The sequence below is a fragment of the Oryctolagus cuniculus genome, chromosome 2 (assembly GCF_964237555.1).
Source record: "Oryctolagus cuniculus chromosome 2, mOryCun1.1, whole genome shotgun sequence".
NCBI classification, from domain to species: domain Eukaryota; kingdom Metazoa; phylum Chordata; class Mammalia; order Lagomorpha; family Leporidae; genus Oryctolagus; species Oryctolagus cuniculus.
In genome coordinates this window covers 80,107,088-80,177,633 of record NC_091433.1, presented here as the reverse complement: position 1 = coordinate 80,177,633, position 70,546 = coordinate 80,107,088, and the positions used below count along the sequence as shown (strand labels likewise).

Here is a 70,546-nt window from a genome sequence, read left to right as displayed (position 1 = left end):
TTTTAAATAAATCTTTAGAAAAAAAATGCATAGCAGAGGAGAAAACGGAAAAATTTGAGAAACATATAAAGCAGAGTCAATCCAAAGCCAGGAAAACACCTACTCTGGAGCTTATTAGCTTTGCCCACTTTTTTTTTTTTTTTTTTTTTTTTTTGACAGGCAGAGTTAGACAGTGAGAGAGAGAGAGACAGAGAGAAAGGTCTTCCTTTCGTTGGTTCACCCCACAAATGGCCGGCACTGCACCGATCCGAAGGCAGGAGCCAGGTGCTTCCTCCTGGTCTCCCATGCGGGTGCAGGGCCCAAGCACTTGGGCCATCCTCCACTGCCTTCCCGGGCCACAGCAGAGAGCTGGACTGGAAGAGGGGCAACCAGGACAGAATCTGGTGCCCCGACTGGGACTAGAACCTGGGGTGCCGGTGCTGGAGGCAGAGGATTAGCCTAGTGAGCTGCTGTGCCGAGGCCCACATTCTTTTAAAGCCACATGTTCCAATAGGCCAGGGCCACACTCCCGGGTGTGTGAACAATGAATGCACCAAGGCTGCAGGAGGCCACGTCCTCCCCTCCCTGCGAAGCTGCCCGGGACCTGAGCACCCGACACACGCACTTCATGGCGCAGCCGACCTCCAGGGAAAGTTTTCAAGTGGAAGATTTTCCTTCTTTCTGTGTGCCTATTTTTGATACAACTCAATGAGACCCTTTATATAAATTCAGGTTTCCAGCCAATCCTTCTCAGTTTCCTTAGGAGGAATTGAGTAATGGAAGCAAACAAAACAGGGTTCTAACTGCGAATGGCTGCACTCTAACCAGATGACCAGTTTTAAGGAACACAGGCACTTGAATGTATTGTAATGCCAAAGTTATAAGAACTGTTTCAGAAGCTGCAATGCATTTACCTAACCTTTCTAAATGTTGGTGTTATTTCTGCCTAGACAGATAAATATATTAAATCACTCCAGAAGTCCAGAGACGGGCAAAGTTCTCTCATTCTTTAAAAAAAAAAAAAAAAAAAATTTTTAAAAACAAACAAAAAGGGGCTGGTGTTATGGTGCAGTGTTAAGCGGATGCCAGCATCCCATATCAGAGTACTGGCTTGAGTCCTGGCTACTCCACTTCTGATGCACCTACCCGCTAATATGCTTGGGAAGGCAGCAGATTACAGCCCAAATGCTTGGGCCCCTGCCAGCCATGTGAGAGATCTGGATGGAGTTCCTGACTCCTGGCTGTTGTGGCCACCTGGGGAGTGAACCAGTGGATGGAAGCTTTCTCTATCTCTCTCTCTCCCGCAGTGTGTGTGTGTGTGTGTGTGTGTGTGTCATGTAACTCAGACTTTCAAATAAATAAATACATCCTTTTAAAAAAAAGTCCATCACCTCATATATATTTTTCCCTCCCATTGAGGACTTTGTAAAAGTCTACTCTTGTAGTAGTTTTCAAGTATACACATTCATTAACCAGAGTCACCATGCTGTGCATTAGACCCCGCCTTGGGCACTGTACCCTCTGACCAGCATCTGGATCAGGAGTGGAGCAGCTGGGACAGGAACCAGCACCTGCATAGGATGCAGGCATTGCAGGCAGCGGCTTTACGCCACAGTGCTGGCCCCCTATTGATGGGCTCTTTTTTTTTTCTTTTTAAGATTTATTTATTTATGTATTTATGTATTTATTTGAAAAGCAGAGTTACAGAGAGGCAGAGGCTGAGAAAAAGAGAGGTCTTTCATATTTTTCTTCTTGTGTGAGTTTTGTTAGATTGTGTATTTCAAAGAATTTGTCCATATCATCTAATTTATCACTCGAGTTTGTGAGTGAATTTTCTCACAGTATTTCATGTTCAAATCACCTGTAATGTTTTTCTCTTTCTGATATTAGTAATTTATGTTTTCTCTCTTTTTTCAAAGAACCAGGTTTTGATTTTGTTTATTTTCTCTACCAATTTCCAATTTTCAGTTTGACTGATTTCTGCTCTAATTTTTATTTCTTTTCTTCTGGTTTCTTTGATTTTAATTTCCACTTTTTTTTTCTAGTTTTGTAAGATATAAACCTAGACCTTTTAGATTTTGTTTTTTTTAGAAAATTCACTCAATGTTATAAATTTCTCTCTAAGCACTGCATTGGCTGCATACCACAAATTTTAATAAATTGTATTTTCATTTTCTTTTAGTTCAAAATATCTTTTTTTAAAGATTTATTTATTCATTTGAAATTCAGAGTTACACACACACAGAGAAAGAGAGGCAGAGAGAGAGGTCTTTCATCCAATGGTTCACTCCCCAATTGGCTGCAACAGCCAGAACTGTGCCGATCCGAAGCCAGGAGCCAGGAGCTTCTTCCAGGTCTCCCACGTGGGTGCAGGGGCCCATGGGCTTGGGCCATCTTCTACTGCTTTCCAAGGCCACAGCAGAGAGCACTGGATGGGAAGAGGACCAGCCGGGTCTCGAACCGGTGCCCATATGGGATGCCAGCTCTTCAGTCCAGGGCATTAACCCACTGTGCCACAGTGCCGGCCCCTCAAAATATCTTTAAAAAAAAAAAAGATTCATTCATTTATTTATTTGAAAGGCAGAGTTGCAGAGAGGCAGAGGTGGAGGCAGAGAGAGAGGTTTTCCATCTGCTGTTTCACTCCCCAAATGGCTGGAAATGGCCAAATCTGAGCCTATCTGAAGCCAGTTTCTTCTGGGTCTCCTACATGGGTGCAGGGGCCTAAGTTGGGTCATTCTCCACTGTTATCCCAGGCCACAGTCGAGAGCTGGATTGAAAGTGGAGTAGCTGGGACTCGAACCAGCATCCACATGGGATGCCGGCATCGCATGTGGTAGCTTAACCCATTTCACCACAACGCTGGCCCCATTTTTTGTTTGTTTTTGAGGGGGTTCTTAGGTTGATTGCATTTCTTGGCTATTGTGAATAATGCTGCAATGAACATGAAAGCACAGATATCTCTTGGACAAATGGATTCCTTTTCTTTTTTCTTTTTTTGACATGCAGAGTTAGACAGTGAGAGAGAGAGAGAGAGACAGAGAGGTCTTCCTTTCGTTGGTTCACCCCCCAAATGGCTGCTACGGCCGGCGCTGCGCCGATCCGAAGCCGGGAGCCAGGTGCTTCCTCCCGGTCTCCCACGTGGGTGCAGGGCTCAAGCATCCTCCACTGCCTTCCCGGGCCACAGCAGAGAGCTGTACTGGAAGAGGAGCCACCGGGACAGAATCCGGCGCCCCGACCGGGACTAGAACCCGGTGTGCCAGCCCCGCTAGGCGGAGGATTAGCCTACTGAGCCACGGCGCTGGCCTGCTATTTTATAACTCTTAACACCTGCCTAATGGGGATTCTGAATTTCTGATTTCTTCACATGTCATTAATTGGAACTCTTTGGTAAAGAACAGCTGTCCTTTTATTTATACCAGTACATACTCATGAATATTTAATATTTTTTTGAAGATCTATTTATTTGTTTGAAAAGCAGAGTGACAGAGAAAGAGAGGGTGAGAAAGGAATACAACTTCCATCTGCTGGTTCACTCTCCAAATGGCTACAACAGCTGAAGCCAAGAGCCAGGAATTTCATCCAGGTCTCCCATGAGGTTGGCAGAGGTCCAGGTAGTTGGGTCATCTTCCTCTGCTTTCCTAGGTACGTTAGCAGGGAGCTTCATTGAAAACTGAGCTGGGGCCAGTGCTGTGGTATAGTGGGTAAAGCAGCCGCCTGCAGTGTTGGCATACAGTATGGGCTTCAGTTTGAGTCCCAGCTGCTCCACTTCTGATCCAGCTCTCTGCTGTGGCCTGGGAAAGCAGTAGAAGATGGCCCAAGTCCTTGGACCCCTGCACCCATGTGGGAGACCTAGAAGAAGCTCCTGACTCCTGGCTTCAGATCGGTGCAGCTCCAGCCATTGGGGAGTGAAACAGCAGATGGAAGACCTCTTTCTGTCTTTGCCTCTGCCTCTCTGCAACTGTGCCTTTCTAATAAAATAAATAAATCTTAAAAAAAAAAAAAAAAAAAGCTGAGCAACTGGGACTCAAACCTCTGTTCATATGGGATGCCAGCATCACAGGCAGTGGCTTAATCCACTGTGCCACAAAGCCAGCCCATATTTATTCAACTGTGGCTTATATTTATTTCGTCACGCATATTTTTCTGGTTTAGCTGTTGGGAGCACCTTGTGACTGGCCCTTATGTCCTTTCCACAAAAGCCCCATCCTGTTTCAATCACATTCCTGCCTTCAGGCATCACAAGCTGCTCAGGTTCATCTTATTTTCCTAGCCCCAGCCTTGGAGTCAATCCCTTCTTTGGTGTTTAGAAACCAGGCTCTGGGTGCAGGGTGTGCTTACTGCTACTGAGCTGTCACTGTGCCACCCTCAGTGGATAGAGATGAGGCAATGCATATATTTGCATACAAACTCACACACCACTCAGATTTCTGTAACTACTTTGTATGTTTTTTGATTTTTTTTTTTAAATTAGGACAGACATTAACTAAAAACTGTTCCTGAAGATAAAGCTTGAAAGATAAACTTCTAGGCTTACGTACTTTAAGAAGGGATTCAAGGGGCCGGCACTGTGGCGCAGTAGGTTAATCCTCTGCCTGTACTGCCAGCATCCCATATGGGAGCCTGTTCTAGTCCCAGCTGCTCCTCTTCCAATCCAGCTCTCTGCTATGGCCTGGGAAAGCGGTGGAAGATGGCCCAAGCCCTTGGACCCCTGCACCCACGTGGGAGACTCCGAGGAAACTCCAGACTCCTGGCTTCGGATTGGCACAGCTCCAGCTGTTGCGGCCATCTGGGGAGTGGACCAACAGATGGAAGCCCTCTCTGTCTCTCCCTGTCTGTGACTCTACCTTTCAAATAAATAAATAAAATCTTAAAAAACAGAAGGGATTCATATGAGTGTAGCAAGTTCCTTAAAAGGAGAGTTCTGCTCAAGTACCTAATGTGAAAGATTAAGACAAGCAAGTGATTGCTCAGGACTTGGAGCAAAGTTTCCAGGCAGGATCCAGGCTAAGTCTCACTGTAAGACCTCAGAAAAGAGCTAGAGCAGTCTCTGTTTTATGCCTTGAGGAAGAGAACAGCAGACAGGACGACTTCAAGAAGTTGACAAGACTTCCTAGGAAAACTTTTTCTAGTTCCCCTGTTTGTTCATCTTTAACTTCTGGAATAAACTGACCAAGGTCTTCCTCAAAATCTCCCGGAAGTGTGGTATTCCCCATCCACCACCCACTCTTAGCCATCTTAGGACGTCCTGGTAGACAGCATGCCTATAGCCCTGGGGACCATGCTCACACAGAGGGGCCAGCACCCACCCACAAAGCGGTCCTATTTTGTGTGGTAAAAGCATTTAAGTTGATATGAAAGGCATGTTTTCAAATTGTGTGTGCCTGTGGTGTGAGATTTAACTTTAACTTCTCTTATGACTAGGGCAGCTGAGTATTTTTCAGTAAGCTTACTGACAGATGAGGTTTCCTTTGCGATGATTCACTTATTTGTACCTTGCGACCACTCTTCTCTAAGCTTATCTCACCTTTTTCTTATGGATTTATGGATGACTGACACATCTGATGGTCTCCAACTTACAATGGCTTGACTTACAGTGAGTTTTTTACTTTATAATGGTGCAAAAATGTGGCTGGGAATTGTGGCAACGCTGGCATCCCATGTGAGCACTGGTGCATGTCCTGGCTGCTCCACTTCCCATCCAGCTCCCTGCTAATGGCCTGGGAAAAGTGATGGAACATGGCCCAAGTGTTTGGGCCCCTGCCACCCACTTGGGAGACCCAGATAGAGTTCCAGGCTCCTGGCTTCAGCCTGGCCCAGTCTTGGCTGTTGTAGTCATCTGGGGAGTGAACCACCAGAAGGAAATTTTGGTCTCTCCTGCTAACTCTGCATTTCAAGTAAACACATACATCTGTCTCTCTCTCTCTCACTGTCCACTCTGCCTGTCAAAAAAAAAAAAAAAATGTTAATGTTCTGTACGTTTACTACCATCAGCTTGATGCCATGCGGTATGGCCTTCCCAGGCTGGTGGATGGCTCCGACATTAAAACAGCGAACATGGAACTTCTTTCGATGTGCTGCATTAACTGTTTCCTCAGCGGTAAACGCTGCTTTCTCCCGTCTGGTGCCCCTGAACGCTCTATGTTCATCATCTGGGAGCTCGGCTTTGCACCAAGAGCCCTCGGTAGACCAAGTGCTGCCTGGTTTGTGCAGCCCAACTGAAGGGAGAGGCCCAGTGTTTCCCGGGCATTCGGGATGAAGAGGAAAGCTGGGGCTGGCCTGAACTTGATGTTCTCACCTTTGCCACCTCAGGACACATGTCCCCCCACCCTACACTGGAGGCAGCAAGATGGGGATAGGAGTGAAGGTGCCAAGGAGCTGCTGGCCGGCTGCTCCCACCGTGGCACCCAAGGTGCCTGGTTGTGGCCTCTGGAAGCCCCCTGCTGCTCTGGGAGTCCACCCCTCCCACTGAACACTGGCCACCTTGGCATGGCTCCTGCCTTTGGTAGTTGGATTCTCCCACGCTTGCATAAGCTTTTCAGTTAGATCCCATGGCTTAAATTTTCTCAGCGATTTTCATTTCAGATCCACCCTCTTGTTTCCCTTCTTCAGTTCAGCAATGCATTTTCTATTTTTTTTTATTTTAAAGATTTATGTATTTATTTGAAAGGCAGAAAGCAACAGCATTGGTTCATGCCACAAATGGCTTCAACAGCCAGGGCTGGGCCAGACTGAAGCCAGGAGCCTGGGACTCCATCTGGGACTCTCACAGGGCTGGCAGGGGCCCAAACACTTGGGTCGTTTTCTGCTGCTTTCTCAGGCACATTAGCAAGGAGCTGGATCTGAAATGGAGCTGCTAGGACTCCAACCAGCACTCTGATGAGGGATGCTGAAGTGGCACCTTAACCTGTTGTGCCCTTGCCCTTCCTCCCCCCACCCCCAAGTAAATAAAATTATAGGCAGGAAGGATATGTACACTGTCTGCTGGGAGCCCACGTCACAGCATCCTGGCCGAGTTTATTAAATAATCCACAGGCCTTCTTAATGAATTGGAAGTACTCCAACAATTGATGGAACAAGTGGTTACAGTATTTGCAAGAGATACTACACGCCTGCATGATACGCACTGGGTCTTTCAGATGTGAGTTTAAGGAGATGTGGCCACTTGTAAGAGGAGAAACTGCCTAGCAGTCCAGGAATTGTGATAAACACTGCTAGAAAGAGCTAATCGTTAATCAGTCGGCATGTTCATTTAAACCCCAGACCATCTTGTGGCAGGAATGCTAATATGATCCTTGCTTTCCAGCCGTGGAAATGAGACAGAGAGGTCAAATAACCTGGATAAAGTTGCATCGCCAGGCAGCGGGACTCCAGATCCCACAGTGATGTGGCTAAGCTGTGACATGTGCTACACACCATGCCAGCCCTTAAGTCTCACCAGTATTGCTTTGTTTGGCAGATGTCTGAAATAAGACAAAGCACACTATGTTTAGGTAACAAACGAATGTGATGAACCTTAGTGGTTTGGACATGGGGCCCAAGCTGAACCTTAGTTTTTTTTTTTTCAAACTCGCCCTCGTTAGTTCTTCACTCCTACCTCGATACAGCAACTCAAGAGCAGGATTTAAACATAAAGCTTTCCTCTGAGCAACTCCTGCTTGAGGTTATTTGGTGACACCCTAATTACAGGACCCTGTGTCTGCAACAACCTGCCATTCTTGATTCTCTGGTAAGTCTGCTTGGTTATCTAGCTTTAAAACTACAGCCTGAAGGGCTAGCATTGTGGCACAGTGGGTTAAGCTGCTGCCTGGGACACTGGCATCCCATATGGGCACCAGCACAGGTCTAGTGCTGGGGCTCCACTCTGATCCAGTTCCCCATTTATGCTCCTGAGAAAGGAGATGAAGACTCAAGCTATGTGAAGTGCTGGGCCCCTGGCTTCAGCCTGGCCCAGCCCTGGCCACTGTGGCCTCTGGTGGAATGAACCACAGATGAAAGATGTCTCTGAAACTCTGCCTTCAAATAAACAGATCTTAAAAAAAAATACATAAAAATATAGCCTGACTCTTACCACCTCTCATATGGTCTCTGGGATCCAGGCTGGGTGTCAAAATCAAGATGTGGGGGTAGGCACATGTGGTTGTTTAGGTTCAAGTCCCAACTCCACTCCCCATTTGATCCAGCTCATATGCACCCTGGATGATCGTTCAAGTAGTTGGGTTCCTGCCACCCACTTAGAAATAATGGGGTGAACCTGGCTCCAGATTTCTACCTGGCCTAGCCCTGGCTGTTGCAGGAATTTGGGGAATGAACCAGTGGGTGGGAGATTTGTTTCTTGCCTTTCAAATAAGTAAGATGCGTTTTAAAAGTTGAAAAAAAAAAAAAAAAGATGCTGTTACTACCATCGCTGCTACCCAAATAGCTTCCTGAACCCCAGGTAGCTGAAGAACTGACAGCAAAATGACACCGCAGAGAGGTGCTGAGCTCACGTGGCCCTGCCTGCCAGCGAGGACGGGAAGCCAGCCGCTCCTCACCTGGTTCTCCACATCTCCTCCCGTAAGCCTCCACACTGCTCTCGGAATGCACAGGGGTCAGCCTCTTTTGATGCGTTTTGAGTCTCTGTCTCATCTCTCTAGGTTGCTGGTTTGCCGTGTGTTTTGTTCTGTTTTGTTTCTATTCGGAGTACCTAGAATGCTGTTAGGCGGTCTGTACCTGCAGCTGGGAAGTTTTCTAGGTCAAGCGCTCACACCAAATGTGATGTTTCAGAATAACCGCCTCAGTGACACAGTCCAGGCGAAATGCAGAGCTGTGGACACCAAACTTTTCTAGCTAATTGGCTGGACAATTCTCAGTGTCTGCAGTTTTTAAAAATATTTTAAAGCACTGGACTGTGAAAATGATGATTAGGCCATTTACACTGGTAAATGACAAATTTCATTTCTATTACCACTCAAAACCACCTTTTTTCCCTTTTCTTAATCCTTAGGAGACTAATATCCTCATCCTCACTGCTGCACGCCTAACTAGGTTTTAGAGCTGCTTCTCTTTTATATTTTTGATGTTGATGGCTTTGAACATGACAAAAATAAACTAAACCCATATATTTTAGTTTAATCCTAGGAGGTTACAGAAACACATTTCTTACATGTTCGATGTAAGTAAACCTAGCTTGTATTTGTGAAATGCCCTGTATTTGGGAGGCTCACAAATCTACACAAGTTCACTTGATGTTGTAGCTATATTTACAGGATATTATGCAGTAAACTCATCTGCCAAGAGAAAGAGAACTTCTGAAGTTAAATCCAGATGTGTAATAAATCCAGATAAGAACTGTTAATATCAAGGCTCTTACAAAAAATACTCAATGTTTATTCTTTATTTTATTCCATGTAATGGTTTCTATGTTATAAACTGCAACAAAGCTTCTTTTCACAGTATTAGCCACTCCACTGGCTCCTGAAGTGGGAAAAAATCCTGATTTTTTAGTAAGCAGTAATACTGCTTCTAAATATAAGAAAACAGAATTAGAACAGGAAGGTCTTATGGTGATAATCTCTGAGGGAGAGTTTTAGGAGTTTCTCTATCTCTCTGTCACCCACTGGAATGTACGTTTATGAATTAACATCTGAATAACATGGCTATGTCTGGTCCTGAACCCAGGGATGGTTTCAAATAATCCTCAAGACACTTGGGTTCAAAGAAACTTCATGTCTAGACTTTTCATAACGGAAAACAAATGGTGAAGACATAAAGGACCTTAGATGGGTGGGGACTGTAGTGCAGTGTGCTGAGCCACCACTGGCATGCCAGCTTCCAGTATCGGAGTACTGGCTGCAGTCCTGGCTGCAGGTGCTTCTGGTCCAGCTTCTGTCCATTGGGTCTGGAAAGCAGCCCATGAGAGTTCAAGTACCCGAGTTTCTGCCAGCCGTGTGAGAGACACAGATGAAGCTCTGGGCTCTGGCTGTTGCAGCCATTTGGGGAGTGAACCAGTGGATGGAAGATCTTTGTGTTGCTCTGCCTTCCAAATAACTAACAAAATCCCAGGAAACAAAGATCTTAGAAGTGAGATAAAGGTGTATGAGTATCTTAAGCTCAGAGTGACTCCTACATTAAAGTGTAGAAAACTGAATTACAAGACCTCTGCTATTATTCCATAACTCCTCCCTTTCTAGTGGCTCTTCTCACAGCCTTGGATTATGTGTACCCGTTGAGAACTAGATTTTTTTTTTTTTCAACAATCTATTTATTTATTTTAAAGGTAGAGTTACAGAGAGGGAAGATGAAGAGAGAGAGAAAGGGAAAGTATTCCATCCACTGGTTCACTCTCCAAATAACCGCCAACATCCAGGGCTGGGCCAGGCTGAACCTGGGAGCCAAGAGCTTCATTCTATTCTCCCATGGGGTGGGAGGTGCCCAAGTCCTTGGGCCGTCCTCCACTGCCTCCCAAGGCGCATTAGCAGGGAGCTGGATTGGAAGTGGAGCAGCCAGGACTTGAACCGGTACTTGTACAGGATGCTGGTGTTGCAGGTGGCAGCTTAATCTGCTATCCCATAGCGTTGACCCTAACTAGTTTTTTTTTTTTTTTAAGCCTTTTCAGCAGGAACAAAACCCCCCTCAAAGCATTTCATTTGTGTAAGAACTGGGAGACACCCTAATTAAGTCCACTGACAAATGGCTTGCCCTTGCTTACAGAGGTTATTACTCAGCTGATTCGTGACCTTGGTTACCTCATTTTTCCCTCTGACAGTTTTTCATTCTTCCTAATATTTTGTAAATTAAAACAAAAGAAGAAGTGCTAGGAACATATACCCAATTCTAAGAAAAGCCAGAAAATTACAGAAAAATATAGGTCTGAGGCTATTTAAAAATAGGAGAAATGTATTTTATGATGATGTTTCTAAGTTAGCAAAGAAAAATTAAAATCTTTTAGGATATTCTAAGAAAGCACATTTGTACATATGAGCCATTATAATATTTTCGTCAAATGGTTAAAATTTTTAAAAAGTTAGTTCTTTCTAAGTCAGGCTTCAGTTATCTGGAATAGTTACCTGCAAGATGTTTTCTTCCCTGGGAATGCCATAAAGTGAAATTGTAATAAAATAAGAGCTCATAGGGATTTGAATTTCCCATCAGTTGTATGTATCACAAAGCATCCTGAAATTTAAAACATATGAAGGTACTTCAAAGTCTGTGGAAAATGGAATTAAAAGGCAGGTTTAGAGGGCAGGTATTTGGCACTGAATTTAAGATGCCACTTGGATGCCTGCATTCTGTATCAGAGTGCCTTGGTTTGTGTCCTGGCCCTGTTTCCAACTACAGCGTCCTGCTAATGCGCATCCTGGGAGGCAGTCGATGACAGCTTAAGTACTTGGGTTCCTGCCACCCACATGGGAGACACAGACTGAATTGCAACATCCTCGCTTTGGCCTGGCCCAACCCTGGCAAATTACTGGTATTTGGAGAGACAACCAGAAGATAGAAGATCTGCTTTCAAATAAATAATAAAAATAATATTTGAAAGGCAGAGTTACACAGACAGATGAAGAGACAGATCTTCCATCTGCTGGCTTACTCCCCAGCCAGGGCTGGAGCAGACTGAAGCCAGGAGCCTGGGACTCCATCTGGGTCTCCCCACGTGGGTGGCAGGGGACCAAGGCATTTGGGCCATCATCTGCTACTTTCCCAGGCACATTAGCAGGGAGCTGGACTGGAAGTGGAACAGCTGGGACTCAAATCAGCACCCATATGGGATGCCAATGTCATAGGCAGTGGCCCAACCCATTGTGCCACTATGCCAGCCCCATAAAACATGTTAAAGTAAGTTTATTTTGCATTCCATGTATAGAGGGATATTCATAAAGTTCACAGAAAATGCATGTTATGAAAAAACTATGCATGGATTTCAAAATTTATTTGCACTAAAATTTATATTTTCTCACAAGTTTCTTCTGAAGTATCCTTATACATACCACTTAACAGTAATGTTAAGTCTTGCTGGCTACCTGTTAAGTTTAATGCTCTGACTTAAAGTTACCTGAAACTTATGAATCCAGCCATACTCAATAGAAATATTCTAGAGTTTGCTTTAGAAATATGGGTTATATTGACAATACCCCCCAAAGCATATTATGGCAGACCTGTAGAACCTACGATTCAGACCTTTACAAGTATATAATGCAATCATAACTAGGACAATCTGGGACAAGACTCATGTTTGATAAGAGAAAAGTACTTTTCTCTGTTCACATTGTACCACAGAGTCACTGAAACATTTGGAAAAAGCAAAGTGCTCCAATAATGGATGCAATGAGTAAAATAAAACATCAGGCATAAAATGAAAATTTAAGAACAGGACCTTGACTTTAGATCATTAGCAGTCTTTTTATGTCACAAAGCCTTCTATGACTGTTTTTAGAAAAGCTTAGGTAAAAGTTCTGCTTTCCCAGGTTACCACTCCTTTCACTGTAACTCATAATCAAAGGGCTTCATTGTAGTATTTGTTACTGTGGTTTCAATTTTATTCTGGAAGCAAAACTTCTACAAGTCTACTCATGTAACTAATATCATATCAGCTTTATATCACATTATTAAAATAGTGTACTTTAGAAACTGAAGTGTGCAGTGTATTTTTATTTCAAAAACACCCATAAACTAAAACAGATATTTAAAATCTTTATTATTTCATCAAAAATTTTCTTTCCATAGAAGAATGGCAATGGTGTGTCAGTGCATATTCTATGGAAAATTCATACCTCGAGTAACTAGCCTAGAAATCAGAGACAGAGCACTGAAAAGCTAGTGTGCCAGGTCAGAGACAGATGCTGCCAATGCGAAGAGTATACAGGGAGGAAACGCAGCTGTTAGAAAAGGAGTCCATGGCCAAGGGCCTCAGACAGGAGCAGTGCACCGCACTGACATTCCAGAAAACAGAAAATGGGCAGGTCCCAGAGGATGCCCTTCCTGCAGAGAACATTCAGTGGACCACAGGCACAAAGAGTGCCCCCAACCGTATCCCCAGCTGTCTAATCCATGTGAACCTGTACCTTCCCCTTTTGAGTCCAGAGCACTGGAACATGAGAAGCCATTTTCAGACCCACGTGTAAATAGGACAGCCACATGCAGCTATTCATCCTGCTTCCTGTCATAGCCCAAACTTACAACTTGGGTTAGGCAAACACAACTGTGGCTTTAGGCATCTTTAGTAAAAAGCGGAACAAATCTAAAATCTGTTCCCATACACTCTACAAAAGATAGCTGTCATGATCATGATTACTCAGTTTTGGCTGAAGGCAAAATGATTTTTATGTAAATATACTGAATAAACACACAAACAAATATCCCTAACAAAATACTGTAAGACCAGCTTGAATGTTTCTATAACCAGCTCCTGAAAAAAGTTCTGATGATTGTGAGATACAGAGAACCACGACAACTGGACCATGCCTGGTTACTGGGAACTTTTCGGTTGGATCTGTTTCTGAAGCTGCTACACAGCTGGATTTGGCTACTCTGCGTTCATTTATACAGTAAATGCCTTTTATAAGGAAATAGCAGATCTATCATGATGAATCAAAATAAAAATAACTCAGAAGTACACAGGAAGTGTCTTATATATTTTAAAATTACATGTGATGTAACCTTATAGAATAAGAACTACCCTTACCATGGTCTAAACCTTAAATCATTAATGCAGGAATTGATTATCTGCAAGACTAACAAGTCACTTGTTAATCACATCAAGGCCTTGTTGGGAGGAGCACTCAGAATGTATGGCATAGCAATTATTTTCCTGGTGAGTTACACATTTCTAAGTGTCATTAAACTACACTTCAAGTTATTTTACTTAATATATACAATGTACAAAATAAGTTAAAAGGAAGAAGCAGAGGAAGGTTTTCTGGTGTCCGCGATGCAAACATATAACTTGTCCTTATCAGCAGTACTTCCATGTATGTCCATTTTGTCCATGGTAAAACGCAAAAGGCTGAGAGAAGATCAGAAATTTCACTTATAAATAGAAACAGCATTCAAAAACGGGAATTCCAACGTCATTTCTTCCCACACTGCAACTCACTCTACTTTAACTACCATAAATAGAAATCCTATCTCAAAAAATCTGTGTTTTTACACCCTTACCTTAAAGTTTAACATAAATTCTTCTAACAACTGAGAAGAAAAGCACTCCTTTGTAGTAATTCCAGAAAATAATTTTCAATTCACAAAACACCTGTTTACTAGTAAAACCAGCAACCCTTATGGAGGGCTTGGGCATTACCACTTGGCCCCTCTGAGGTATAAATGCTGCTATATTTGCTCTGAGTATATAGTCTATAAGGTATGCCAACAGTCTGCATAAAATTGGGAGTGATGTCATCCTGATTAAAAACTTATTTTCTAACTGTCTGTAATGGAATTTAACTAATTTTAAGAGAAAAAGACATATTTGAGCCCAGTAAAATAGCAGAATTCTGAATTCCTAACCAATGCAAATGGTTATTACATTTAAAAAATGTTTAACATTGCATATTGATTTTTAAAAAATGAACAGGAAAAACACATAAATATTTAAATTCAGCAGGACACCACAAAAAGCATACTATAGATAGATGTGAAATCAGTCAAGCTTTTCCAAAAGAGAAAATCCTTTTAATCCTTCAGCAAGTCTCTGTGAAAATAGTATGCTTACAAGAAAAGTGAGAAGGGAGCACCTAGAATACCCCCCGAGGCTTGCTCTACCATTCAGCATTACTGTGCCGTCTCCTGTGTGCACGATGGCCAACAAATGACGAGAAGTCCATTGACAGTAGTTCAGTAGTTTCTTTTCACCACTGCTGCCAGCTGAAGTCGTCATTGCTTCCAAAGACCAAGAAAAAGCCTAGTATTGTGGCAAAGATGACTGTGTTTCCTGTGAGAACAAGTGCACAGGCTCCCCACTCAATCTATGGAGAGAAGATAAAACACTCAGGTAACAAACATGAAAACTGAGAGGAAAATGAAAGGCAAACTGAGGTTCTAGTTATGTGCCAATCATGATCTAGAACAAATATGGTTTGTCATAGTATCTTTCCTACACTATGAACGGTGCTTTTATATGGCTGCTTTTATTTACCTTTGGCTCCTTTAAAAAAAGACACTCCTGAGAGATATCTGTTCAAAACAAGCACGATGTCTAAGCTATGATGAAGCAGTAGAGAATTCTAAAAATTTCTGTTTATAAAGAAGTCTGCTACAGCTCTTCCTTAGTGAATCTAAAAATCTATGTTGGAGTGGGCTTTAAGCCAAGTGGTTAAGATGCCCACGTCCCATAATAGCGTACTGGGTTAGTTTCAGCTCCCGATTCCACCTTTCTGCCAATGCCAGCCCTGGGAGGCAGCAATGATGGCTCAAGTAATCAGGTTCCTGCCAACCATGGGAGGGACCTAGACTGCATTCCTGGCTCTGGCCCTGGCCCAACCTTGGCCATTGTGAACATCTGGAGAAATGAATCAGCAGATGGGAGCTCTGTCTCTCAGATAAAAAATAAAATAAAAATCTAGAGAGCAGATGAAAGTATCAGAAAGCACACTTGTGTCCGTTCTTTTAACAGGGCAGCAGGAGTACGCGATTTCTTTGTGTGGAAGGGGAGCAGCCCCCGTCTTCCTCGCCTTGTCTCCACTGGCGTGAAGCTGGGCTGACGAGCTGTGACAGGCAGAACTGAGGACAAGTCGCCAAGCTTTCTCTCCTTGGAGAACACACACCTTCTCAGGTCTTCCATGTCCTGAATTTTATAGCGTGGCCTGTGGGAGTTCGGCACTAGGAGAGCTGACAGGCTGATCAATGGGTAAGGACTGTCCATGCTCTCTGATACAGTTTTCATTAGTTAACAAGAACAAACCAAAAAGCAAAATTTTAATCTCCATCATCCAGGCTCTTATGTCTCTCATCTCTTTCATGTGCTTAATGAAAACTTCTCTGGAGAAGAATTTAACACAGCCTGAAACAGAACCACGGTTACAGTCACTTACCAGATGTGCTCTGGCAAATACAATGGGAAGTCCAAAAGCTGAGACAACGATGCCTGTTGTAAGAAATATGGCAAGTTCCTTGCAAGCGTTGCTCATAGCATCTGTATCATCCACTAGTCGTCTTGCTATGCAGTATGGAATAGGTGAAAGGACGTAGAAAAACAGAACAAAGAGGGGCCAGTATTGGCTAGAAAAAGAAAAATAAGCGACTGTAGTTTCTACTATTTACGTCATTTTCTTACATACAAAATATACTTTCCTTTTCGGACCAGAGGACTACTGCAAGCTACAAAACATGTGACACTTCAAAACAAGCACGGGCTTGACACTGAAATGAGAAGGCTTCTGAGACATAGTATCCCTAAAATTAACTCTGATAGAATTTATTTTTTTCTAATATTAAAAGAAAATGCTTTATGAGAGTTGAAATCAAAGTCCTGAATTCAAAATATATTACATTTGAAGTTACAAACATATTAAAAATGGAAATATGAACACAATCATTTTTTAAAATCAAAAGATTCAAGACTTCGGCCTCTAATGGAACTATGCTAACAAAGGCATTTCCCAATTTTGATCACTATATTTATGTAAGATATGACCAGGAGAAACTGTGTGAAGGGTACTGGGGACCTCTCTATACTATATTTGTAACTTCCTGAGAGCCTCTATTTCAAAATAAAAATTTCAAAAGAGATAGCCTTTAAAATTGTCATAAAATAAAAGACAGTGAAAATTTGCTAATACTTAGAAGCTTATAATAAATAAGGATATGTTTTTCCCTCAAAATCCTCCCCTAGTAGTTTAACAGAATAAAAAAATTAAAAATGGAAAAAAGCACAAAAACTGAAAACAACAACTTCCTCCAATCTCTGCTTTCTCTTTCTCAGTCTCCTGTTGAACTTCAGCGATCCTTCCATATCTACATCTCCATGAAGGTGACAATACATATGAATGTGTCACTGTTGTTTTTTCACATAATAATGTAAACTGAATACCTTTACATATTAACTTTTACAGCTTTTCCTCATTCTTTCAGACTTCCTCGTATTTTCATTGACGGAGGTACCACGATTTAACCATTTTTCATTCGATACACTTTTATGATGCTTCCATCTTTTTTTTTTGCTGTTATAAACAAGGCTGCCATGAAGAAATACCCTTTTCCCACTACATTATCTTTGCAAACGGACTTGTGTGATCAAGTCTAAGAAGTGGAAGGAGTAAGTCAAAGAGTATATATGCATTTTTGAGAGCTACAAGAAAACCAGCCCCTGCTCAACCACCGTAGTATGTAACACTGTCATTTAACTCACAATTTTTATTTTTGCCAGGTGGTTTCATTTAGTTTTTTTCATGTGCTTTTCAGCAATTTGTGGTTCTCTTTTCATATTTGTTGTTCATTCTGGTACTATCTTTTCCTCTAAATTTTAAAAGTTCTTTCTATCCTAAGGAAAGTCACTGTTTGGATCACCTGTTTTGTAGTCAATTATATTTTGATTCTGCTTATAGTATTTTTGCAATAAGTTTTTTTTAAAGTATCATTTGGTGTCCTTATGGTGGACTCCACTACTGTCTTTGGCTTTCCTTCAAGATTTCTTCTTTTTTATTTATTTGACAGGTACTATTATTTTTTTTTAAATTTAGTTGACAGGTAGAGTTACAGACAGTGAAAGAGAGAGAAACAGAGAGGTCTTCCCTCCGTTGGTTCACCCCCCAAATAGCTGCTACGGCCAGAGCTATGCCGATCCGATCTGAAGCCAGGAGCCAGGTGCCTCCTGCCGGTTTCCCATGTGGGTGCAGGGGCCCAAGCACTTGGGCCATCCTCCACTGCACTCCCAGGCCACAGCAGAGAGCTGGACTGGAAGAGGAGCAGCTGGGACTAGAACCGGGGTCCATATGGGATGCCGGCACCGCAGGAGGAGGATTAACCTAGTGTGCCATGCACCGGCCCCAAGATTTTTTTAAAATCTGAGCTATCATACTACTATTCTGTTGCTGTAGATTTAGTAGTCAAAGGGCAGGTAATAGCTAAAAATCTTTTTGGCACCTTGGTGTCCAATTATCTTTATAAACACACTCTTAAGTAATGATCTCTAAAAAGGTTTGTGTTTAATAAATGAACATTCTCTGCATTAATTCTTCAGTACCAAAATCAAACATTTTAAAACTTTTAAAACATTTAAAAGCCTTAAAAGTAGAAAACATTTACTGACAAAAAAGACAATTTTACATACTTGTATATTGGAAGGGCACATCCAAGCATCAAAAACATCAACCCGATAGCTCCTCCAAAGGACAAACTGATCAAAGCTGCAAAGAAAAAAAGTCCAACAGATACATCAGTTAGTCACACTGTTACTGTTATTTTTAAATTAATATTAGCAATGTGATTCCTACCAAAAATCCCAGAAGAAACCCCCACAAAACCAGAAAAGCAAAGGTATTAAAAGTGAGTTGCTTCACGGACAGCGTTGTGGCATAACAGGTTAAGTCACCACCCGCGACACTGGTGTCCCATATCTGTGCTGGTTCATGTTACAGTTACTCCATTTTTTTAAAAAAAAGATATATTTATTTATTTATTTAAAAGTCAGAGTTAGAGAGAGAGGTCTTCCATCTGCTGGTTCACTCCCCAATTGGCCGCAAAGGCTGGAGCTGTGCCAAGCCAAAGCCAGGAGCCTCCTCCGGGTCTCCCATGCGGGCACAGAGGCCCATCTTTTACTGCTTTCCCAGGCCATAGCAAAGAGCTGGATAGGAAGTGGAGCAGCCGGGACTTGAACCGGTGCCCATATGGGATGCCAGTGCTTCAGGCCAGAGCATAAACCCGCTGCGCCACAGCACCGGCACTGTTACTCCACTTCTAATCCAGCTACCTGTTAATGGCCTGGGAAAATCAGCAGAAGACAGCCCAAATGCTTAGGCCCCTGCCCCAACATGGGAGATCTATGTGGGGAGCAACTGGGAGCAACTCGGACTAGACTAAGTTACTGGAATTAAGACTTATTCTATGCATCTGCTCTCCCACAATATGGCGCTGGGAGAGGAGGAAACAGCTTCTATACAGCTGCCTCCAGTTCAACCAATAAACTGTAGGACCTGCTCCTGATTGGAGGAGAGCAGCGTACTCAGCGTGTGGGTAGCAGAGTTGGGATTGGTGGAAGAGGACTATAAAGGAGGAGAGAGACAACATGCACCAGGAACATCTATCTGAGGGAACACCTGTGCAGCCCCTGAGAGAGCCGGCCGGCGGTGTGCCGCTCCCCCGCGGAAGTGGGGAAAGTGGCTAGGGGGAACCGCCCTTCCACGGAGGTGGAAGGGACAGTAGCCAACCCGGGAAAAACCAGCAGCAAACCCGGGAAGGGCCGAGCAGACGAAAGAACAGCGCAGGGTCCTGTGTCGTTCCTCCACAAAGAGGGGGAGCGACATAATGGTGCCGTGACTCGGATAGGAAACCTAGGAGGGAAGAAGCGGGAAAATACCGGAGAGAGAGACTAGTAAAGAGCCTAGGGGAAAGCTGGACAGAAAAGGTGCCGGAAGAGGCTACTGAAAGCCTAGGCATGGACTCGGATGCGGACTGTGGGAAAGAAGTTAAGATTGAAAGCTAGGATTTAAAGTGAAAGCAAGAAGAAACTTAGACTCAGATACGGACTGCAGGTTGAAAGTGAAAGTGAAACCTAGAAGAAACTTAGACTCAGATACGGACTGTGGGGAGAAGCCAGGAGAAGTGAGAGGGGAATATTGTTGGAAGAAAAGTTGGGGAAACATACCGGGTAGAGAAAAATATGTTAGGAAGAATGAAGCCGTGGGGGCAGGCCGAGGCGGAGATGTAAGCTACCTTGGGATTCGTCGAGTCAGCCCGGGGAATAAGGGGCGAAAATCTGGAACCAGAGGCGGAGACGTGGGCCAGGTTGGAATCCGTCAGATTAGCCCGGGGAGCAAAAGACGGGAAGCCAAACCGAAAGGCGCAGACGTGAGCTAGGTTGAATTCGCCAGGTTAGCCCGGGGAACTTAGACTGAATACCGGTGGCGGAAACGTGAGCTAGGCTGTGTTACTCGCGGAAGCCGCCGCGTGCAGAGAGAGCGCGCGGGGCACAAACGGGGAGAGCGCATGGGGCGTGAATAGATAGGGAACACGGGGCTAGGCGCCGAGAAGCAGCCTCGGGGCGGGCGCCGGGAAGCCGCAGGGATAAGAGAAACAGAAGTTTAGAAGTAAAATGAGAGAAATAGGAATGCTGGCAGATAGAAGTAAAATAGGAGAGATAGGAATGCCCGGAGGTAGAGAAACAGAGAAAAATAAGGCCTCCCCACAACACGGCAATGAGAGGGCTTGGATTCGGTCTGCCTGATTAGTAAGACGATAAGCACCTGTGGGCGGCTGCAGGTCACCGAAGACAGGCACGTTATCAACACCAATAAGTCTCCCCACAAGATGGCAATGAGAAGGCTTGGATTCGGTTTGCCTGATTGGTAGGGCTTGTAAGCACCTGCAGGCAGTTCTAGCAGAGCAGAGCATGCGCTGCAGGGCACCGAACACAGGCATGCATCAGCACCTAAAAACCTCCTCACAACATGACGAAGAGAGGACCCGGACTCGGTTTGCCTGATTGGTAGGGCTTGTAAGCACCTGTGGGCAACTCTAGCAAGCAGAGCAGAGTGTGTGCCGCGGGGCACCGAAGACAGGTGCGTATCAACGCCAAAAAATAAAAAGAAAGGGGGATCTGTGGGGAGCAACTGGGAGCAACTCGGACTAGACTAAGTTACTGGAATTAAGACTTATTCTGTGCATCTGCTCTCCCACAGTATGGCGCTGGGAGAGGAGGAAACAGCTTCTACACAGCTGCCTCCAGTTCAACCAATAAACTGTAGGACCTGCTCCTGATTGGAGGAGAGCAGCGTACTCAGCGTGTGGGTAGCAGAGTTGGGATTGGTGGAAGAGGACTATAAAGGAGGAGAGAGACAACATGCACCAGGAACATCTATCTGAGGGAACACCTGTGCAGCCCCTGAGAGAGCTGGCCGGCGGTGTGCCGCTCCCCCGCGGAAGTGGGGAAAGTGGCTAGGGGGAACCGCCCTTCCACGGAGGTGGAAGGGACAGTAGCCAACCCAGGAAAAACCAGCAGCAAACCCGGGAAGGGCCGAGCAGACGAAAGAACAGCGCAGGGTCCTGTGTCGTTCCTCCACGAAGAGGGGGAGTGACAGATCTAGAAGAAGCTCTTGGCTCCTGACTTTGGCCCAGCCCAGTCCCGGTCATTGCAGTGAATTTAGGGGGTGAACCAGTGGATGGAAGATCTCTCTCTCTCTCTAATTCTGCCTTTCAAATAAATAAATATATTTTTGTTTTAAAAAAGTGAGTTGTTTCTAAAAGTGTAATTTACAGCCTTAGAGTAAGTCTTTTTTGTGGCATCTTCAAGTCAAAAGGATAGTTTGACTATCCCCAATGAGAAAATCTGAAACCCAAAATACTCCAATGTCTGAAATTCAACTGAGCAGTGATGTGACACCAAGAAAAGATTCTTCAAAAAAAAAAAAAAAAAAAAAAAAGGCCAGCACCGCAGCTCAGTAGGCTAATCCTCCGCCTGCAGTACCGGCACACTGGGTTCTAGTCCCAGTCGGGGCGCCGGATTCTGTCCCGGTTGCCCCTTTTCCAGTCCAGCTCTCTGCTGTGGCCTGGGAGTGCAGTGGAGGATGGCCCAAGTGCTAGGGCCCTGCACCCCATGGGAGATCAGGAGGAAGCACCTGGCTCCTGGCTTTGAATCAGTGCGATGCGCTGGCTGCAGCGGCCATTGTGGGGTGAACCAACGGAAAAGGAAGACCTTTCTCTCTGTCTCTCTCACTGTCCACTCTGCCTGTCAAAAAAAAAAAAATAAATAAAATAAAAAGATTCTATACCATAAAACTTTGTTTCTGCGCAAAATACTTAAAAGATGATATAAAATTACCTCCAGCCTATGTGTATAAGGTATACATGAAGCAAATGAATTTCCTGCTTAACTTGGGTTCCATCTGTATAACATATCATTACACATATGCAAATATTCCAAAATGCAAAAAATTCCAAGATTTAAAACACTTCTGGTCCGAAGTATTTCAGATAAGGGATACTCAACTTCACTCATTTTTCAAAGTGTGATTTAAGGCTAACACAGCACCAGCTTCAGTTGCTGGTTCCACTTCTAGAACTATCACGGCCCCCACAACGCTCTTACAGGCATCAGTAGCAGACTCACTCTATAGATCATTAATTCTGAAAAGCAGCAGGGAAAGCTTTGCATTCACGTGTTTACTCAATTTCAGAAAGCTCATCCTATGAAAAAATCTCTCTGCCAATCCAGCCCTGCTATATTTTTAAAATATTTATTTATTTATTTGAAAAGTGGAGTGAAAGAGAGAGAAAGAGTGGGAGAGACAGATCTTCCATCTGTTGGTTCACTCCCTAGACGGCCACAACAGCCAGGGCTGGGCCAGGCTGAAGCCAGAAACTCCATCCTGGTCTCCCACATGGGTGGTAGGGGCTCATGTACTTGGGCCATCATCATCTGCTGCCTTCCCAGGGACATCAGCAGGAAGTGGAGCAGCTGGGACTTGAACCAGCACTCTGATATGGGGAGCTGGAGTGGCAAGTTTAACCCTCTGTGCAACACTGGTTGCTAGCTCCTGCTTCTCACACAGATACTCTCAATGTGCATAAAAATGGCAAGAAAAGGGAGAGGGCCTTTTAGTCCAGTGGTTAAAAACCCTGGATTTGAGGGTGGCACTGTGGTGCAGTGGGCTAAGCTGCTGTCTTTAGAGCCAGCATCACATGTGGGTTCAAGTCCCAGCTGCTCCACTCCTGCTCCTTGCTAATGGCCTAGGAAAGCAGCAGAAGATGGCCCAAGTGTTTGGGTACCTGCCACCTACATGGGAGACCTGGATGAAGCTCCTCGCTCCTGAGGTCAGCATGGCCCAGCCCTTGCAGTTGTGGCCGAGTGAACCAGCAATTTCGACCCTGCAGGCAGTAGTGAAGGCTTCCATGACTGGGATCCTGCTACCTATGTGGGAGACCTGACTTGTGTTCTGGGTTCCTGGCTTTGGCCTTGGTCAAGCCCCAGCTGTTGTGGGTGTTTGGGGAATGAACCAGCAGTTCGGAGTGTCCTGATCTCTCTCTGCCTCTCAAATAAGCAAATTTTTAAAAATAATATGAAAAATGTCACATGATATCTGCAGTTAACTGTTTTTTTAATCAATTAATTAATTTTGTTACAGATGTTTACATAGTTTCCAAAACTATAGTTGTGTTTCTTCCTCTAATTTATATATTAAGAAAATGTGTAGGATACTAAGTACAACCTTTCTGTAGTATCACTAGTTTAAGGCATTATTATAAGCAATAAATGCAATCTACTGATGAAATACAGTTTCTAAATCTACACACACACACACACACACTCACTCACTCTCTATTACATTAAACAGTATATTTTAAAGTGCTTTCACATGTCAGCCAGTAGGCATAATGTTCTTAAATAGGTATAATTAATCAAGGACCTAGACTCAAGCAAAGAAATCAGTGTTCATATGTGGTCTATGTAACTTGACAGTAACTTCTCTTTTTGTTATTTTTTGTTTTTAAATAAAATGTTCTATTAAGCTGAACAGCAAAGTTAAAGTTCACAAGATACACAGAAGGTCTAAAAGTTACTGGCACAGCAGATTAAGCCACTGTTTGGGGCACCCGCATCCTATCTATATAGGAGTATGTGTTTGAGTCCCTGCTACTCCAGTTCCAATCCAGCTCCCTGCCACTGTACCCAGCAGTAATGATGACTGAAGTGCTGGAGCCCCTGCCACCAATGTGGGAGACCCAGATGGAGTTCCCAGCTCCTACTTGAGCCTGGCCCAGCCGTGGTTGCACTTTGGGGAGTCAATAAGTGGACAGAAATTTCTCTCCCTGCTGCTTTCAAGTAGATGAAAATAATCAGGGGCCAGCGCTGTGGCACAGCAGGTGAACGCCCTGGCCTGAAGCGTTGGCATCCCAGGTGAGACCCGGCTGCTCCACTTCCGATCCAGCTCTCTGCTATGGCCTGGGAAAGCAGCAGAAGGTAGCCCAAGTCCTTGGGCCCCTGCACCCATGTGGGAGACCCAGAGGATGCTCCTAGCTCCTGGCTTCGTATTGGTGCAGCTCCGGCCTTTGCGGCCAGTTGGGGAGTGAACCAATGGATGGAAGACCTCTTTCTCTCTGCCTCTCCTCTCTCTTTAACTTTGACTTTCAAATAAATAAATAAATTAAAAAAATAAATAAATAAGGGCCGGCACTCTGGCACAGTAGGTTAATCTTCCGCCTGCAGCGTCAGCATTCCATATGTGCGCTAGTTCGAGTCCCGGCTGCTCCTCTTCAAATCCACCTCTGCTATGGCCTGGGAAAGCAGTAGAAGATGGCCCAAGTGTTTGAGTCCCTGCACCCGCATGGGAGACCTGGACAAAGCTCCTGGCTCTTGGCTTCGGATCGGTGGAGCTCCAGCTGTTTCGGCCATTTGGGGAGTGAACCAATGGAAGGAAGACCTTTTTCTCTGTCTCTTCCTCTCACTGTCTATCTCTCTCAAATAAATAAATAAAATCTTTAAAAAAAAAATAAAATAAACAAACACTAAATAAATAAGTGGTGGTGGTAGAAAAGCTAACATCTACCAACCAAATCTGCAGAAAAGGGGTGTGGCACTTTGAGTACCACTCATCTTCTCAGAAGCAGAAGGGCCACCATCTAGGCTACCCACTGCCGTGGCGGCTGCACACTCTTGGATTTTGGTTAGATCACTGATGTAGAGCATGTTGGTCTAAACACATTTACTTAATCCTTAATGCCATTATGTTTTCAGCTACAGAAAAAAGAAAGGAGAAATCTGTACTTGTATTTTGTAGCATGTCAGGCTTACCGAGTCTCCCACTAGTTCTCAGTTCAAACCAGGGGGCCATGCTCCGGCCCCGCCCACCTCTCGGAGGCCTGTCCCAGCAGGGCACAGCCCCTGCTCTCAGCACTTCAGTAACACATCAGTCACGCCGCCTCTTCTCCTTCCTCTCCTGGAAACCAGCGGGCTCCCTCGCTCACCTGGCCTCTGCCCACGTTCTCTCCATTCATTCAAGCAGCATTCCTGGGTGCCCGATACAGAACACTTGCTGGGGCTAGGACACGACACGGAGAGCTGCTGGACCTTTTCATACGTGCAGCGCAGGCATGCCTGCCCGTCTTCCCCCTTCCTCTAACTCAGCTCGGACTTTTCCTTCAGGCCTCAGCGCGTGAACTGTTTCTCAATGTCCTCATTAGAGCAACGCCCCCTGTTATATTCACTGATTCATTCCACAAATACCTACCGAGCACCTAATATGTGTCACAGTATTCTCGCTACTGGAGATCAAGCAATCAAAAAAAAAAAAAAAATCAAAGCCCCTGCTTGTATGGGCATACATTCTAGCAGGAGAATAAAGTGGCTTCAAAAAGCAAGCACATAAATGTCAAATTGATGGGGGGGGGGCAACAGAGGAGGTAGGGGAATGCTAGACTTGACAAACATCGCCTGGGATGGGGCCTCTCTGGAGGGAATGTCTGAGCAGACACTGACATGGAATGCAGGGGTAAGTCACACGGATCCGTGGGCGAGCATCCCAGGTCCAGGCACGCGCACCTGCACTGGCGCCTCTGCTCTGCTCCGCCATCACAGCTCCAACTTCACACTGGTTTGCACTTGTCTTTCCTTCTAAACTGTTCAGACCGCGAGAGTAGGGAGCAAGTTTTTTTGTTGTTTTGATGCTCATGCCTCAGTTCTTAACACTCAATAAAAAAAAAAAAAATACGTGCAGAATGGATGCAGCAACGTGGGAACAGCACTGAGAATGAATACCTGCTGGATCCTAACCCCTGCCAGCCACTAACTATTGTCTAAATAATTCATCTGCATCTCCAGTTTTCCATAAAATGAGAGTTGGACTGGATGCAAACAACTCTCTGAACAGTAAAGGTTCTGTTAAAAGGCATGCTGAAGAAGTAAAAATCCATTTGCACTTTTGAAATGTGGTTGCGAAGAGCTAAGTTCACTACTATAAATACTACATACGTAGTTAACGCCTCAGTTATTCAGAAGCTATTGATCCAGAACAGAATCCTGGAGGAAGCAGAAGCCACTGGAAAGACAAACCTGAGGTACAAAGGCCATACACTAATAGCCTCCAAAAACGGAAGATATTCTCGACAGGGGACTAATTCAGCTTTGTGACACAACTACTGGGAGTGAATTCAAGCAGCATGAAACTTCCTTTTGTTTTAGAGAATCATCTTTAATCATTTATCCATCTTTTTCAAAAGGCAATTCATGTACCCACAATATTCAGTGGAAAGTAACTTTGCATTCCCAAAAATGGTCATGGTTACCTCTCTCTTGTGAAACACAATTTTCTATATTTGATTATTTTTTTCCTGCATTAAGACAGTGAGAAACAGGAAAAAGAACTGCAAGCAACAACAGTCCTGCCACAAGAGGGGGGAAGACTGAAAAGAACTTTAAACCACACAGAAACATCTCAAAAAAGCACGGCCATGTTACCCACGACAAGAGGCAAGCAGCCTCAAGTCCTCGACAGCCTCTGAGGACAGCTGTGTTCTATGACAGAGATCATCTATGTTCTCAGAAAAAAAAAAGTCTAGGGGCTGGCGTTGTGGCAAAGCTAGTAAAGCTGTTACCTGCGACCCCAGCATCCCATATGAGTGCTGGTACACGTCCTGGCTGCTCCACTTCCAATCCAGCTTCCTGCTGACAGCCCAGGAAAAGCAGGGGAAGATGGCCCATGTGTTTGGGCCCCTACCATCCACATGGGAGCCCTGGAGGAAGCTCCTGGCTTCCACCTGGTCCAGCGCTGGCTATTGCAGCCATCTGGGGAGTGAACCAGTGGTTGGAAGATCCTTCTCTCTGTCTCTCCCTCTGTAACTCTTTCAAAATAAATACATAAATCTTTAAGAAAAAAAGGTCTAAATTTTTTGTATACTCTTAAAAGGTAATGAAAAGGGGCCAGCACTCTGGCACAGTGAGTTAAAGCCCTGATCTGCAGCGCCAGCATCCCATATGGGTGCCAGTTCAAGTCCCAGCTGTTCTACTTCTGATCCAGCCTCCCTCCTAATATGCCTGGGAAAGCAACAGAAGATGGCCCAGCCGGCGCCACGGCTCACTTGGCTAATCCTCTGCCTGCAGCACCGGCACTCCGGGTTCTAGTCCCCGTTGGGGCGCCGGATTCTGTCCGGGTTGCTCCTCTTCCAGTCCAGCTCTCTGCTGTGGCCCAGGAAGGCAGTGGAGGATGGCCCAAGTACTTGGGCCCTGCACCCGCATGGGAGACCAGGAGGAAGCACCTGGCTCCTGGCTTCGGATGGGCTGTAATGGCCATTTAGGGGGTGAACCAACGGCAAAGGAAGACCTTTCTCTCTGTCTCTCTCTCTCTCACTGTCCACTGTCCACTCTGCCTGTCAAAAAAAAAAAAAAAAAAAAAAAAAAAAAAAAAAAAGAAGATGGCCAAACAAGTCCTTGGGCCCCTATAGGGTATACCCACAGAGGAGACCCAGAAGAAGCTCTTGGCTCCTGGCTCCAGATCAACTCAGCTCCGCCATTGCAACCATTTGGGGAGTGAACCAGTGGATGGAAGACCTCTCTGTCTCTACCTCTCTCTGTAACTCTTTCAAATAAATAAAAAAGGTTTCATTACCTTTTTAAAAAAGGTAATGAAAAATGATTTCTCAAAAAAACAAAGGAACTAAAACTAGGTAAGGTTCAGGTATCAAAATCACTTTTTTAAAATATAAACCAAGATTGTTTCAATATCAGCTACAGATATTAATCGTGGAAAAAATTGCTAACATATTTTTAACATCTTAAGGTCTAATTCCTTTTAAATGTTACTGTCTAAAGAAAAAGTAAGGCCTTTGGAATTGTTTGGAATCAAGATACCCCAGGATAATCCTTCCATTCAATATTCAATGTTAAACAAAATTTTAAACAAGAACAAACTTCAAAAACAATTTTCTGTGGCATCTCATCTCTTGGTAATACTGAGTAACAGGAAAGTCAATAAGGTTACATAAATCCCTTTCCAAAGTGTTCTCAAACTTTGTAACTTTCTTTGGTCTTAAAAGTCAGCAGCAAGGCAGATTTAGAGACAATTGTCACCACTTGTATATAAGCTTATCTTAAGTGACACACCACCACGGTAAGAACTTACACAGTAATTAAGTGATGCAACATGGGGAAGACAAAACTGAAGCTGAGCTGAAGCTGAGGTTCTCCTCCCAAAGCCTCTGGGCTGGGGATGGAACAGGCCAATTATCCAGCAAAACTCCAGGCACAAGGTGCTGCTTCTGTGGTTGTAAAGGGTAGTAGGAGAGGTCAGCCGCCCAAGCTGAGAAACACACAACCCAGCACATCAAAAAGGAATGGGCATGTGGCTCAAGAAATACCTACCGGTCGCTAATTACATCAACTCCCCTTCCTATTATAAAGATCATAGGCCAACAGGGAGAGAGATCCTGATAAACAATCACCAGGAAACCGGAAATGCAAGCAGAATTCCACCTGGGACGCTGTCACCTCCCTGAGAGTAAGCCTGGAGGAGGAAATCAGGGCTGAGACTCCACAGTGCTGACGCGGAAGAAATGGGGAAGAAGAGGGAGACAGGCAGCATCCTGAAAACCACAGAGGTTTGCAGTAACTGCCTTTCACACAAGGATTCAAGTGTCTGCTAGCGTTCAAAAAGGAGATGAGAAAGTATCCCAGTTCCTCAAACGGCAAGGTTTTATGAAGGAAATGAAATGTTTTCAGGCCTCAGAAATAAACAAGAAAGTCAAACTGTGACCCTGAGAAAGAAGCTTGGCTACAGTCGTCCTTAAGGCAAAAAAAAAAAAAAAAAAAAAAAAAAAAAATCCAAACCAAACCAACCGCAGGAAAACACAGCTAACGAAATTGTTCACTTTCAGCTTGCCTGGGTCAGGAAATCAAGGTAAGTCCTTAAGAGGTCAGAAACTTTTGCTGGTCACCCCACTGACGACAGAACTACCCAACAGTTGGAACGAACGCAACATCCCTCATTTTAAATCAGACACAGGAGTGCACGAGCGATTTGCCTTCAGTTCTAGCCCTTATTTTATCTTATTTTCATTAAGCTGTAACATCACCTCATCCTTTAAAAAAAAAAGGGGTGGGGGTGAGGGTGCTGGTGGTAATGAGAACTTTGGAATCTGCAAAAGCCTCCAGGTGCCACCGTGGAGAAGGGAGAGCCAGGAGCGCCCGGGGAGCCTGGCAGGGTCCACGCTGGCGCCCCAATGTCCCCCACCCCGGATCAAAACGCAGCCGTCCCAGCACCGTGCGGGAGTGGCTGTGGGAAGAAGCGTGCCCGCGCACTTGGCGGGCGCACAGCACCCGAAGGTCGCACTCATGCCTTTAAGTGGAAAATGACACTGATTTTCCCCAACGGGCACCGCTCGGCGGCCTCAGCCCCCTGGACACCACACTCGGCGGCGCGCCCCTCTCCCGCAGGACGCAAACTCCCGCGGAACGTGTCCCACGGCCCGAGTCGCCACGGGACTCCTGACACACAGCGACACCGCTTCGGGCTCCGTCCCGGGGGCGACGGGTGGGAGACAGGCTGGCGACATCGGCCCAGAGCGAGGGGGCTGCCCCACCGGAGCCGCGGTCCCAGCTGTCCCTGCCCGAACAGCGCCGCGCCCACCGCGGCCGGGAGGCAGCGAGGCGGGGTCCGGGGTCACGGGGTCGGGGGTCGCCGGCGCCGGGACCCCGCGCCACAGACCAGGCCGGCCGGGGCCGCGCCGCGCCCGCGCCGCCTCTCCCCGGGCCGCCGTTCGGCCCTCCAGCCCTCGGCGCCCCAGGCCCACCTTTGATGCCGGCCATGGCTGTGACGTCGCTCCAGGCTCCACGACCCGAGGCGGCGGCGGCGGCGGCGGCGGCCGGGAGACCGGAGACGCGCGGCGGCGGCCAGACAACACCCGGAAGTGCGCGACGCAGCACTTCCGCCGGCGGCTCGCGCTCGCGCGGGGGCGCGGGGGGCGCGCCGGGCTGGGGCCTTAGGGCCGACCCCTGGGCGTCTCTCGTGGGCTGTTTCACCGGCTGCCTGCCGTGCCCCAAAGCTTTCGGTTCCCGCCGGGGCCGGACGTACGGGCCGTCGTGTCGCGGTCAGGGGCGGGCGGAAGCTCCTTTCTGAAGCCTCCATCCCTTGTCCTGCAAACTCCCACGATGTCTCCTCACGTCCTGTGCAGAGCTGGGGTGCTGGGGCCCGGGAGGAGTGGAGGCGGGGGCGGCTTTGGCAGCCGAGGGTGGGTTGAACCCAAATCCGATCCCTTGGGCGTCTGTGAGCATCTCCGTGTTCTTGGTAGGACTTTTCCAATGCAACTGTTTCTCCATCCTACAAATATTTGCCGAACCTTGTCTAGGTGTTGGCTACAGGGCCAGGCGCTGAGGTGAGCAAAAGCCAGCTGAAGTACCTGCACCCAAGAGGCTTGCAGTCTGGTGAGGGAGACGGACAAAACTGTAAAATTACAAGAATGATGATGTGCAGGGAGGGGGACCGGACCGTGCCGCCTTGCCCTGAGTGCAGTCATGCGCCCAGCGTCCAGGAACTAAGGCAGGAACACGCTACAGTCAGGCGCCGCGCGACAGACCACATATCCCAGAATAAGGTCATAGCGCAACCGAAAACTGCCCCGCGCCTCGTGACCTCTCAGCCCGCATAGCGTTAGTGTGTGGCCACCGCCGTGCTGTGCTGCCGGTCTTCTGCGAGAACAGCCATGCGATTCTGTGCATCCACAAGACCTGATGACGACCGTAAATGGCTCTTACTCACTTATGCACTTGCTTTTTATGTTTCACCCCCAGCTGCCTCATACATCTCCTGCGACTGTGTCTGGACTTGTGCTTCATCGAGTCTCGGGTGGTTTTGTACGAGCCATAGGCTGACCTATGTGTGTATATATTTGCACATCATAGATTACATAATGGCGCATTTCTCGGAATCGGTCCTGCTTCTCAAGTTATGCTTGACTGTATTATTCTGAGCTGGAGTGTAACTAGAAGAGGGGAAAGTCATCATGGGGATAGAGTGGTGTTGGCGGCGGAGTGTGTGTGTGTGTGTGTGTGTGTGTGTGTGTGTGTGTAGGGGGCTGTGGTGAGCTCTGGCAGCAAACCCAGCAAAGAGCTTGGTCTGTTGCAGAAACGACAGGAAACCAGTGGGATAGTGTGGCTTTGAAGTAGGACAGCAGGGGTTAACACAGCAGCCTACCCTGCTAGTCGTTTTGGTTTTCTCTCTGAGCAATGAGAATCTTCTGAAGGATTTTAAAGGAGGCAGGTAGGGGTGAGTGACTTATGCTTTGACTTTTTAAATTCTTTCCAGATGTCTTACTAAGCTAAACTGGCATGTAAGGCTTTGTTGGATGAATGTTTAGAAGATATGTTCTCACCAGGCTTTAAAATAATAAAATAATTGGGTTCCTGCCATCCATGTGGCAGACCTGGGTTGAGTACTGGTATCCTGACTTCAGTCCAGCCCAGTCCCAGCCATTATGGACATTTGGGAAGTGATCTAACACATGGGAGCGCTCTATGTCTCTGTTTCTCTCTGCCTCTCACATAAATACATTTTTTTAAAATGAGAACTACTGGGAAGCTCAAGGCATTGTCCATCCTGCTTCCTTCCAGTATGTCTAGTGTCGAATCACAGTTTTTCAACAGCCAGGTCACTTTTTTGAGGCTTAATGATCCAAATAAATTTAGAGATAGTTTGTGTGAGAGTAGAATTTTTTTTTCTATTTAAGTTAGTGCAAAAGGTTCTACCATGTTTTCCTGTACCATGAAAAAATTGAGTTTCCACTTAAGGACCACGGTATTGAAACCACAAGGCACATGTGAACATATGCCATGGGAATGCGTCATCCTCAGACGGGAGCTATGGGCTGTAGCTCCCCTCCCTAAACCACAGTGCAAATCCATGCATCCTCTCCCCTACTATCTTGAGTGGAGTAGGTAGAATTCCTGCAGAAGTCTGTGATTTCATCCTAAATGTCACCACAGCACCTTTTTTTTTTTTTTTTTTTTTTTATTCCATGGTGTTCTACCTCTGAAAGCAGGGATGTTTGGGGCCAGCGCTGTGGTGTAGTGGGTAAAAGCCACCACCCACGGCACCAGCATCCCATATAGGCACCGTTTTGAGTCCCAGCTGCTCTACTTCTGATCCAGCTCTCTGCTAATGTGCCTGGGAAAGCAGCAGAGGATGGCCTAAGTCCTTACGCCCCTGCACCCAGATGGGAGACCTGGAAAAAGCTCCTGGCTCCTGGGTTTGGATCAGCACAGCTCCAGACATTGCAGCCATCTGGGGAGTGAACCAGCAATGGATGACCTCTCTCTCTCTCTCCCTCTCTCTCTTACTCTGCCTCTCAAATAAATAAATAAATCTTAAAAAGAAAGTGATGTTTGAGGATGGATGATTTTGAAATCAATTCATAGTTTTTTCATAATATATCTTTTCTACGAACTTTTTAAAGGATCTCACATAAGCATGGAGTACAATTTTTTTTTGCATTAGAATAACCTTTTTTATATCCCTTTTCTGTGAACTTTCAGAAGTACTCTTGTGTATTCTTTTGCTTCCATGGTCACAGAATCCTAAGAGATTGTGTACCTTTAACTTTCCCATGAGAGTCCCAGTGTTTCTAGCAAGAAAACACTCCAAGGACTATTCTTTGATCTACAGATGCCGTCTAGGGACCAGTTACTCCAGACCCTTAAAAACAGTGTTTCCAGATGTTGTATTTCAAAGGCTATCTCTTTAGGGTACTTCCCAAATACCTAGGTTCTACTTCAGAGTTTCTAAATTAGAATTTTTGTGGGTAGAACCCCAGGATCTGAAATTTCAGCAAGCACCCCAAATGATTCCTATGCAAGCAAACTAAAGATTGAAAACCATTGTCTGAGAAAGGAGTAGCTTGGTTTTCTAACTGAATCCTAAATTCTAGTTAATGTGTCATTTAACTACATATTGTTACATACTAGTTCATCAGGGTTACCTTTCACAGTTTGAATACTTTCCGTGTAGGAGGGCTTCCTGTCTTGTTTACTGAGCAGCCTGCCACTGGCCTGGGGCTTTAACACTTATCTGATTTAATCTTTTCCATATGTTTTAAACCAGAAATTACCAACTCTTATAAATCAAGTCCAAGAAAGCTCACAAAGCTTTTAGTTAGTTTTCTTACTACAGAAAAATTTAAATACATCAAAAAGTACTCAGGAGACAAGAGTCGCCATAAACTTCATGGAGAACTGATATAATAGAAAACCATGTGTGGATTTCTTTTTTTTTTTTTTCTTTTTTGACAGGCAGAGTGGACAGTGAGAGAGAGAGAAAGAGAGAAAGGTCTTCCTTTGCCGTTGGTTCACCCTCCAATGGCCGCCACGGCCGGCGTGCCGCGCTGATCCGAAGGCAGGAGCCAGGTACTTATCCTGGTCTCCCATGGGGCCCAAGCACTTGGGCCATCCTCCACTGCACTCCCAGGCCACAGCAGAGAGCTGGACTGGAAGAGGAGCAGCCAGGATTAGAACCCGGCGCCCATATGGGATGCCGGCACCGCAGGCAGAGAATTAGCCAAGTGAGCCATGGCGCCAGCCCCAAATAAATAAACATTTCTTCAAAAACTTCTGTACTAAAAATAGTTATTTTTAAATTTCGTTCTCCAGGAGCTTTGGAAGTCTCATTAATGAGCTCCGGGAATCATTTGCTACTTTCAGTTCTCAACAAATGGTCCACGTTGTTATCTGTACTCCCCTTCATTTTCTGTATTATTTCCCCCCTATATTATCTGAGGCCAACACCAGGCATAGTTTCATCTTAAAGGAGGGGTCGTGGGAACCTTGATTGGTAGCCAGTCAGCCAGGAGCACACAGCACAACCTGGGGCTTGCCATTGCTGTCAAAAACAGGGGCAGTCTCATGGGACGGAGGCTTCCCCTGTAGGATGTGATACTATGTCCAGGCAGACGGGCTCAGAACTGGAGTGTTGGTGTCCACAGGAGAGCTGCTCGTTTTAGAACATCCCCACACATCTGGTCACAGGAATGTGCTGTGTGGTGTGAGAGGAGGGAGAAGACAACATTTGTGGTTTCCCTTCACTGCCTCTTACCATTCAGAGCTCAGCTCCTTTGCTGGCTTCTCAGAGACCCTTACCTGGGCACCCTGTTTGTCCCATGGCACCACCCATCGTGTTATCCTGTTTTCTTCTTCAGTCACTTCCCATCACTGATGGACACATTATTATTCATTGACTCCCGCTCCCACTAAAGTGAATTAGGACCTTTTATGCTTTGTTCATCACTGTAGCCGTGCACTCACATGTTGTGGTCTCAGCAGAAATTCTCTTAAGGTGATGATTTCAACCATGCAAAATCTCCAGGAGCCAGGAGCTTCCTCTGGGTCTCTTGGGCCCTGCACCCTCCTAGTGCAGGGGCCCAAGGACTTGGGCCATCTTCCACTGCTTTCCTAAGCCACAGCTGGATTGGAAATGGAGCAGCAGGGACTAGAACTGGCGCCCTTATAGGATGCTGGCACTGCAGGTGGCAGCTTTAACCACTACGCCAAGGCTGGTCCCTTGATTTTTTTTAATGGCTGTTCTTACTCATTATTCAGGCGTGAAGTATCAAAGTAATGCCCTCTCTAATGCTGCCTCCCAGTCTCTAGTGTATGACCCGTTTTCTTTTCTTTTCTTTGACAGGCAGAGTTAGACAGTGAGAGAGACAAAGAAAGGTCTTCCTTCCATTGGTTCACCCCCCAAATGGCCACTACGGCCAGCGCACTGCGCCGATCTGAAGCCAGGAGCCAGGTGCTTCCTCCTGGTCTCCCATGCAGGTGCAGGGCCCAAGCACTTGGGCCATCCTCCACTGCCTTCCCAGGCCACAGCAGAGAGCTGGACTGGAAGAGGAGCAACTGGGACAGAATCCAGGGCCCCAATCGGGACTAGAACCCAGGGTGCCAGCGCCGCAGGCGGAGGATCAGCCTGGTGAGCCGCGGTGCCGGCCAGACCCGTTTTATTTTCATCAGTGCACCGCTTAACACTGTTTTTGTTTTTAATTTTCATGTTGCTGTTTAATTTGTAATATTTGCCCTATCCTATATTAACGTGAGCACTGGGACTGTGTATGTGTTCTCCAGCCTCAGACAGGGCCTGGTGCAAATGAGACATTCCGTACATAACTGCTGAATGAGCGGAAGACAGAAATCCAGGCCTGTGACCTGAGAGCCGAAAGAGGGTTCGCGAGCTGGTTCTCTGTCCACGCAATAGAGTATTTTTTCCTGACATCTTGAATATTCGTACGGCTTCCACGTGTGAGGAAATACCTAAGGATTCTGAGTCCCAAAACCAGAGGATGCATTTCCACACTACCTCTCTCTGGATTTAGCAAACAGTAACAGAGCGCCAATAAGGTGCTGGGCGCTGAGCACAAAAGGCCGAATAATGCACAGTGACTTCCCTTGGAAAGGTTCCTGAAGTTTTGGGAACACCTTCAACCTCCCAAAGAGCAGTACCTCCCAACTGAACCTTCCAGGGTAGCCCCGCCCCCTGCCCCGCCCCCAGCACTGCGCCCCGCCCCAACACGGTGTCACGCCCCCTGCCCCTCCCCCAACTCTGCGCCCCGCCCCAGCCCCGTCCCCAGCTCAGGGCCCCGCCCCCGGCCCAGGGGCGTGGCCGGCAGCAGCCATTCAGGGCCCCCCACGAGGCTCAGCGGCAGTGACGTCAGAGTGGCGCACGCACCTGCGCCGCGGCTACGGCTCTGCGGAGAGATAGTCACGTCCCGCCGCCGCAGGTCGTGGCGTCGCTGCGCGGCGGCGCCGGACTTCCGTAGCCCCGGTGCGGGCCGGCGAGCGCCGGGCAGTCGCGAGCCGTCTTCGCCGAGCGCCATGGCCGCGGCCTGGCGCCGTCCGCTCCTTGGCCTGCTTTCGCTCCTGCAGATGGCGGGCCTGGCGCAGTGCTGGAACGACCCCGGTGAGTGCTGTCGGGGCCCTGAGGCACCCCCGGCCGCGTGTGCTGGTCGCTCTGGTCGCTCGTGTCTGTGCTCTGGGCTGTTCCTCTGTGTCCAGCCCAGCCCGTCCCGGCCCTGCGAGCCCAGAGCGGACGGCGCGGGACGCCGCTGTCTGGGACGCCCGCGCTTTGCCCCCGCCTTTCGCGGGGTGCGCTGCGTGTCTGTCTGTGTCCTGCTGGCCGATGTCCCCCGGCCGCCTGTTGCCGGCCTCGCCGTTGCCACGCCGCGGGCAGCCTCGGGGTCGCTCGGTGACAGTGCTGTGTCGGCGGGCCGAGCTCCCGCTGCTCTCGCTGTCCTTTGCCCGGAAACTCAGGGCCTCGTGCCGGCGTCCCCGCTTGCGTTTCGGGGTTCGCAATTTAATAAGAAGTATTGTCATCATTTTCTGTGATGGTAAATGATTTCTGAGCAACAGGCTCTTTGATATCAGTGCGAGGGGACTTCAAGCGGAATTATAAGATATGCTTTTTTTGGTATGAAAATACTTTTGAAGCCTTGCTACTTTTTTTTCACAATGTGCATTTTTCATGACATTTTGGAGCCCTTGAAACAACATGGATTTCAACCTTTTTTACACCAAAATAAACTTTTAATTCCATTTTCCACAGAGTGAAGTATTCTTGAAGGGTATTGAAGTGTAAACAATGACTTTGACAATGAAAACATTATTTTTGGTTTGAGGAATGGAAAGCACACCACTATTGCAATTATGATTAGAAATGCCTACCTAGTTTATTCCTGTCAGATCCTGTTTTATTCCTGTTGGTTGAAATGAGAAAGGTGCTGCTTGCAAACACTTTGAGTAGCCCATTTGATGTGGACGTTTTATTATCAGATAAAAGGCCAAGTTGAGATTAAACGTGCATTTTCTCTCTCTTTTTAAAGATTTGTTTATTTTGAAAGAGTAAAAGAGAGGGAGAGACAGAAAGAGGGATCTTCCATCTGCTGGTTCACTCCCCAGATGGCCACAACAACCAACACTGGGCGGGGCTGAAGCCAGAAGGCAGGAGCTTGTCTGTGTCTCCTGCTTGGTTCAGGAGTCTGAGCACTTGGGCCGTCTTCCACTGCTTTTCCCAGGCCGTAGCAGAGAGCTTGGTCAAAAGTGGAGCAACTGGAACGGGAACTGGCGCCCATATGGGGTGCTGGTGTTGCAGGCGGTGGCTTTACCCACTGTACCACAGTGCTGGCCCCTAAATGTGCAGTTTCTTTATGTATTCCTAGACGCTTTTATAGATGGTGACTTGAACAGAATTACATTTAAAACCTGGAATGAAACATTAATTTGTTGGACCTGCAATCAGTTCTGAAACACAAAAAGAAGTTTACTGGTAAAGGGGTTAGGAGAATTTTATATATATATATATATATATATATGATGAAATTCAAATTAATGGTGAATCACTCCCTGATGGCTTAGTCCACTAATGATGTGAAATTATTATTTTGGAACAAAAAGCCCCAAAATGTAGAGTAAACTTGATTTTTATAAATTCTGCTTCACCCTAAGTTTCCTTTGATTAACTGTTTTATGAAGACTTTATGGGGATAGCTTTTACCAGGTTCTTCAGTAGGCTAGCACTTGCTTCCTAATTTATCTGTTGTTTGACTTTGGATGTCCTGCTTTGTTTTTAGCTAAAGCGGTGAAGAATTTCCACAAATCAGTATTAATGTAATCATTCTTCTGGGTTTTGGGAATAGCAGTGAACAATAGAGTGTCTCGTCCCCAAGGAGTTTATATCCAGGAGCTGAAATAGGCAGTAAACATACACACATTTAACTAGCACATGTCCTGTGAAAAGTGGCGTCTGTGGTTTAAACAGGTAGAGAGACAGCGTGTCCAGGGAGAAATGGGGGCTTAAAAATACACATATATGTTGGTCAGGGAAGAAGTCGCTATTAAGATGACTTTGAGTCAGAAACCAGAAGGGCGAGGAGGAGTAAATGCCCTGATCAGACGCGTGTTTCTAAAGGCTCGCTGGGGCTGCTGACTGGAACACAGACTGCGGGGAAGCAGGGGACCAGTGGAGAGGGGCTCAGGCAGCAGGTGTGGGGCGTGGTGACCGCCTGGAGCAGGCGGGAGCTTGCAGGTGGAAAGAGTGGCAGATGCACTTCTCACCTGTTTTGAAGGTGAAGCCGACAGGATGGTCCAGGCACGAGGAGAGAGATGACAAGGAAGACTCTCAAGGTTTTTGTCTTGAGAAATGTGGAGTTACCATTTCCTGAGATTTGGAAGAATGGGGGAGAGGGATCTAATTTGAGAGAGTTTGGTTTTGTTTTTCTAAATATTGGGACTTGAAGGTGGTTTTTGTGAGGCTGGACTTCAGGGAAGTCTTGAGTGTCCCCTGATGGACCCAGTGGAGTGTGGGCATTTGTGTTTCTTCTTAGACCTGAGGAGCTGAAGGGAAAAAGATGTAGGGTTATGATAGTGGTACTACGGTCAGAGTTACACAGAGAGAAGGGGAGGCAGAAAGAGAGAGAGAGGTCTTCCATCCACTGGTTCACTCCCCAGTTGGCCACAATGACTGGAGCTGTGCCAATCTGAAGCCAGGAGCCAGGAACTTCCTCCTGGTCTCCCACGTGGGTGCAGTGGTCCAAGGACTTGGGCCATCTTCTACTGCTTTCCCAGGCCACAGCAGAGAGCTGGATCGGAAGTGGAGCGGCCGGGACTAGAACTGGCGCCCAAATGGGCTGCCGGCACTGCAGGCAATGGCTTTACCCGCTACACCACAGCACCAGCCTCCCAGAATCTAACTCTTAAAACATTCACAGTAATAACAATTATTTGAAAGGCAGAGTTACAGAAAGGCAGAGGGAGAGACAGAGAGAGAGAGAAATTCTCCATCTGCTGGCAGTTTGTTACCTGAGTTCTATTTGACTCATGTTTTTTAGAGTCACTAATGGAATTTAAAAAAAATTTTTTTTAGTTATTTATTTGAAAGAGTTACAGAGGGAGAGAATGATTGATTGATTGCTCTCCCATCTGCTGGTTCACTCCCCAGGTGGCCCAGTGGTCAGGGCTGTGCCATGCTGCAGCCAGGAGTTTTTTGAGTTTCCCACATGGGTGGAAGGGGCTCAGACTCTTGGGCCACCCTCCGTTGCTTTTCCCAGGCCATTAGCAGGGAGCTGGATTGGAAGTGGAGCAGCCGGGACATGAACCAGTGCCTTTATGGGATGCTGGTGTTGCAGGCAGTGGCTTTACCTGCTGTGCCACAGCGCCAGCCCCTAGTCGTCTCATTTTAACTGCTGTGGAATATTCCGCTGTAAGGGTAGATCAGGATTTTTTATTTATTCACCTGTTGATGGACATTTAAATCCTTCAGTGTACTTCAGGAATATGTATGTATTTTTCCATTTTAATTAATCATTACTGTTACATGATACCAACTTTTCAGGTTAACTGGTTTAGCAAAAATCTCAAAGAACTTGTGTTGTAGAAACATTCAGCTTGAAATGCAGAGAGATCTTAGAGGCATGACGATCTAAATTTTCTGCCAAGACCTCTGTGTTGTTGGGGTGGCTTTGAGAAGCTGAGTCCTCGGCTCCTGTCACCCTGCAAAGGCCCCATTTGGGACTGTTGCCTGGGGGAGAGTTTGGTTAAGATCGAGTGCCTTCTGTGTCTGACAGCCGCGGGCTCTGTGTTCCTCCTGTTTCAGACAGGGTGCTGCTGCGGGACGTGAAGGCGCTGACCCTGCACTACGACCGCTACACCACCTCCCGCCGGCTGGAGCCCATCCCCCAGCTGAAATGTGTCGGGGGCACAGCGGGCTGTGATGCATACACCCCCAAAGTCATCCAGTGTCAGAACAAAGGCTGGGATGGCTATGACGTGCAGGTAATACCCACTGCATTGGTGGCAGTCTAAATGGCGTTTTTACTCAATGAGCTGTTTATTGGGACAGTGTTCAGTATTTTTTGGAAGTACATATGAAAAAATATCAAGCCAGCCTAAAATATAGAAATAAGTCAGTCACTTTGCCTATAAAAAAAATCTTCCTTCATAAGGAGTGAGCTGGTTCTAAAGCATGGAAATAAATATTTATTGTTATTTGCATAGTATGACTTTCTTCTAAGATGTTAGTAAACTGTCAACATTTATTTTGTGTACTTAAAGGGAGGGTTGGGGGATCTCTTTGCTTGTCATTTCCCTGTCATTCCTCTAAAAGTAGCAATCTGCTCTAAAGATACAAAGTTAAGATGATCAGGAATCCCGGACTGTAAACAGTAGGGGTACCTTGTTCCTGCTGAGCTGGGAACACTTGGTTTTAACACTGTTTTAGAACTGAGGGTGACTGCGGAGTGGAAGCGTGTCACTGGGCTTTACTGCCTTTGGAACAGTGGCATTGTGTACACAGGGCAGAGCACTGCCTTGAAGTTCTAAAACTGAATGAGCATTGGGGATGCAATAGATTTTATTACACACACTTGGTTTAAATCACTAATCACTATTTAGGTACTTCTACTTGTATTCTGTCTGCTTTCAAGAAGTTTTTTTTTTTTTTTTTTTTTTTTTTTTTTACAGGCAGAGTGGACCACAGTGAGAGAGAGACAGAGAGAAAGGTCCTCCTTTGCTGTTGGTTCACCCTCCAATGGCTGCCGCAGCCAGCGCGCTGTGGCCGTCGCGCTGCGCTGATCTGAAGGCAGAAGCCAGGTGCTTCTCCTGGTCTCCCATGGGGTGCAGGGCCCAAGCACTTGGGCCATCCTCCACTGCACTCCCGGGCCATAGCAGAGAGCTGGCCTGGAAGAGGGGCAACCGGGACAGAATCTGGCGCCCTGACCGGGACTAGAACCCGGTATGCCGGCACCGTTAGGTGGAGGATTAGCCTGTTGAGCTGCTGTGCCAGCCTAAGTTTTTTTTTTTTTTTTTTTTTTTTTTTAAGATTTATTTATTTATTTGAAAGGCAGAGAGACAGAGAGCAGAGACAGAGAGAGGGGTCTTCCATTTTCTGGGTCACTCCCCAGATGGCCGCAACGGCCAGAGCTGTACCAATCCGAAGCCGGGAGCCAGGAGCCTCCTCTGGGTCTCCCATGCAGGTTTAGGGTCCCAAGGACTTGGGCCATCTTCCACTGCTTTCCCAGGCCATAGCAGAGCTGGATTGCAAGTGGAACAGATGAGACTTGAACTGGTGCCCGTATGAGATGCGGGCGTTGTAGATGGGGGCTTTACCTGCTATGCCACAGCGCTGGCCCCTCAAGAAGGATTTAAGGTGATTGCTGTTTAAGCAAGAAACTGGTGTTTGATGATTTCTGCTTCCAATAGAATGATACTCTTGTTTGGTAAAGCCTTACTTACATGGTCTATGCAGTTCAGAGAGAGGGAGTTCATTTTTGTCGGGTAATACTTACAACATTTTCCTAGTATCACTAAGGGAAGTCATAGACTCTAAGGGCTAAAGCAGAAGTCTCACTCCCACTTTAAATTGCTTTAGTCTTGTTGGGAAAACAGCGACAACAGCACACTAATAGTGATGTTGTCCATTAAGCATGTATTAAATGTTTAGGATTCAAAATGGATAATGTGGAATTAAACTTTCTCCTACTCAGATTACATGTAGATCCCAACAAAGTGCTGTAAGGTGCTGGGAGGACTTAGAGGAGGAGGTGTTTGTGCTGGGCTAGGAGGTAATGATCAGATTTTTAGAGCTGGAGAGAGAGAGAAGGGAACAGTGTAAGCACAGAAGTGTAGAGCGTTTTATACACGGACTTAACCATTAGTAACAGGAGGGAGCCTCTTCCAGTCCCGAGAGTTTTCAGTTGAGATGCGGTCCTTAGGGAGTGGGCGCGCCCTGGTGGTAGAGACGCCTGCATCCTTGCATCAGGGTTTGATTGCCTGCTCCTGCTCCAGGCTCCAGCTGCCTGCCACTTGCAGACCCTGGCGGGCAGCACTGATAACTCCAGTATTTGGGTTCCTGCCACCCACATGGGAGACCTGGATTACATTCTGGCTCCTAGCTGTGGCCCCAGCCTAGCTGTGTCATTGAGGACCTTTGGGTTGTAAACCAGCAGATGTGAGAATTCTGTCTCTGTTTCTGCCTTTTAAATAAAATAGTAATAATAATAAATATACTTAGAAGTCACTTTCAATATATATTATTAAGGAATTGGCAGTCAATGTGAAATACTGATATATATATATATATATATATGTAGCTTGTTTTATTTTCCTGAATCAATAAATTTGTCTTCCTTCAAATAAATGTATTTAAGAAAATAGTATAGTAAAAGATGACAATAACAACAGAAATTAAAAAATTGCATATTAATCACATGAAAAACTTTTGGGTTTCAAAGGACATCCATCGAGAAAGTGAAGGCAACCCATAGAATAGGAGGGACTTGTATCTAGAATATATAAAGTATTATAACTCAGTAAGCAGACAATCAAATTAAAAATGGAGAAAGTACCTGAATAGACATTTCTCCAAAAGAGGTATACATATGGCAAATAAATACATGGGAAAATGTTCATCATCATTAACCATCATAGAAATGCAGATCAAGGGGGCAGCGCTGTGGTGTAGCTGGTAAAGCTGCTGCCTGTAATGCTGACATCTCATATTGGTGCTGGTTCAAGTCCTGGCTGTTCCACTTCCAATCCAACTCTCTGCTATGACCAAGTGCTTGGGCCTCTGCATCCGTATGGGAGACCCAGAAGAAGCCCCTGGTTCCTGGCTTCAGATCAGCCGAGTTTCAGCCATTGTGACCATTTGGGGAGTGAACCAGCGGATGGAAGATTTCTTTCTCTCTGCCTCTGCCTCTCTGTAACTCTGCTTTTCAAATAAAATAAATCTTAAAAAAAAAAAGCATCTTGAACCACAGTGACAAAATGTTGACATTTTGCACATTTGCTTATGGATTACCTCGTATGTACAGAGGACTATCTAGCTTGAATGTTTAATGGGAACACAGCACACTGTGTAGCCACTACCCAGCGTAAGTGTCGTTGTTATCTTTGACGCTTGTTTGCCCTTCACCGATACAGAAATATGCATCATTGGGAAGTTGGTGATTCCCTTGTTTCAATATGCAGTTTTATGAGTGGCATATAGCTCAAATAATATATATTAAATGAAAAAAGTCTTTGGTTCTAATAACTTAGTTCTGGTTTTCTTCACAGTGGGAATGCAAGACTGATTTAGATGTTGCGTACAAATTTGGAAAAACTGTGGTGAGCTGTGAAGGCTATGAGTCCTCTGAAGACCAGTACGTCCTGAGAGGCTCCTGTGGCTTGGAGTATAACTTGGATTATACAGAACTCGGCCTGAAGAAGCTGAGAGAATCTGGCAGACACCAAGGCTTTTCTTTCTCTGATTATTATTACAAGCTGTACTCTGCAGACTCCTGCGGCCTCGGTGGATTGGTAACCATTGTGGTGCTGCTTACGATTGCCTTTGTCGTCTATAAGTTGTTCCTTAGTGATGGGCAGTATCCGCCTCCACCTTACTCTGAGTACCCGCCATATTCCAGCCAATACCAGAGATTCACCAGCTCTGCAGGAGCGCCTCCCCCCGGCTTTAAGTCCGAGTTCACAGGTGGGTTTCCCTGCTTGAGGGCCGTGTACAGGGTGAAAGCGAGGGGTGCGTCCTGTGCTCATTTTTTTTTTTTTTTACAAAAAGGAGATGGTTGTGTTGGGAAACCAGAGTAGATTTGTTTTGTTAGGCTTTACTTTCTACTTCTTTTTACCTCTTTTGTTCTGCTTTTCTAAAAGTCATTGAGTATTGTTAGCATTTTGAGGCTGTTTGATTAAATTGCAAATTAATCTGGAAACTTGATGAGATACAGTGGTAAGCATTTATTTTGAGCTCTGTCTCATGTTACACACAAACGTTAATTCATTAGGTAGTATAGATCGCCACATAAAAGATGAACAAGCAGAGCTGCTCTGTCATGACCTGAGGCTGGGCAGAGATTCCTTAAACAGAACACGGAAATACTAACCACAGGAGAAAGGATAAGTTAGACTGTATTTACATTAAGAACACCTGTCTATCACAAGACATTACTAAGAGGGTGGTAAGGCAAGACACAAACCGAAAATGTTTGCAAAGTGCATTTTTAATAAGAGGTGTGTATCAAGAATCTGTTCACACAAAGAATTCTCACAAATCTCAGAAAAGACAACCCCCTTTTAAAAATGAGCAGAGGACTCAAACAGCCATTTTATAGAAAAGGAAGCTCTCCAGTTGGCCAATAAAAATAAGAAAAGATGCTCCATATCATCAGTGTTCAGGAAAGTGCAGAGTAAAACCACGTGAAATTATTTTTAACCAACAGGAAAACACTTAATGGCTAGCATTCAAAAGAGAGCTCTGGGTTTTAGCAAAGACATGGAGAGATAAGAATTTTCATGCTTGGCTGGGAGGAGTTAAAATGTTGAAACACTTTGGATAACTGTTACACCTACTGAAACTAAGCACGTGCTTTCCCCACGATGAGCAGGTCCATTCCGAGATGTGTACCAAAGAGAAGTGAGTGAATACGTGCAGAGACCTGCGCAGGGATGTTCCTAGCAGCTTTATTCATAATGGCTAAGACCTGGAAATAGAATATCCGTAAACATTAGAATGAGATAGGTTGTGAGTTTTTCATCCAATGGATACTTACACATAAATTGGAGAAAAAAACCAACCCAAATTATTACATGAAATAGTAGTAGGATTGACTGTCAGAGACATAATGATGTGGTGGACAAAAGAGTCCATATTGTGTGATTTTGCTTGTAAGAAGCTGAAGAGTGGGTGAAACTGCAGTGTGGGGGATGCAGTCAGTGGCGCCAGCTTCTCACGTAGGCGCCCTCTCTTGTGACTTGTCACGAGGGAGCCTTCCACGGGGGTAGGGAAAGGTTATTGCTGGTCAGTGGTGCTTGGTTACCCAGATGGGCGTGTATGTGTGAGCTTATTGTCCCATACATGTGCGATTTGCACAGTTCCCTACGTGTATCTTTTACATCTATTTAGAAGAAAGCTTCCTCCGAGCAAAAGGGACCTTTAGGGCTCCTTAAGATCTGACTTCGCAACGATCTGTCTTCATCTGGATTTCTCCCTGAGACTCTGATTCAACTCTGACTGGAGCTCTTGGGGGCTTTCCTGATGCAGAAAGGAACTTAACTCTGGAAAGTGGGACCGTCTTAGTGGCTGATCTTGATCAGGGTAGATGTAATCTTACAGAACACACCGCCACCCCTACCCCCAGGCCCCAAACATGCCCGTCCTTCTCCATGTCTATGGGAAGTGTGCTCCATAGTTATAAACCAGCATGTTACAAATATGTTTGTAAATATAACTTGTTCATAAGTTAACCAATAATGTAGAATAGACACTATAATTGAAATGTCTTGTTACTTTTGCTTTCCCTGGCTATGCTGTGTTTAAGTGAGGATGCCTAAGAAGTCGTTTTTATCTTTAGGACCACAGAATCCTGGCCACGGTGCAGCTTCCGGTTTTGGCAGTGCTTTCACAGGACAAGGATCTGAAAATTCAGGACCAGGGTTCTGGACTGGCCTGGGAACTGGAGGAATCTTAGGATACTTGTTTGGCAGCAATAGGTAGGCTTTGCGTTGATCTCATTTGCCCTTTAATTTAGCATTTCTTTGGAGGCTTCTTTGTTTTGCTTACTTGTTGACTACATTTCATTTTATTAAGGAAAATAAGATATGACATTAAATCAGATCAGTGGTGGTGGGAAGTGCTGTATGTGCTTGGTCAGTACTGTGTGTATTTTTTTTTTTTAAAGATTTATTTATTTATTTGAAAGACAGAGTTACACAGAGAGAAGAGAGGCAAAGAGAGAGAGAGAGGTCCTCCATCCGCTGGTTCACTCCCCAATTGGCCGTAACGGCCGGAGCTGAGCTGATCTGAAGCCAGGAGCCAGGAGCTTCCTCTGCGTCTCCCACGCGGGTGCAGGGGCCCAAGGACTTGGGCCATCTCTGCTGCTTTCCCAGGCCATAGCAGAGAACTAGATTGGAAGAGGAGCAGCTAGATCTCAAACTGGTGTCTATATGGGATGCTGGCACTGCAGGCAGTGGCTTTACCTGCTATGGCCCAGTGCTGGCCCCTCTTTTTCTTTGTGTTCCATCCTATGACATCCTTATAGGTATTATGAGATGGAAGAAAGTTTTCACTTGAGATCCAAGAACTTGAGAGAAAGCAGTGACGAGTTCTGAGCCTGGTGATTAAGATGCATTCTGTGGCAAGTACCTGAGTCGCAGTCTGGCTCTGGCCCCTGCTTCCTGCTGATGCAGGCCGTGGGAGGCAGTGATGATGGCTCAGATAATTGGGTTCCTGCCACCCTGTGAGAGACCTGGATTGAGTTCCTGGTTATTGTTTCAGGCATTTAGGGAATGAATCAATGGATGGGACTCTCTCCCTCTCATTCTCTCAAAAATTATTAAAAAAGAAACTGAGAAGGCAAGAAAGAAGGCAGCATTTAGGGACTGATGAGTCTGGTTTGATAGAACCATAGAATTGAGGCCGGTAAAGAGTTGGGGTCATGTTTTGGAATGTCCTGAGTGTTAGTTTATGTTTCATTTGAGTGTGCATGAAGACCCCCTGGCATGTTCTTTCTCCATAGCAATGACTCTAACTATAGCAGAAATACAAATAGTGTTTCATGTTACCTCGGGTACACTGGAGCATCCAGGAAAGAATTCTTTATAAAGATGTTCCAGTGGTTTAGAAGTAGGAAGGTCTTGAAAAATAATGGTTGCAAGAGCACTGCCTGACTCACCTTTGTGTCTCTAAAGAGCAGCAACGCCCTTCTCAGACTCGTGGTACTACCCCTCCTACCCTCCGCCGCACTCCGGCTCGTGGAATAGTCGGCCTTACTCGCCGCTTCGTGGAGGCCCCGGTAGCTACTCAGCGTGTTCAGACTCAGAAACGAAAACCAGAACAGCCTCAGGTAAGAGCAGAGATAGCAAAAGGTATTTTATGTAGCATCACGTGCAGAAATAATTTGAGAGCTTCGCAAGTTGATGAACTGTGAATTTAGCAATCATGGCTTTGTTTGGTATACTCACCAGAAGTACTGATAGTACACTTAACTGGGATTAAAATATCCAGATTCATTGTTTCTTACACTTGTAAACATTTTAGGGATTTGATTTAGGGCTCCATGCTGCCACTAAACAAGGTTTTAACTTGAGCCTTTCCATATGTGTGTAGCTCTGTGATCACTAGAGATCCTTTAAACTCTAAACCAGAACTTTTAATAAAGCCTTGCATTTCTAAAATTCAGTAAATTTCAGAAACCGTAATGAGCCATACTTTGTGAAAAACATGATGATGTTTACTGCCAGGCTAAGAGGACATTGTATAAAAAGTAAAGATAAAATGTAAATTAAAAAAATAGCTGTTTGAAGTTAAACAGCTTTCACTCCCAGCAGCAAATGAGGGGTAGTGGGTAATGAGTAGATTGCTTTGAATTTGATTAGTTTTTTTTCACAAGGAGGAAATTACTATTAATTATTGAAATTGATGGGAAAATAGGTTTTAAAAATGTAAGTGAAATTCTGATGTTAATTTGAATATAAATTGATTTGAAAAACTGATATCACCTATTAAAATTGATTCTGCACTTTCCTGGGGTGCAGGATGTTTTATTCTCAGATAAGGTCATCTCCTGGTATCCATGGGGGATTGGTTCCAAGACCTGCTACAAATAAATACCAAACTCTGTGGATGCTTGAGTCTCTTAAATAAAACGGTGTAGTGTTTGCATGTCACCATGCACATCCTCCTAAACCCTTAAAATCATTTCTGGATTACCTAGAATACCTAATCCAGTGTAAATACTGTGTAAGTAGTTGTTACACTGTACTGTTTAAGGTGTGATGACAAGGAAGAGGTTGTATATGTTGATTACAGATGCAGTTTTTTCTTACCTGAAATATTTTAAACCTCTGGTTGATTGAATACACAGATGCAGAACCCATGGGGGGTCAGCTGCATGTAGCAGCAGAAATTCATACACTTGTGCCCTGACAGATGGGCACAAGGCTGTTTATGGTATCCCTGTTCGAAACAGCCTCCCAACTGGAAGCAACCCATCCATCCGTCATGGATGAATGGATAGCCATGGATGAATAACTTGGTTCACAGTGGAATATTGCCTAAAATGAAAATAAGCAGATGTATGCAGTATAGATGGTTTGCCAAATACAAGAAAGCCAGATACAAAAAGAATATATACAATCTGATCATAACATTTATATTATATAAAAATGCATGTTTCCAAACAAGCAAAACTAACCTGTGATGTTAGGATAGTTGCATTTGGGAAGAAAAAGGTGTGGTGATTGGGAGACTATGGAAAAATATGGCTGGTTAGGAAATACCATGACAGAAGAGATCTCATGGTCATGGAAATAAAACATGTACAAAATCATGACTAACAACTGGAAATATATGGAACTTTTAATGAAGAAAAGTCACTGGACATTGCCAAGCAACCTAAGAGAAAATGCAGGAAGAATCGAGAGAGTTTTCAAATGAGAAGACAAGTTATCCTATAGTCTGTTAGTGTGACATGTGCATGCCAGTATGTGTGGGGTCTAAATGACACTGATTCTTCAAAGTCCATACCCTCCATGGTGCTTGCATTTGCTGTCTTTGGTTTCCTGACTGGAAGTTGCTCCCAGCAAGCTCGTGTGAATGGAGTAGGCTTGGTGACCGGGAAGGTGGTCATGGGTGGTGTTTTACTGTCCATGTAATCCTGTCCCCCCGGGAGCTCCTTCTCTCCTTGCCTCATCTCTCTTACTCATTTGCTGACAATAAACATGTAGTACTTTTGTAGTTTTATAAGGAATGCTAATGCATTCAGAAACACTAATATAAATCTACTCTCCTCATCCTAGGGTTTGGTGGTACCAGAAGACGATGAAATTGAAGTCAAGCATTGGATGTGAAATTTCTGATTTTCATCACTTTTGCTTTTAAAAAAGCGCCACCTGCTAACAGCTGGGGAAGGGGAATATTCAAAAGTTCTGTGGTGTTTTGTCCTGTATAGCTTTTTGTATTCTATTATTTGAGGCTAAGAGCTGATATGTGGCAAAATACTTCTGGCATTGTAAGTGTAACATGCGGACGTGTATTATAGTTTTTGAAAGTGATGACTACTGTGAAATCCAGAAAATGTATTTCATTTCTAAAACCTGTGGTGCTGTAAAGCACTGAGAATGAAGGCGTTATACTAAGTAACTAAGTACAGACAGTTCTGATCTTGGTTTTAGTTGATGAGTCATTACCTCATAAAAACAATATTCTGTTTGATTTTATATTGTTTGGTGTTTGCTGTTTGTCAAACATTTAAACCAAGCTCGGGACTACTAATTACGCTAATTTGTTGGTTCTGATCATTTCGGTGGTGTGGGCTTCTCTTCTGGTGAGTGAGAATTCCCTTTGAGAGGAAAAGATAGAAAACAAGCATCTAGAAGGTAGTTGTGAATGATTGTGTGCTGACAAAAATGCTTGGAACCTCCGTATTTCTCCAGTTCCTAAGAGGTAAAGCTCAGAGGCTTCAACAAAGGTCTTTTAATAGCAAAAGCATGCAGTTCTTTGTGGAATCAAATATTATTGTAACTGTTTCAATCGTATATTAAAGTGTCAGAAAAAATCAAAACAAGGAGTTTTATTATTATTTCTACTAGCCTTGGCATAAATTAGGATTAAGTTCTGTCTCCCTAATAGTAATTTCAGGCAGTAGTTTTAAACCTCAAGTATCATTTTATAAGCATTTGGTAAATCATTTGATAAGCATTTCCTAAAAAGTTACTTAAGAGTGGTGTGGAAATCTTTGCTAGAAAAATTGTTTTAAAAAACTGTACTATTGCAGATCATTGGGATATTAATATAACAAGTGAATCTAAAGAGCCGACTGGATTGCTGGCTTTCAGACGACCCTGGCGAGCCTTAGGAATGTTCTGGCAAGCTCCTTCAGAGGCTGCTGAGAGGGCTGGGAGTGTAGCTTACACCTGTGCCTCCCACGGTGTTCCCCTTTGCTCTGTGCTGTATCTGCACTCCCTTGCTGTTTACGGAACAGATTCTGAGGTACCCCCACCCCACACCTGAAACTTTCCAAAATTTACAGACAGCGTAACTGAATCTCATTAGGGACCACAAGGTAGGGCTTCTGCCAAGGGAGACTGGTTGCCTCAGTGGAGCTTGGTGTGCCCGGTTGGCAGGGCATTAAAAAGGAGAAAGAAGAAGTGGAAAGGGAATGGAAGACAAGTGTTGCAGTCTGAGTCACAGGAGATGTGGGGGAATGAGAAGGCCATGTCAAGATGGCTGCTGGCAACAGAAACTGCCTGGCAACAGGCTGTGATTGGATGGCTTCAGAAACTGCCTGGCAACAGGGTGTGATTGGTTAGGGCATAGACCGCCCCTTGACCGGATTGGCTGCCTTGGCTATATAAGCTGCTGTAGCAACTGAAATAAACGTGTCTGCAGGCTGCTCGCCTCTGGCCCGCTTTCACCCCACTCCCGCGGTCTGTGTGGTGACTCTGTGCCTCTTGCCCCCACCACGCTCCTCCTCTCAGAACGAATCCACCTCAACAAGGAGAGTTCCGTAGAAGCTTTCGATGACAGGAGGAAGTTTCTGAGATTTTAACCAGGTAAGGGTATTTGCATGGTTTCCAGCAGGCTTTTCTCTGAAGCTCCTTGGTCTATTCCATTCTTGACCTGTATCCTCCAAGACTGGCTTACCTGTTTCTTTCATAACACATTGCACTCATTTTTACTATTGCACTTAGTATGTTGGGCTATAATTATCTTTTAGGTGGAGGTCTTTCTCACTACTGTGAGCTCCCTAAGGGGAGTCTATACCCTTTTCCTGTCCCCTGCAGCCGTGGCATGGTCATGTGACTAAGTTCTGTCAGTCAGATGCTTCCTTTAGGTTTTTGGACAGAGTGACGCAAAGACCCTAAGAGATGATCAGGTTATGCTCAAGCAGGCCAGATTTACTGCCATGTGCTAACTGGACAGAGGTTCTTGATTCGATTTTTGAGGGGTTAGAAAAGAATCATTAACAGTTTAGTTGGACTCAATGACGGCCTACACCCAAGTCAGAATGCCAGACCTGCCTTGGTTCACGATGGAGGAAGGGATTCAGAGGCTTAGACTGGAGCGTTCCTGTCTTCTCATATAGGACCTGTGCACCCACCCTGGGAGAGTGTGATGCTTCCCCAGGACTGAAGGCAATTTGTGAAGGCGGCCCCACAACTTTGGTTGGTTTTCATTGCTGGTCAGAATAGATGCAACAGTTAACGTGAGCTCAGGGTGTGGAGTCAAATGATGCGGTTATTTCCTCAGTTCTGGAAAGCCTAATTGGAACAGGCATCTTCAGAAACTGGGGAGTCTCTTCATAGCTTCCCTGACCTGTGGCGGGAGGGCTGTTAAGATAAGAAAGGCCAAGGTGAAAATCACCGGAACTGCCTCTGCCTACAGAAATGACAAAGCAGCAGTGGCTGTGATACGGACACTGGGTTAAAGGGTCCCATGGAGGAGGTTCTGGAGGAACATCCAAATTAGGGGTGATGTCTGCCAGGAGTATAGGCGGAATAGAGGGTCACAGGAAGAGTGTAATCCCTGTACCTCAGACTGTGACCTTATTTGGACATAGGGTCATTGTAGGTGGCGTTGGTTAAGTGACAACGAGATTATGCTGTAGTGGGGTGATCCTTAAAGACTCATGTCATTTTTATCTATTTGTTTCAGAGCAAGAGGGAGCTACAGAGATCTTCCACCTGCTGGTTGTCTCCCCAGATGGTCACAATGGCATAGCTAGACCAGGACAAAGCTTTATCTGAGTCTCCCATGTGAATGTTGGTTGAAGTCCTGGCTGTTCCATTTCTGATTCAGCTCCTTGCTAATGCACCTGAGAAAGCAGTGGAAGATAGCCCAAGTGCTTAGGCCTGGGCCACCCGTGTGGCAGACCTGGATGGAGTTCTAGGCTCTTGACTGTCCTGGCCCAGCCCCGGCCATTGTGGCCATTTCTGGATGTCCAGAACTTTTGACTTTAAGATGCTGTGAGAAGGATATTTGTTCAGTAGAAACCATCCTTGGAAGTTTAAATCTGGTTCTTTTTCCTGGCCAGTGCTGTATGGCGCAGCATTCCTTCAGGATATCGGGCAGTGGCAGCAATGCTCCCACTCAGCCCCTGACACTCTGTGCTGCGCTGTGTTGTCAGCATTTTTGGATATTGTGTTTTGTGTTCTCAAATCCCTTTATATCTTCTATAAATCACATGAGATATTTAGCACCTTCTTATAAAATAGGCCTTGTGTTAGATGATTTGCCCAGCGGTCGGCTCAGGTAAGTGTTCTGAACAAAGGTAGGCTAGGTCAGCAGGATGGGTGGATTATCCTCAACTATGGTAAGTTGTTGTAAATGAAAACAGCATCTGTGTTGGTGAGACATTGATGTGTTAGAGGACAGGAAAGGAGTCTGACCACGGTTCAGGGCTGGCCAGCTCGGTGAAATCTCTAGGGGTCCTGTTGACAGTGAGCATGCCTGCCGTGGTAAAGGGAGACTGGTATGATCTCCCTCTCCCGCACCTCCCCAAAGGGCCCAAAGCTAGTGGGCCTCTGGGGTTTGGAGGCTTCTTTGTTTCTTCCTCCTTCCCTCCTTTCTCCTCCTCTTCCCCTCCCTTCCCTTTTTATTTTTTTAAAACTCCTTACATTCATTATTTTTATTTATTTGAAAGGCATAGTGACACACACACACACACACACACACACACACACACAGGTCTTCCGTGTGCTGGTTCACTCCTCAAATGGCCTCAATGGCTGAGGATGGGCCAGGCGAAACCAGAAGCCAGGAACTTCATCCAAATCTCCAAACTGGGTGTTAGGGACCCAAGTATCTGAGCCGTCACCTGCTGCCTCCCAGGGTGCACATTAGCAGAAAGCTGGATTGGAAGCAGAGCCAGGGCTCAAACCCCGGCACTGATTTGGGATGTGGGGTCCAAGTGAAGACAATGGCCACAGTGCATGCCCTAGAGACAGAATATTTCTTATGTGGTCTGCTACTCTTTTCTATTGAGCAGCTGATCCAAGGGCTGCTAGCTCTCATTGAGACCCAGAACAAGAGAAGGCCCTGTAACAGGCCCAGGCTGTTGGATGAGCTCAGGAAAACCTCTTGCCATTCTGTCCATCACTACTGCCAGAAAGTTCCTATCTCTCTTAGCTTTTCTTGTTTGGTTTTGGTCTCCTTCACTTGATTTCTTTTTTAAGACTTACTTATTTATTTGAAAAGCAGCGAGAAATCTTCTGTTCACTGGTTCACTCTCCAGATGCTTGCAGTGGCTGGGGGCTGGGCCAGACTGAAGCTAGGAGCCTAGAACTCCATCCAGGTCTCCCACGTGTGCAGCAGGGGCCCCAGTACTTGGGCCATTTTCTGCTACTTTACCAACCGCATTATCAGGGAACTAGATCGAAAGTGGAGCAACTGGGACTTGAACCGGCACCCGTATGGGATGCTGGTGTCGCAGCCAGCAGCTTAACCCATTACTCCACGATGCTGGTCCCTATGACCAGACTGTTAACAAAGGTGTGGGGAGATACAGGGAAACCACAATGAGTAGTGAAATAGAACTGTGTAAGCTGCAATAGGGCTGTTGCAAGTGGAGGCCTGGAGTAAGGAGTACTAAGAAGCCTGTCCCTCCTTTTCACCACTGACTAGCAGTAACCCGATTTTCCTTTGATAATTAGAATGAATTACCTTGGCCTATCCGGTAGTTGCCCTGCCCCCTTTTTTGCCTATTTGTTTAGTAGCTTGAGGAGCCCAGACTGGCCAGAAGACGGTTTGGTGTGTCCCGTTCTTCACAACAGTGATTGCTGTGGAAGCATGCCTTCCCTGGACTTCAGCTCCCAAAACCACTCTTGCAGTACCCTCTGTGCACCTTCTCAGTCTCTCAGCTGCCTCCTCCTCTCACTCAAACGGTGTAACACCACGTTGGCTCATCCCTGTACTTTGGAGATTTGAAGAAAACACCATATTGCCAGGCATGGCACGTGGCTTCCTGAGTGGCTGCCAGGGTCCAGATGATGCATAGGAAGTTAACCCAATGGGATGAGTAACGGCCAGTGGAAAGTAAATTCTCCTCTTTTAGGAATTACTACAGGGAATGTCTTCTTGCATCTCTCTTGGAGAAGCCTGTGTGTGAGTGGACCACTGGTCTCGCCGCTCACCGAGAAGCAGTGTCGGTGTTGAGATGCCTTGCCTGCCCCTGCCCCACTTTTTTTTCCCTCACCCTATGTCTCTTTATACATTGCTGTCTAAGTGCTGGAATTTTGCTTGTGTTCTGTCTCCTACACTAACCTAGTTTGTTGTGAAAGTGTTCAGGATGGAAGTTTGGAATTGGATTGTCAATGTGAATCAGAGGTCCTCGAACACTTCTGTTTCCTTAAGTCCTCCTTGCTGGCATGGCACCTTGTCCATCTTACTGAAGAGATTAGCTTCCCTTTGCCTAGAAAGCGCGACATGGACCCACCTGAAACACGTGCTCTGCATGATAACATCTGTGCACAAGACTGCGCCCTGTCGCATCTCTGCTCTCAGACCAGGGGCCAGAGCCAGATCTCAGGCTGATAGGGAGAGACAGTCCCCGCTCTGGGAGATGGATCACATACTGAAGGAATTACACCACCTTGCCAGAATGCACCAGTGAGACCAGGGAGAGCGATGTGTGGGACTTCGTTTGGAAGTTATTGGACTGTGGGACAGGCGAGACATGGAGGAGAGAGGAGAGTTCATATTCACTTGTGACTTGGCTGTCCATGTTCCAAGGATGTGAGGGCCTGGGCCTAATAGGAGGGGGAAATTTAATAGTAAACAGTGCATGAGCAAACAGTGCGTGATTTTGAACTATTTTTGAGAGAGGGACAGAGAGATAACAGAGAATGCTGTCATCTACCGGCTCATTCCCCAGTGCCTGCAGTGGCTGGGGCTGGGTTAGACCAAAGCTGAAAGCTAGGAATGCAATTCAGGTCCCCCATGTGGGTGGAAGGGACCCAATTAATTGAGCCATCGCCTGCTACCTTTTAAGGTTTGCATTGTCAGGAAGCTGAAATTGGGAGTCAGAGATGGGCATTGAACCAAGGTGTTCTGATGTGGGACATGAGTGTCTTAACCAGTGTGTTAACCACCAGGATAACCCCTCGCCCCTAACCTTATCTTTTAATTCCATTTTCCCGAGAACTTTTTGAGATACCCTAATGTTCTGCTAGGATGGTTCCCTAAGTTTGGATGAGATGTTGCCTATAGTCGATGAGATAAGGATGCCAGAATTGCTGTGTATAGTACTAAGTAAAGTGTTAGGAGACTCGGCGAGGTGGGAATGCCGGCACGGACTTACAGGATGAGACTAAATAACCCAGCATCTGGCAGAGGATCCGGGAATCTCCCTTCACTGAGGAAGGAAGGAATGTCCTGGTGAGAGGGTCATTGCTGTGTTTTTACAAGCTCATTGATGGCTGCCTTTCATAGGCAAAGGTTAATAGGAAATGTTGTTATAGAAACGGGAGTTCTCAGTGACAAAAGAAGTGATGGACTTCTGAATCCATAGGTTTCAGCTATTTATTTATTTATTTTAAAGATTATTTATTTATTTGAAAGTTAGAGAGGGGGCAGGAGTGAGAGAAAGAGAAGAGAGGTCTTCCATCTGCTGCTTCAACCCCCAAATGGCCACAATGGCCAGGGCTGGGCCAGGCCGAAGACAGGAGCCAGGAGCTTCTTCCGGGTTTCCCATGTGGGTGCAAGGGCCCAAGAACTTAAGCCATTAGCAGGAGCTGGATCCAGTGGGACTTGAACTCGTGTCCATATGGGATGCTGTCAATGCAGACAACAGCTTAACCCACTATGCCAGAGAGTTGACCCCTCTAGCTCTTTATTGCCAGAGGCAAGGGGATGGACTCCAGACTGGGCAGCAAGGCAAGAGCAGTTTAGTTTTCAGTGGATCTGCATGATATGCTGACGCCATGCAGATGGATGGTGAGGGGAACGTCACCCCAAGAGGGTGGAACTTCCAGCTCTGTATCTGAAATAAGAGATGGCAATAGATACGTGTCTCCACTTTTTCACGGGAAGTGGCCTCTAGTTTGCCTGGATGAAACAAGATTCGAAAGTCGGTGACGAGGAAACCTGGGGAAGAACTAGACAGATGGGCCTCTGTGAACAGACCAGAAATATGATGTCAGTGCTTATTAAGGGTAACCTGGTAGTGGAGACTCATGTGCGTATTATTCAGCTTTCCCCCAGCAGGCCCATTGCTCTTCAGACATGCCTAACAGGCTCCTTCCAAAATGGCTTGATGCAGGACTTCACAGGAATCCCAGGGACGTTGTCCAGATCGCTGAATAAGTCCCTTATGAGGAACCATAGCTTATCTTAAATATTGGGATTCTGGATTAATTTAATTAGGGAACACGAGAGATGCAACCATATTGGTACTTCCGGCTGATAACACCAATTATACTGATTGTGTGAGTACAGAGTTCAGGGGAGATGTTGCTTCCTTGATGTGGGAGAGCGTTTTCTTACTTCAGACTAGGGCAGCCACATCTCTCCAGTACTTTATATTGAGCTCATGAAGATGGTTAAATAAAATGGCACTGCTTCCAGTTTGCCATCGTCTTCCATTTGTGCAATTGACAAATGACAAGAACAAACAAAACCCAACCAAATTCAGGAACTCCCGGTTCTACTCCTTGCACCTCACCACTTAGATTCGGCCTATCTTTTATGGAAGACAAGGGAGGATTTGCATGGTTGATATCCCTGCTAACACTGCTGACTCTGACATCCATGGTAACCACGATACCTTTACTGACTTGGTTTCAGGATTCTCCCTTTCTTGGAAAGTTACGGTTAACTTTAAAGAGCAATGCCAGGTTTTATATTCCCTGAGACTGGATTTTTCATGTCCCCCTCCTAGTCAGGAGTTCTTGTAAAGCAGCCTCTCACTGCACAAAGAGAACCCCAAGTTTCAAAATGTGTGTTAAGCAGCATCGGTTGTCCTGTCCAGCTTCCTCTTTTATCACTAGAGGGCATCAGCGCTCCACTATGCAAATAGCAAGTCCCCTCGGATAGGGAAATCTCACTGTGATAGTAGGTTGCTTGTGATGTTGTTGACCTCAGATCATTTGTTTTTTCAGACTGTTACCAGGATATGAGGGCTTTTCCTCACATCTGCTTTTTACACGAGCTGTCTCTGACAGCCTCTTAGAACTGTGGTGGTCTGCTGTAACTGGCCTCACATTTTTATCATGCAGCCTTAACTCTTCTCTGGATATCAAAAACAGATCCAGATTCGGATCACTTCTCTCCTGTTCTATTACTGTCACCAGGTTCAGGCCTCCTTCATCTATCCATGCCCACGTGCCCTTGCACTGCCACAGCTCTTGGACGAACACGTAAAGAGGAAACTTCAATTAGGCACAGTCCCGGAGGAACTGTGACAAGCAGAAGCCCCTGCCAACCTGTGCCAGGCACTTCTAACTTACATAATTTTATTATTTTGTTTTCCTACATCCTCTCATGAGAATACAAGACTCACCAAGACTCACAAGGGCAGGTTTTTTTTTTTTTTTTTTTTTTTTGTCCATATTGTTTTTTACTGTAACCGCATTGCTCTGATCAATAAATATATTTGAATAAATGATTAGGCAGAGAAATTTCTGTTTTTTTTTTTTTTTTTTTTTTTTTTTTTTTAAGATTTATTTATATATATTTGAAAGGCAGAGATACAGAGAGAGGAGAAAGTTTCCATCCTCTGGCCGGGGCTGGGCTAGGCCAAAGCCAGGGGCCAGGAGCTTCTTCTGGTCTCTACGTGGGTACAGGGGCTCAAGGGCTTGGGCCATCTCCTGCTGCTTTGTCAGGCTCATTACTAGGGAGCTGGATCCAAAGTGGAGCATTTGGGACTCAAACTGACACCCATATAGGATGCCGGCACTGCAGGCATCTACACCTCAGTGCCCTCTGTGGTTGTTCTACACCATGGTAAATGGCTGATACGGCTGGAGCTACTCCGATCTGAAGCCAGGAGCCCGGTGCTTCCTCCTGGTCTCCCATGTGGGTGCAGGGGCCCAAGTACCTGGGCCATCCTCCACTGCCCTCCCGGGCCACAGCAGAGAGCTGGACTGGAAGAGGAGCAGCTGGGACTAGAACCTGGCGCCCATATGGGATGCTGGTGCTGCAGGTGGAAGATTAGCCAAGTGAGCCACGGTGATGGCCCCTAGGAAAGTCTTTGCAAGCAGATGTCTTACTGAAACAGTGAGACTTGTTTTGATCTAGAAAGCTCCCAAAGCCTCATGATAACAGAAGATAAGATCCTTTATTAGATTGTATTTACAGTGGGATACATAAACAGATCAGCTAGCCAGTTATTTTGCTATATATATGCAGGTAAGTTCTCTGCAGAAGCAGATGGGCCCCCCTCCCCATTCCTCCCCTGCCGCCTGCCTTGCCACACACAAAGTTTGGTTTGAATGTTGAGACTGATGATGTGTGTGCAGGGGTGTGGAGTATTACTTACGTAATGGAGGTTCCTGGGGAGAAAAGGGTTGGTCTAAAAGGCCTTGAGGGGGACAGAAAGGCCTGGGTGATGGAGCGGTGGGGCCGCAGGGACAGCTGATGTGTAGGGGCTGCGCCAAAGGAGGGAGATTTATTTCAGTTTGTCCGATGTGTGTGGGGCATGTAGAGACGAGGGAGGAGCAGGCATTAGGGGCAGTGGTTAGCCACTGCTTGGGATGTTCACATCCCGTATGGAAGTGCCCGGGTTCAAGGCTCTGATTCCAGCTTCCTGAGAGGCAGCAGGCGATGGCTCAAGCACTTGGATCCCTGCCACTCAAGTGGGAGACTTGGGTTGCCTTCCAGGCTCTTGGCTTTGGTGCCTGACCCAGCCCGGGCTGTTGTGGGCATTTGGGGTGGTGAGCCAGCACATGGAAGATCTCTGTTTCTATCTCTGTCTCTCTACTTTTTAAATATAGTCAGCCTCCTTGTTGCATATGTGTTCTCCTAATTAAAAATTTTCTTTTTATTCCTAGGACTGAAGTCAGGAACCAGGAGCTCAATCCGTATCTCCCATGTAGGTAGCAGGGACCTACCTACTTGACTCATCACCTGCCAGCACCTAGGATACACTTGCAGGGAGCTGGAACCTGAAGCAGAGCTGGGATTCAAACCCAGGCACTCTGCCATGGGACCCTTGAGTTCCAAGTGGCATCCTAACTGCTAGGCCAAACACCAGCCCCTGCATGTGCATTTTTTTTTTTTTTTTTGACAGAGTTAGAGAGACAGAGACAGAGAGAGAAAGGTCTTCCTTCCGTTGGTTCACCCCCCACATGGCTGCTATGGCCAGCGCGCTGCGCCGATCTGAAGCCAGGAGCCAGGTGCTTCCTCCTGGTCTCCCATGCGGGTGCAGGGCCCAAGCACTTGGACCATCCTCCACTGCCTTCCTGGGCCACAGCAGAGAGCTGGACTGGAAGAGGAGCAACTGGGACCAGAACCCGGCGTCCCGACCAGGACTAGAACCCAGGGTGCCAGCACCGCAGGCAGAGGATTAGCCTAGTGAGCCACGGCGCCAGCCATGCATGTGCGTTCTTGTTGTTAATTCAGTGTTGCTTAGTTTGGTATCTGTGAAGTGATTTGTTAGGTACCAGCTTGCATGGAGACTGAAGGATCTACTGTCACTTTAAGTGTGTGGTTCTGGGGCATTGCCATTCCAGCATCACCTCCTGGATCTTGTACTGAGAAACTCAGTGGAGAGATAGTTTTACTCCTAATTTCCCCATCCTGCTGCCCTTGTAAACCGAGGTGTGAAGGGAAGGATACTTTCAAAGAAGACACAGAAACCTCTTTTGCTTAAGGGAGCAAGAATAGTGGTGTGCGTGTTTTCAGATGAAGACCAGGGTTCATGTAACAATTGTCAGGATCTTAAGTGGCTGAACTTCCTCAAATTACTGAACACAACATGCAGGTGACACCTGTCCTGCGTGCAGTAGACTCAGGTTAGTCCCTGTACGATGAAGGTCTGTGCTTCATCTATCTCAGTGGAAGGATGAATGACAAGAGAAGCTATATGGGTGCTGGTGTTGTGGCACAGTGGGTTAAGCCACCACCAGTGGTGCTGGCATCCCACATCAGAGTGCCAGTTCGAGTCCTGGCTGCCCCCTTTCCAATCTAGCTCCCTGCTAACATGCTTGGGAAAGCAATGGGTTTTTATTCCAAGTTCTTGGACCCCTGATACAAACATGGGAGACCTGGATGGAATTCTTGGCTCCTGGCTTCAGCGTGGCCCAGACCTGGCTGTTGTGGCCATTTGGGGAGTGAACCAGAGGATGAAAGAGCTGGCTTTGTCTGACCTGTGCTGGGCCAGTCCGAGGCCAGGAGCTGGGAGCTTCTTCAGGTCTCTCATATGGGTGGCAGGAGTCCAGGTACTTGGGCCATTGTCTGCTGTTTTCCCAGGCTATTAGCAGGGAGCAGCCGGGATATGAACTGGTGTCCATATGGGATGCTGGCATCACAGGCAGTGGCTTTACCTACTATGCCACAATGCCAGCCCCTAGGATTTTTTTTTTTAAATATCTATCTACTTATTTGAAAGGCAGAGTGATAGAGGGAGGGGGAGAGAGAGAGAAAGAATCTCCTGTCCACTCCCCAAATGGCCAAAACAGCAGGGTCTGGGCCAGGATGGAGCCAGGAGCCAGGAACTCCATCCGGGTCACCCACATGGTTGTCAGGGGTCTAAGAACTTGGGTCATTCTCTGCTGCCTTCTCGGGCACATGAGGAGGGAGCTGGATATGAAGCAGTGACAGTGGAACTCAAACTGGTGCTCTGAGACGGCATGCTGGCAGAGCCAGTGGGTAGCTTAACCTGCTGTGCCCCAGTCCTGGCCCCAGTACCGAGACTGTGATAAGACAAACAAAGGGACTCAGTTTCTGGGGGTAGACAGACAAGTCCCCAGCAGTCGAATGTGTGCCTCTTTGAGTTCTCCACTTCTTCAAGCCTGTTGGAACGCAGTCATTCCTCTTTGCCTAATTCAGATAACGTGTTGCCAGACAGTTGCAGAAAAGTTATGTATTTCAGTTATGTATTAAGCAGGCCTATCTATTTGAGTCAAAAACATCCCATTTTGCAAGGGCTGGTTAAGAACTGGAGCAGGTCAGCTTGTTAGTTGGCATGCAGCTTTTAGTTGGCCAGAGCCCCTCATTAGTGACCTTGCAAGGTGGCCCACTGAGCGATTAGGAGAGAGAATGGAGAGTGAATTTGCATGCTTCTAGATCTTCTTGTTAACAATAGATAGCTGGTTAAGAACTGCAGGCGGTCGGGGCGCCGGATTCTGTCCCGGTTGCCCCTCTTCCAGGCCAGCCCTCTGCTGTGGCCAGGGAGTGCAGTGGAGGATGGCCCAGGTGCTTGGGCCCTGCACCCCATGGGAGACCAGGAAAAGCACCTGGCTCCTGGCTCCTGCCATCGGATCAGCGCGGTGCGCCGGCCGCAGCGCGCCGGCCGCGGCGGCCATTGGAGGGTGAACCAACGGCAAAGGAAGACCTTTCTCTCTGTCTCTCTCTCTCACTGTCCACTCTGCCTGTCAAAAAAAAAAAAAAAAAAAAAAAAAAAAAAAAAAAAAAGAACTGCAGGGAAAACAAAGAGGGGGGGTGCTGCTGGGTGGCCCCCAAGGAGCTATACCCAATTAGAGGAAATAGCCCTTGCCGAACAGGGAGCTCCTGCAGGACTGATGAATAACCTTTGACACTGGCAGTTGGACTTGAGCCCAGATGCCGTCACTTTCCGCTAATGTGACGGTGTGATTCACTGACGCATACAAGGAGCTTGTGGAAGTGAGCCCGCCCACACCTGAGCCTCTCTCGGGCTGTGTGACTCCCTCTGAATTCACACTCCTCCTGTAGAGACGTGGTGAGGTCACCTCTCCATCTCACACGTCTCGATGAAGGCCAAGTTCATCAGCTGCAGAAGTGGCTTGGGCTGGAAGCCTGTGCAGACACAGCTTTGACATCTCACAGCACTTCGGGGCATCTCCTTGAGATCTGCTCTTACCCAGCTCCCTGTCTGGGCAGAACTGAGTTTCTTTTCCTACCCCCAAGTAGAATGTTGGCTCCAAGCCTGTTGGAAGTTTTGGATGGCAGGGGACCATTCTTCCCTCTTGAGGCCTCCTTAAGTCAGTTCTGTTACATCTGGGTGTACAGCAAGGTCCTAAGTGGCAAGAAGATTCCATCCAAAGCACATAGGGACAGATGGGGATTTCATTAGGGGAAAGAAGCTTCCTCTGTGAGACAAGGAAAAAGAACGCAGTCGCAAATGGAGGCTTGATTGGTGGTTGGAATACCAGTGCTGACGCCCGATGGGCTCTCAATTCACCCAAGTTGAGCAGTGATCATCAGGAGAGGGTGAGAGGTAGGAGGCAGTCAGGGTCTCAGTGGCGTGCAGACGTATGAAATAACCATGAAGAACGAGAGATTTCTGGACATGGTGACATGTGAAGTTGAGGTTAAGCTTACCTCTTGCCAGTCTTCCTAGTTGGATGTTTTTTTCATGCAAGAAGTAATATTTCTTTCTTTTTTTTTTTTTTTGACAGGCAGAGTGGACAGTGAGAGAGAGAGAGAGAGAGAGAGAGAGAGAGAAAGGTCTTCCTTTTGCCGTTGGTTCACCCTCCAATGGCCGCCGCAGCTGGCGCATTGCGCTGATCCAAAGGCAGGAGCCAGGTGCTTCTCCTGGTCTCCCATGGGGTGCAGGGCCCAAGCACTTGGGCCATCCTCCACTGCACTCCTGGGCCACAGCAGAGAGCTGGCCTGGAAGAGGGGCAACCGGGACAGAATCCGGTGCCCTGACCGGGACTAGAACCCGGTATGCTGGCGCCGCAAGGCGGAGGATTAGCCTAGTGAGCCACGGCACCGGCCAAGAAGTAATATTTCAACTTCAGGCACAAGAGAGGTGGGTGGTTGTTGGATCTGCGTGGAGTTAAGTGTTTGCTCTGGGAGATGGAGGTCAAGGAGTTGGAGGTATTTGTTATAGCAAGTGCATTGTGAGACCTTGGAATTGAATGTTGCTCAGGAAGAGTGTGCTGGATAAAATGAGAGTAGAAATGGCCGTGAACTGGGGATGTTGATGAGGTCAAAGGCCTGTTGTACTAGATGTTGGGGGACATTGAGAAAGGTTGTGGTAGGACACTGAGATTTTTGAATTATTGCTTTTTTCCTTTTACTGGGGAATTCAGTGAAAGAGGTATCCCTAGCTAGGATCACTGGAAAGGCTCCATTGTGGTGAGATTTGAATTGGCCTTGGACAGGTTTGTATGGGCAAAGATGCTGGACATTATGTGGAGCTGTATTTTGGCAAACACAGTGAACAAAGCTGAAGCTCATGACACTCGCAACAAATAGCCTGCTGGCTCACTCCCCAGATGGCTGTGATGGCCAGGGCTGGACCAGGCCGAAGCCAGGAGCCTGGAGCTCCATCCTCGTCTCCCCTGTGTGTGCAGAGGCCTGAGCACTTGGGCCATCCTCCGCTGCATTCCCAGGCACACTAGCAAGGAGTTGGATGGGAAGTAGAGCAGCCAGGACTTGAACTGAGATTTGAACAAACGATGCTCATATGGAATGCTGGCGTGGCAGGCAAGGACTTAACCTGCTGCAAGACAAGGCCAGCAGCTCCCATTTTTAAAATGTGTCTTTTGTTATTCTTTTAATTTTAATGTCAATTAGTTTTTTTTCAAAGATTTATTTATTTATTGGAAAGAGTTACACAGAAAGAAGGAGAGGCAGAGAAAGAGAGAGAGAGAGAGAAAGAGATAGAGAGTCTTCCATCTGTTGGTTCACTTCCCAACTGGCCACAATGGCTGGAGCTGTGCCGATCCGAAGCCAGGAGCCAGGAGCTTCTTCTGGGTTTCCCACGCAGGTGCAGGGGCCCAAGGTCTTGGGCCATTTTCTACTGCTTTCCCAGGCCATAGCATAGAGCTGGATGGGAAGTGGAGCAGCCAGGCCCTGAACCAGCGTCCATATGGGATGCGGGCACTGCAGGTGGAATCTTTACCAGCTACGCCACAGCACCGGTCCCTACTTCCCATATGGGATGCTGACACTACATTGCTATACCACAGCATTGGCCCCTATTTTGTCTTTTTGATAACAGCTATTCTGACAGGGGTGACATTGTATCTCATTTTGGTTTTGATCTGCATTTTTCTGGTGTCTAGTGATGTTGATTAGTTTTTCCTGTACTTGTAAGCCATTTATGTATCTTCCATTAAGAAATGCATATTCAGGTCACCTGCTGGTTTTTTTTAAAGATTTTTTTTTTACTTGAAAGTCAGAGTTATACAGAGAGAGGAGAGGTAGAGAGAGAGAGAGAGAGAGAGAGAGAGAGAGGTCTTCCATCCACTGGTTCACTCCCCAGTAGGCCACAATGGCTAGAGCTGGGCTGATCTGAAGCCAGGAGCCGGGAGCTTCTTCCATGTCTCCCACGTTGGTACAGGGGCCCAAGCACTTGGATCATCTTCCACTGCTTTCCTAGACCATCAGCAGGGAGCTGGATCGGAAGTGGAGCAGCTGGGACTCGAACCAGTGTCCACATGGGATGCCGGCACTGCAGGTGGCAGCCTTACCCGCTGCACCACAGCGCTGGCCCCACCTGCTGTTTTTAAAATCAGATGGTTTTTTTTTTTTTTTTTGAAACTTTGAGTTTCTTGTATATTCATATTAATTCCTTGTGAGGTGAAGAGTTCACAAATATGTTCTCTCATTCTGTAGGTTCTGTCTTCACTCTTTTCATAGTTATGAAGATGCTGTAAGCCCATTTGTCCATCTTTACCTTTGTTGATGGTGCTTTTGGGGTCTTATCCAAAACAATTATTGCCTATACAGATATCTGGAAGTGTTTTTCCCTAATTCCTTTTTAGTTTCAGGTCTTAAACTAGGCCAGAGATCCACCTTGAGTTGATTTTTTGTAAAGTGCAAAGGTGGGGATCAAGCTTCCTTCTTTTTTAGTCCCTAATGGTCCTTTGTCTCTGGTGGAAGTTGTCATTTTTCCTTTTCCACCTCTCTCATGTTACCTTTCTCTCTGGTTAGTCTAGGTGATGGTTCATCAATTTTGTTTATCTTTTTATTAAATAACCTTCATTTTGTTGATATTTGACATTTTTTATTAGTCTATTTTCTTTCTGCTCTGATCTTTGTTAATTACCTCCTAATATTAATTTTGGGTTTGGTTTGTTCTTGTTTTTCTAGTTCAGTTGCACGCTTATGTGGTTTAGCCTGAGACCACACTTCCATCTATCTGTCCCTGCAGTAGCTTGCGCTGTATGATCCTGGATTTGTCCATCTCTTTCTTTGTTCTCACGACACCTGCCCACCTGTGGCAGCTGGTTCTCATTCACAGTGTTGTTTGGAGAAATTTCCTTTACCTCCTTGCGTGTTTCCTTTATGTGTTTGGGGCTATTTAGTTAATATAAAGTTTTCTCCAATGTCTGGATTTCCTCAGCAACAGTTTCTTTTTAATTTCCTTAGTTTTTTTGCCATACCTTTTCATTTCTTTTTGCACCCTGTAATATTTTCATTGCTGTTGTTCAAACTGGACATCTAGAATTTTATAATGTGACAGTGCTGGCCATCAGGTTCTCCCGCCTCCTTAGGGGAACCTGTGGTTACTTGCACTAGGAGTAGTTGTTTGTTGAGTGACTTTCCTGAATTATGTCTATAAAGCGTGTATCCTGTGTGGCTACTGAAATCTCCAGTAGTTTGCTCATCACCCAGTGCTTCTTCAGTGACTTATTAAAATGCCAGGACCCTGAGAGCAGCCCCCAGGCTTCGGGGCTGGGCGTGGTATGTGTGCTGGGACATGTCTTCACCACCTGGTGAGAGAGTGTACAGCTCTGCTTTAGCTTTTACTTCCTCCCGCGCAGAGGCTGCCAGCCAGCCAGAGGGGTCTTTGCCGTCTTCGCCAGACTGCGCTGAGCCTGTGTTCCGCTCCAGGAGGGTACGAGGCCTTCTAGATTCCCAGGAGTATGTAGGAACTTTTCTAAACTCTCACTCTTTTTGGACAGAAGTGCGGTCTCAGACAGCAGTGATGAGGGGCTGGGGTTGTGGCACAATGAGTTAAACGTTGGAGCGCTGGTTTGAGTCCCAGCTAATGTACCTGGGAAAGCAGTGGAAGATGGCACTGGTGGAGTTCCTGGCTCCTGGCCTTGGCCTTGCCCAGCCCTCACTGTTGTGACCATTGGAGAGTAAACCAGTATATGGAGAATCTTTTGTCTGCCTCTCCCTCTCTGTCACTCTGCATTTCAAATAAAGGTCTTTAAAAAAAAAGTGGGGGGTGCTGGTATTGTGTTGTAGTGGGTAAAGCCACCGCTTGCAGTGTTGGCATCCCATATGGGTGCCGGTTGGAGTCCCAGATGCTTCACTTCCGATCTAGCTCTCTGCTATGGCCTGGGAAAGCAGTAGAAGATGGCCCACGTCCTTGGGCCCCTGCAGGAAGACCCAGAGGAAGCTCCTGGCTCCTGGCTTTGGATTGGCACAGCTCGGGCCATTGCAGCCAATTGGAGAGTGAACCAGCAGATGGAAGACCTCTCTCTCTCTCTCTCTGCCTCTCCTCTCTGTGTAACTGACTTTCAAATAAATAAATCTTAAAAAAAAAAACCTGCAAAGGGATCATGCAGAATCAATTAAAAAGAAAAAAAAAAAAAAAAAGAAAAAAAAAGGATGAGTTCCTTCCACAACCAGGCAGCTATACTGGAAAAATGGGCTGGTGTCTCCAAGGCCACCACCAAGCTTGGGAGTGGGGGAGGGGCCTGGAATAAGTTACAGTCCTACAAAGCCCTGCTCCTGAAATTCAGCTGTTATTTTCCCTCCCTATTAAGTGGTCTCCTGGTTGCTGTAAAGCTGCTTAGATTCCAGCACCCCAGAGAAGTGGATTCTGACACATTTTGCCAGTTCCTTCACTGCTTCTGTGGAGAAAGGGGGAACGTTCAGCTTCCCCTGCTCTGCCGTCATCACTGAGGTCATTCAGTAATTGAATCCTGTGGTGCATTGCCTGGCTCAGGAAACCAGATTAGCAACAGGTGGTTACTCAGTCCGCACAGTCAGGGTCGGCGTGGGTGACTTGGGGGATTGTCAGTGAAGTGTGATACAGTGGGGTCACTCCCTGATTGTATGGATCTGTCATCCAGGAGGGACCTCGATTTCTTGAAAATAAGATAGACACCTTGATGACATGCCATCCCATTTCCCCGCGTCCTGCAGATCTTGAGAAATGTGCAGCTCTAGCACACGGTGACTGTTTCAGTTCTCTTCAGACAGCATCCTTCCATGGGGCTGGGAACATATATTTGCAACTGTAAGGCTGGGGTGTTGTTTTTTTTTTTTTTTTTTTTTTTTTTTTTTTTTTTTTTTTTTTGACAGGCAGAGTGGACAGTGAGAGAGAGAGACAGAGAGAAAGGTCTTCCTTTTGTCGTTGGTTCACCCTCCAATGGCCGCCGGGGCCCGCGCGCTGCGTCCGGCACAACGCGCTGATCCGAAGCCAGGAGCCAGGTGCTTCTCCTGGTCTCCCATGGGGTGCAGGGCCCAAGCACTTGGGCCATCCTCCACTGCACTCCCTGGCCATAGCAGAGAGCTGGCCTGGAAGAGGGGCAACCGGGACAGAATCCGGCGCCCCGACCGGGACTAGAACCCGGGGTGCCGGCGCCGCAGGTGGAGGATTAGCCTAGTGAGCCGCGGCGGCGGCCTGGCTGGGGTGCTTTAAGAGAACTAACGTCACCCACTTCATGACAATGTTTCTCGTTTAATTTTCTTCATAGGACGTGATGTTATCGGGGTGCTGGTAGCTTTCTAGGCAGGGCTTGGAAACGATATTCCCTATCTCTATCAGATGCCTTTTGGGTTCATTCCTCTATTTTGGGGAAGATTTATGCTCACTGTATTCCAGAAAATTTCCCCCAAGGAACACAAAATTTGGCTGAAAGGTGGCGCTCACTGGTCTCCCAGAAGAGGCTACAGTTAGAAGTGAGTTTTGGCTCACTGGTGGCCTGCTGGATTTTTCCCATGTCGCATAGGTCTGAGACTGAAAAACCCAACTTTTATCCATGTGCACACCAAACAGAGGTGGACACGTTGCAGGAGGGTGAGTGAGCCCACCGGGGGTTCATATCATGAAGGCAGACACACCTCCTGGCAAAGACTCATCCATGGGGCACAGAAGTCATGTGCATACACTGACATCAAAGAGTGGGTCGAAGCAGCAGGGACACAGAGATGCTGCGAGTCATTAGACGTCTGCTCTTTGAATTGTCCTCTCACCTGACCTCAGAGTCGCCTACTGAATTCTGGAGAGCAGCTTCAACAGAAGAGCAAAAATCAACAAAGAGAATGATGGTTCCCATTGGTGGCTCGCAAGTTAAAATAGCCAACCTGGGTCTTGTTTTTCTCACTTGTGAAGTGATGTCAAATTAAAACCTTTTCCAACTCTATCATTTAAATATATTTTATTTATTTGAAAGGCAGAGTGATGGGGAGAAACAGAAGGAGAGAGGGAGGGAGGGAGAGAGTGAGAGTGAGAGAGAGAGAGAGAAAGAATATTTTCCATCTGCTGGTTCACTCCCCAAATGGCTGCAATGGCTAGAGTTGGGCTAGGCTGAAGCCAAGAGCCTGGAACTCCATCCTGGTCTCCCAAGTGGGTACAGGGGCCTAAGCACTGGGGTCCTCTGCTGCTGCTTTCAAAGGCACATTAGCAGGGAGCTGTATTGGAAGTGGAGCAGTGGGATTTGAACCAGTGCCCATATGCGATACTGGCATTGCAGCAAGAGGCTTAACCTGCTGTGCCACAATGCCAGCTCCTCAACTCTAACATTCTGTGGTTTTATAATGCTATCCACGAATATATTCCCTGCTCTTCCCTGCATGTTCTGTGTAAAGTTCGGAGAGAACTGCCTCCTTCCTCTGCTCCCTGGTTCTCCACACATGCCCTGCTGGCTGGACAGTCATATGTGCCTGTGGGAGAGTAGACAAACAGTAGTCATCATCCTGTCCTTCTCTCCGTCTTCATGTAAATTATTTTTCTATACTTCAGATGGTGTTCATCTGATGGACAATGCTAATTTGCCAAACCAGTATTTCAGAGTAATTGAGTGTTTTCATCAGACCTTCTTTTTCCTCCTTTTTTTTTTTTTAAGGGAAAGAGTTTATTAGGGGAAACCTAACAGACTGGAGGGAAGGGGAGAAGAAGGAAAAAGGGAGAAGGAGAGCGTAAGAGAGAGAGAGAGAGAGAGAGATATTCAGGAGCAGGTCCTTTTAAAACTTAAACTTCGCCAGGGGGCGGGCAGGGAGGTAGGAGCAGCAAATCCAATTAGGATGGGGGTGGAGCTGACACCGGTCGTTGGGCCATGTGGTCACCTGGCTTCCAGCAATGGTGGCAGGGGCTAGAGCCTAGGATGGTGTCAGGGTGCAGAACGCGCCACAGATAAGACTGTGCCATTTTACTCACATTCCCCCCTTTTGTTTTTTATAAAGCAGTTTCATGGGATAACATTAGCCCCCAAAGTCCAGGAAGGGTAGGGGGACGATGATCTGTCTTTAGAGCTGACATGGGGTGACGAGGTACTCTTTGCCTGCATGGGGGTGTCTCAAGCTGTTGTTTCCTGGGTGGGGGGCCGAGTATATCCCTGTAGCAGCATATGGTTGACCGCTGGGTTGCTGAATATCTTGGTTCGTTCCATTATCCACTCCTGTAAACACTTAAACAGACACAATAGTATAAAAGGGTGAGAATAGCAACCAATGATCCTAAGAGTGGCATTAACCAGGTAATGAGAGGATTTCATAGAGGAGTCTTCCTCCCTTTTCTAAGTTACTGTTGAAAAATTGGAAGATTTATCAAGATTGCATTAGGCTACAAATGTCAGCACACTCAGCCGAGGTTGGCTTAAATGAGTGGGTTTATTCTTAGTGGAGGAAAGTCTGGAGGTTGGTGGCTTCATGCATTGCTTTAGCGGCAAGCCCTTGGGCCATCCTCTACTGTGTTCCCAGGCCATCAGCAGGGAGCTGGATTGGAAGAGGAGCAACAGGGACACCAACTGGCCCCCATATGGGATGCAGGCCCTGCAGGTGGAGGCTTAGCCTACTACTCCGCAGAGCCGGCTTTTCTGAGAGGCCAGCCTGGTCTACCAGGTGTGCATCTTTTCATTCAACTTCCATATTAAAAAAAAAAAACTTTTTTGATTAGGAAAACAAATTATTCTCCCTGTCCCGAATGGGAAGGTACAGGATTAGTTGTTTCTGTAACCGTTGGGAGGGCAAAGATGATATGACTGCTGATCACAGCATGTAAGCCCAAAGCGGTTGGTGCTCAGCGCTCACGCAGAGGCGACCACAAACCTCATGAAGCTCTGCAAAGCTCCTACCACTCATCTCCATCTGAAGCAGCAAAGCACGCTGCTTTCCTGGGCTCCGCGGAATCTGCCCCAAACCTACGTTTGCCGGTAAGTCGACCTGCC

The 70,546-nt window shown here is 46.3% G+C and overlaps 3 protein-coding genes across 4 annotated transcripts in view; 2 read left to right on the top strand and 1 right to left on the bottom strand.

Annotated features, from left to right (window-relative positions):
• Positions 1-8,999, top strand: part of MBOAT4 (membrane bound O-acyltransferase domain containing 4) — a 28,970-nt gene extending 19,971 nt beyond the window's left edge. Inside the window, exon 4 of the mRNA XM_070069510.1 lies at positions 8,963-8,999. Coding sequence (XP_069925611.1) covers positions 8,963-8,999 — 37 coding nt within the window. The remainder of the gene's footprint in view (positions 1-8,962) is intronic.
• Positions 9,000-12,635: 3,636 nt separating this feature from the next.
• Positions 12,636-30,176, bottom strand: LEPROTL1 (leptin receptor overlapping transcript like 1). Of its 2 annotated transcripts, XM_051834252.2 has the most exons (5): positions 28,454-28,892; positions 28,215-28,350; positions 18,218-18,293; positions 15,981-16,167; positions 12,636-14,915 (listed from the first exon to the last, which is right to left on the bottom strand). In XM_051834252.2, the coding sequence occupies exons 3-5, from the start codon at positions 18,253-18,255 to the stop codon at positions 14,799-14,801; spliced, it is 342 nt and encodes a 113-aa protein (XP_051690212.1). In that variant the 5' UTR covers positions 18,256-18,293; positions 28,215-28,350; positions 28,454-28,892; the 3' UTR covers positions 12,636-14,798. The 2 variants fall into 2 exon arrangements, with proteins under 2 accessions (XP_051690212.1, XP_002709598.1); XM_002709552.5 differs by lacking the exons at positions 28,215-28,350; positions 28,454-28,892 and adding an exon at positions 29,881-30,176.
• Positions 30,177-35,718: 5,542 nt separating this feature from the next.
• Positions 35,719-49,671, top strand: SARAF (store-operated calcium entry associated regulatory factor). Its single transcript, XM_017339118.3, has 6 exons — positions 35,719-36,026; positions 39,714-39,892; positions 43,175-43,589; positions 45,463-45,601; positions 46,799-46,953; positions 48,908-49,671. Exons 1-6 carry the CDS (start codon positions 35,942-35,944, stop codon positions 48,931-48,933), a joined length of 999 nt encoding a protein of 332 aa, XP_017194607.2. The 5' UTR covers positions 35,719-35,941; the 3' UTR covers positions 48,934-49,671.
• The last annotated feature ends 20,875 nt before the right edge of the window (positions 49,672-70,546 follow it).

Coding starts and splice junctions, on each gene's coding strand:
- SARAF (XM_017339118.3), top strand. CDS start 35,942: ATGGCCGCGGCCTGGCGCCGTCCGCTCCTTGGCCTGCTTTCGCTCCTG. Junction 45,602..46,798: donor TACTTGTTTGGCAGCAATAG/GTAGGCTTTGCG, acceptor GTGTCTCTAAAG/AGCAGCAACGCCCTTCTCAG. Junction 46,954..48,907: donor GAAAACCAGAACAGCCTCAG/GTAAGAGCAGAG, acceptor TCCTCATCCTAG/GGTTTGGTGGTACCAGAAGA.
- LEPROTL1 (XM_002709552.5), bottom strand. Junction 16,168..18,217: donor TGTGCCCTTCCAATATACAA/GTATGTAAAATT, acceptor TTCTTTTTCTAG/CCAATACTGGCCCCTCTTTG. Junction 14,916..15,980: donor TATTTGCCAGAGCACATCTG/GTAAGTGACTGT, acceptor TTCTCTCCATAG/ATTGAGTGGGGAGCCTGTGC.